A 72,089-nucleotide genomic window follows, 5' to 3' on the forward strand; every position below is an offset into this window, starting at 1 on the left:
AACTCTTTCAAACTCCAGCAGTACAAACGCAGTTTGTTGTTTCCATATTCATCGTCTTTTGTTTTTAATGACATTTCAATCTTCCTTTAAGAGTAGCCTATACTTGACGCACAAATGTGCGAGAATAGAACAATTGGACCATTCAGGGGAATCTCTTCGTCAGCTATATTTGATATAGAGGAAAAGATTCATGCTGTTTAGTAAATGTTCCTCCGTAAGAAACCGGAAAAATGAACTTTACGCCCCTTTCCTGCTCATCTGAGTCAGTTGGTGTCCATCAAAGTGAAAGTAAAATCCATCGACACACGCCATTTAATGAAAACATCAAAAATCATTTAGATTTTCTTAATGTAACATCAATATGATCAGCATGACCTGTGACAGACAGATTTTCGCACAGGTGAGTCTTCCTACAGTTTAAGTATTGCTTACATTTTATTTTTGTGTTTTTCTACCTAGCGATGTAGTCTGCACTCCAGGGCCATTTTGTTTAGCTAATTACCTGATTTTCCATTAATTTTATATAAATCTAAGACATTTTATGGTTTAAAATAGACATTTGCATTCAGAACGCCAACACATCGTTCTAGAAAAGACAGATTTAACGATATTGAGACATTCTTCCTTTTAAAAACAATAGTTCGACTTTTGTGTTCGAATATTTAGCTCCTGACATCATATTTTATCAGGAGTTTCCAAGAGTTGGTTTTCTCTTATAGATATCCCACTAAGCAAAATTATGTTCAAAAGACGTCTTTTTAATGTCTTTGTCACAAAAGCGTACGCTGAAAAGATTTTGGACATAATTGTGCTTAATGGGATATCAGCACAATATAAAACGTACTCGGTTACTAACGTAACCTCGGTTCTCTCTAGAAGAGGGAACGAGTACTGCGTTTTATCAAAACGCTACGGGAAAAGTCTCTTTTCACGAAACACTGAAGCAAAAAATTATCCTTTAATTTTCATATATGTAAAACGCGTTGCGGCAGCAGCAGACAGCTATGGCGAGACGGCTTGCTCGCTCATTGGCTGCTCTGCGGCAACTGCTTAAGCCTATCGAGCGAGGCCTGGGATGACATCAGGCCAATGAGGGCGCTTCGCGCCCTCCTCGCCACTTCCCGCCGAAACGGGCGTGGCTTACCTCTATAAAAGGAGCTCGAGAAGGCTGACTCACTTGATTTTGATCGCCGAAGCGAACCAGAGTGAACCGTACGCACGGCAGAGAACGCAGTACTCGTTCCCTCTTCTAGAGAGAACCGAGGTTACGTTAGTAACCGAGTACGTTCTCTTACGAGAGTCCTCTCGTACTGCGTTTTATCAAAACGCTACGGGAAAAGTCTCTTTTCACGAAACACTGAAGCAAAAAATTATCCTTTAATTTTCATATATGTAAAACGCGTTGCGGCAGCAGCAGACAGCTATGGCGAGACGGCTTGCTCGCTCATTGGCTGCTCTGCGGCAACTGCTTAAGCCTATCGAGCGAGGCCTGGGATGACATCAGGCCAATGAGGGCGCTTCGCGCCCTCCTCGCCACTTCCCGCCGAAACGGGCGTGGCTTACCTCTATAAAAGGAGCTCGAGAAGGCTGACTCACTTGATTTTGATCGCCGAAGCGAACCAGAGTGAACCGTACGCACGGCAGAGAACGCAGTACTCGTTCCCTCTTCTAGAGAGAACCGAGGTTACGTTAGTAACCGAGTACGTTCTCTTACGAGAGTCCTCTCGTACTGCGTTTTATCAAAACGCTACGGGAACCCCTTGCAAAACGCCGTGCGTGCTGGGATAAAAACACTGATCACCGGAAGCTTTTTCAGGCATACAGTGCATAATCACCAGATTGACTCACACAGAGTCAGGGAATAAGGGTGAGAGCCTTAAATCCCTAAATCTTAGCGTCGTAGAAAAAACATGTCCACAGACGCAAGTATAATCATCACATAGACAGGGTAGGGAACCTGAACTAATGTGGAAAATGTGGGTCTTACACAGTTCTGCCCAAGATAGTCGGTAGCGCATAGCGCATGAGTTTCAGCGGTCTGATTAGACGGCTGAACAGATTACACCGACAAAAGCTTAGCCTGCAAGGCGGGAACCTCTAGGTTATAAAACCTGATAAATGTAGACGGCGAGGCCCAACCTGCCGCCGTACATATATCCTGTAGGGAAATCCCGCTGGACCAAGCCCACGAAGAAGCAACGCTTCTCGTAGAGTGCGCTCTGACTCCCAAAGGGCATGGAATGCCCTTGGCAGTATAAGCCAGCGCTATGGCGTCAACTATCCATCTGGATAGACTTTGTTTCGAAACAGCCATTCCTTTGGAACGTCCGCTGAACGAGACAAAGAGCTGCTCTGTCTGTCTGAAGACAGCAGAGTGGGACATATAAGCTCTTAAAGCCCTAACAGGGCAAAGAAAACTCGAGTCCCCTTCCTCACTCGATGCCGGCAGGGCAGCCAGGGATATAACCTGAGCCCGAAAAGGCGTGTTGAGGGATTTCGGCACATAGCCATGCTTAGGTTTGAGTATGACTTTAGAGTCATCAGGACCAAACTCCAAGCACGCCGGGCTCACAGAGAGCGCGTGCAGGTCGCCTATGCGCTTCACTGAAGCGAGAGCCATCAAAAACACTGTTTTGAAAGACAAATGTTTGAGGCTGATAGACTGGATAGGCTCGAAAGGGGCACCTTTCATGGCCGCTAGGACCGTAGAAAGGTCCCACAAAGGAACTGAAGGAGGTCTGGGTGGATTCAGTCTCCTAGCTCCCCTGAGGAAGCGGATGACTAAATCATTCCTTCCCAGCGACTGACCCAGCGTTGAACCAAAGAACGCTGAAATAGCCGCCACATACACTTTGAGCGTGGAAGGGGATCTGCCCTTATCCAACAGCTCTTGTAGGAAGGAGAGAACCTCCGTTACCTCACATTCGAGGGGTGAAATGCTCCGAGCTGCACACCAGCCGGAGAAAACCGACCACTTCGAAGCATAAAGCCGCCGTGTCGACGGTGCTCTAGCCTGAGTGATGGTATTCACGACTCCCTCTGTGAGACCAACGGGTATCCGTTGAGCACCCACACATGAAGGGACCACAGTTCCGGGTGTGGGTGCCAAATCGAGCCCCCGGCCTGCGAGAGGAGATCTCTCCTCAATGGCAGCGGCCATGGAGCGATATCTGCCAACTGCATCAGAACTGGGAACCATGTTTGGTTCTCCCAGAACGGAGCTACAAGCAGGACTGGGCATTTCGTTTCCCTGACCCGTTCCAGCACCTGTGGCAGGAGGGAGACGGGGGGAAAAGCGTATAACGGGCAGCGCGGCCACCTCCGGGACAGCGCGCTGTCGGTCTTTGAAAAGAACGCGGGGCAGTGCGCGTTTTCGCGGGACGCGAAAAGGTCCACCTCCGCTCTGCCGAATCTCTCCCACAACAGCCGGACTGTTTGTGGGTGTAGAGACCATTCGCCCGGGGGAACATTGTTCCTGGACAGTATGTCTGGGCCCACATTCTGAAGCCCAGGTACATGCACTGCTCTCAGCGAGCGTAAGTTGTGCTGAGCCCATAGTAGGAGGCGTTTCGCCAGCCTGTACAGGGATATGGATTTCAGACCGCCCTGGCGATTTATGTAGGACACCACAGCCATGTTGTCCGAACGGACTATGACGTGTTCGTCCTTGATGCGGGGACAAAAACGTGTCATCGCGTTGTGCACTGCCAGCATTTCTAGGCAGTTTATGTGTAGGAGCTTTTCTCGTTCCGACCACAGGCCGAAGAACGGTCTGCCCTCGAGCAGAGCTCCCCATCCCGAGGTGGATGCGTCTGTCGACACCATCCTCACTCTCGAGGAAGTCCCCAGGCTTACACCTGATTGGTACCAGTCGTCCGCCGTCCAAGGCGCCAGGGCTGAAACACAGCTCTGATCGACCTTGAGGCGTAATCGACCGGTCGCCCACGCTCTGCGCGGTACCCGCGTTTTCAACCAGAACTGCAGCGGGCGCATGCGGAGCAAGCCCAGCCGGAGAACTGACGATGCTGAAGCCATGAGACCCAGCATCTTTTGAAACTTCCTGAGCGGGGTGACAGCGCCGCGGCGGAAAGACCTCGCCGCGCGCTGAATGATCAACACGCGCTGTGGTGACAGCCGCGCTGTCATAGACTGTGAGTCCAGAACGACGCCCAGAAACAAAATCGTTTGACTGGGGTTCAATGAACTCTTTTGTCCAGTTGACTGTGATACCAAGATTCTCGAGGTGATCGAGTAAAATGGTTCTGTGCTCCACGAGCTGTGATCGTGATTGAGCTAGGATCAACCAGTCGTCCAAATAGTTCAGCACTCGCATGCCTCTGAGTCTGAGAGGAGCGAGCGCTGCGTCCATGCATTTCGTAAATGTACGGGGTGCTAGGGACAAGCCGAATGGCAGGACTTTATACTGGTATGTCTGACCCTCGAAGGCGAATCTCAAGTATCGCCTGTGGTGTGACGCTATTTGTATTTGAAAATACGCGTCCTTCAGATCTATTGACATGAACCAGTCTTCTCGGCGAACATGCGCGAGAATTTTGCTGGTTGTGAGCATTTTGAAACTGCGTTTCACCAATACTCTGTTCAACCGTCTTAGATCCAGTATGGGTCTGATACCGCCGTCCTTTTTGGGGACTAGAAAGTATCTGCTGTATAGCCCCCCTTCGCTTAGAGCTGGGGGAACGCGCTCTATCGCCCCTTTGCTTATCAGTTTTGATATTTCGGCTCGAAGTAGGTGAGCTACTTCCAACGAGACCGTAGTTTCGACGCGCGCTATGAAGCGGGGAGGGCGTCGACAAAACTGTAGCGAGAAGCCTCTCTTTATAATGCCTAGCACCCAGTCCGAAACCCCTGGGAGCGCTGCCCATGCTTCTGCATGGCTGGCTAGGGGCTGGATACGGAGCGCACTCTGATCGCCGTGCGACAGAGGTGCTTCGGGGGATACAAACATAGGCGTTATGCCTGTGGCATTTGAGGCGGGGCGCGCGCTTAATACAGCGGGCGAGACGCTCGTCCTCGACCTTACTACAGTGCTTAGCTGAGTGAGGGAGGACTGAGAAAGTCTCATAGGACCCATGTGAGCGAGTAGATGTGGGCTGGGAGCGGGCACATTTACTGCTTTGGGCGCGGCGTCTGCCTGAGCAGAGCGCGCGCTCACAGTTCTCGTTTTTACAGAGAGCCTGTGATGTGTTAGACATAGTGTTCGTGGGCACTGGGAAGTGGGCACTCTCACTATGCTGGAAGCGCAACCGACCTGAGTCGATTTTATGTGCGCGGGCCCTATGTGTAGGGCTGTGCTTATGTGTAGTGATGGGCACTGAGGAGTGGGCATCGAGACTACATTTATAGCACCATCGGCCGTGGCCGGGACACCAGAAAATACACTCTTTTCGAGATTTATCTGGGTAGCCGTGAGAACGGCTTTTGTGTGCAGGCAAGCGGGCGGCAGTGCAGGCTTGCTCTCTGCAGAAAACACTGGAACAGTCGCAAACCTTGGGACTGAAACAGCGGGGCACTTGGGTGGGAGGCCGGCCGCAACGGGACTCACACACCTGCGCTTTCCCAGGCTTGCTAGGACTTCTTCGGCACTTCCGGTTTTACCACAACCCTCGATCGCGGCCCGCGCGAAGAGGGGCGCCGGGCGCTGGACCGAGAGCGGGGCCTCGAGCTGCGCTGTTGTGGCTGCTGCGAAGAGGCGGCCGAAGGCGGGGGCTGAGGCTGAGAGCTCCGCGGGGTCCGTTTGTCACGAACCGCTGCAGAACCGGAGCGCTTCGGTAGGAAGTGCTTGAAGGCTTGAGACGCTTTCTGGGCCTCGGTAAATCTCTCCACGAACTCGGAGAGAGAAGAACCAAAAAGGCCGGTGGAAGACAGCGGGGCATCGAGAAACGCAGTGCGCTCGGAATCGGCCATCTCCGTGAGCGTCAGCCATAAGTGCCTCTCAGCGACAGTGGCGGAAGCCATACACCGTCCCATGGCTTGTGCGGCGGCTTTAATAGCTCGGAGCGTGAGATCTGAAGCGCTCCTTAAATCCGCGATGCAGATAGCGTCAGGTCCCATCTCGTCCAGCTTACGGAGGAGATCACCCTGGTAAATCTGCAGCGTAGCCATGGTGTGTAGCGATGACGCGGCCTGCCCAGCGGCGGAGAAGATTCGCGCGAGCAGCGTCGACGTCATGCGGCAGGCTCTGGAAGGCAACACCGGTTTAGTCCGCCGTCCAGCAGAGGGCGGGCAAAGGTGGGTCGCTATCGCCTGTTCCACCGGCGGAAGAGAGAGGTAGCCTCGGTCACTGGCATTATCCAGAGAGGAAAATGCGGGTGACACAGATGAGCGCGTCCGCGCAGAGTAGGGCGCGTTCCAAGCCTTCGCAACTTCTTCGTGTAACTCAGGAAGAAAAGGAGCGGGCTTAGATTCCGGAGAAGTGCGCTCACCAGGGAGGAAACTACCATCCAGCCGGGTTCGAGAGGGGGGCTCCGGTGCAGACCACTCGAGGCCGGGCGCTGAGCATCAGGAAGTGATTCGAGAGAGGCCGGTGAAGCTGGCGGGCGAACCGGCGAGCTTGGTCGGGCTGGAGCGGGTTCCGGGACCCGCTGCGAGCGGCGCTTTTTACGGCGCGGCATCGCGGCGGTGAATGCAGGCTTGGAAAAGGATGCCAGGCGAGTCCTCAGAGTCACCATCGGCAAAAGCTCACAGTGAGGGCATCCGCCGTCAGCGAGCGCGAGCGCTGCATGGTCCTCACCCAGGCAGGAAACACAGATGACGTGCTTGTCTCCCTCGGTGAGTGGGGCTCGGCACGAGCCGCAGGAAGGCATCTTGAAAAAGACGCAGCTCTTTTAGGGGTGAGTGTTGCGAAGAACACACACACACACACACACACAGAAAAGCAATAATATGAAAAGGATATAGGCGTCGGAAAGCGCAGCAGGTACGGCTGTAGAAGGCGGCGTTGGCCAGCGGCTTCGAGGGCTCGTCCCGCTGATGTGCTTGCTTCAACGACGCTGCTTCCGTGATCCAGCGATGCGTGCGCTTCGCTGAAGAGATTAAAATCAAGTGAGTCAGCCTTCTCGAGCTCCTTTTATAGCGGTAAGCCACGCCCGTTTCGGCGGGAAGTGGCGAGGAGGGCGCGAAGCGCCCTCATTGGCCTGATGTCATCCCAGGCCTCGCTCGATAGGCTTAAGCAGTTGCCGCAGAGCAGCCAATGAGCGAGCAAGCCGTCTCGCCATAGCTGTCTGCTGCTGCCGCAACGCGTTTTACATATATGAAAATTAAAGGATAATTTTTTGCTTCAGTGTTTCGTGAAAAGAGACTTTTCCCGTAGCGTTTTGATAAAACGCAGTACGAGAGGACTCTCGTAAGAGAACTGTCTCTCGAGTTTTTCTTCTGGCACACATCACAGGAATACTGACAGTAAGTAATGTGGTGCAGTGTGATGATATTCACGAGTTTAGGCCATTTATTTTTTGCCATTTATGCTCAAAATGTTGCCATGAAAAGAGTTGACAGGTATTGAAAGCACCAGTATTATTAATATAACTATGTGGTTTTACTGAGGCTCATTGAAGGAGTGTGATACCACCACAACCCTATGTATCCTCATATTTAGGATTTGGCCTTTTAGGTTAAGAATTAAAAGTTGGTAAAAACTTTGGTAAAAACTTGTAAGGTTGGTAAAAAAATAAAAAAGAGAACTTTTTTATCCTCATTTCTAACATGATACGTTTGTTGTAAGAACTACACTTTTTCCTAGCAAATCAATTTACCACTCAATAAATAGTAATCAGAAACACATTTAAATAGCATGTGAGTGCATGAAGAGACTGAACCAATTAATTTTTATTTTTAAAGTATTTAAAAAATTTGATGTAAAAATAGTGTTGTCAAAAGAAAAAAAGTATTTTCTTCAATGTATATATTTTTTAAGGATGTGAGGCGATTAAGGCCAGCTCAGAACCGCCATTTTCTTGGCCACCGTGCGTTTGATGATTCTGCCGTTTTGCTTCGACCAAATCCATCTTGTCTGCCTGAAGTGCTGCTTCTTCAGTTTGTGTAACAGTGAGTTAATTTGATTGATCTTTAGTGTTTGTACCAATTAGATCAGTCTCAGGATCACATCTTATCTTGAGCAAGCCTTGAGGTGTTATGTGGCTGTTACCATTTGTCTTAGACAAACAGAGCTAATGTGGCTGTTATACTTGAGGCTCGGCCTGTCACTGTCTGACTTTGTTGGTATATTATCTCAACCTATCTAGCTGATGTTGACCACTGGGGGTGGTAAACGTTCAGGGCTTAGTGTATTTATTGCAATGAAGCTGAGTGATATTACTACAACCTTATGTATCCTCATATTTAAAATTTGTGCTTTTAGCTTAATAATTAAAAGGGGGTAAAGTGTGGTTTTCAGGCACAAATGGCACACTTTCCTGTTGGTAAGAATTTAATGTAGCATAATTATTCAGTTAATCAACAATCAATCATTATCACAGTGTCTTATTATAATTTCCCTTGATGTTTTGTTTCAGTTCAGTCCAGATGCAAAAACCAAAGTCATCTGAACCCAGCTGTGTGTCCATAAAGAGTGACCGGTCAATGGATCCTCCACTTAAGTTTAGTGGACACACTGATCCTGGGTTTAGGTAAACACTTTAAACCGTTTGTCTTATTATATCTTTTGTGCTGAAATTAAATAATTTTTCAGTGCCTGTATTCAATGCATTTCAGAAGATAAGCTCTTGTTATCATGTATTCAACACTATATATCACATTGTAATTAATTCTGTCACCTGGGTTTTGGGTCCAATACAATGTTGTTGTTGTTGTTGTTGTTGTTGTTGTTGTTGTTGATGTTGACAAGCAAGGACTGTGGCCCGTTGCCTTGTCTTCTGTATTAACAGTGTAAACCCAATCACAAAGCACGCGCACCTCCTAGTGTTCTTTATATAAAACACAAAGAAAAAAACCTACATGATGCTATTGCTTATTAACTTAACAGCTTTAACTAAAAATATACACAAGCTTAACTGAAATTATTCTCATAAGAGTGTTTTCCAACATAATGATAGAAATATTAAACTGTTTAAAGCTTAATTTTTCATAAGGCACTAATTTGCAGACTCTCAATAAGCTGCAGTTGCAGGATCCACTTGTTTAAGCAGCAAATAAATGGGTGGTGTCCGACTGGACCGATTCTGGATTGTAGTGGTGGGCCGCCAGGGCTGATTTTTTTTTGTCCCAGTCCAGCCCTGAGTTTAGTGGTGCCGTGCAGGTAAAATGAAGGGTGAGTTGAGACAGGGATGTTTGCAGCAGTATTTATTCAAATAAACGAGATAATCTGACAGTAAGGTAGCACACAAATGCAACTTAAACAGCTTTGCATTTACACAAAGACAATAAACAACAATGGACTGATTAAATTGAGTGATAAAACATAGCCATGCTAATAAGAGTGTGTGAATAACATTGTTGTGTTCAACTTCAATCCACAGACTGGACCCTCCAGAACCCAGCTGTGTGTCCATGAAGAGTGACCAGTCAATGGATCCTCCACCTAAGCTTGGTGGCCACACTGATCATGGATTTAGGTAAACACTTTACTAAAGTATCTTTATCTTATTACATCTGTTTTAACATTCTTTTAAAAGAATTGTTCAAATGTAATGTTGTGAAGTGTCTTCAATATCTGTGTGCAATGTATTTTAGAATGAAGATCATAATTAACAGCTTCGATATGTAGACTATAACAGTTAATAGTTCAGTCAGTCACGTTCAACGTTACGTCAGAACTGAACTGACTAATTTGGATCATTGGGATTACAGCAGAGAGCCATCGGTTAATACACAAGGTGATATGAGGATATCGCCCTCCCGGCGGCCCTCCCACTCCTCTTTTCCATTGCAGACTGTGGAGCTTCCGGTTGAGTTTGCTGGTCCTTCTCATGGGGGACCCAGCATCTCATATATATATGTATATATATTAGGCAGGCCCGGACTGGCCATCGGGAGCACCGGGAGAATTCCCGGTGGCCTGGCGACTAATTTGGCCTGCTGCCAGCCAGTGTTTTTTTTTATTATTTTTTTACTATTACCTTTACCAGTGATCATTTTCGAATTCATCATTCAATAAAATTATTATAATAAAATAAAATCATGAATCTGTTAGTCTTGACTGGCAAGGCTACGATTCGACTTTAAGCCTCAGCCAAACGGTTTTATCAGAAAATGCGAGCATCACCCGATGATGGACAGTAAACGGCCAGGTGGAGCAGAGAGGGAAAGGACAACGAAAAAGAAAGCACTCAGAGAACAAGCATTAAAATGTTGCAAAATGAATGACCTGTTCTGGGCTTCAAGTGCAGGTCAGTTTCATCTGTAAATACTGTACTTTTTTCTTTGTTAACTTAGTATTGAAATGCTAGCAAATGTAAGCGGTATAGCGCCCCTATTACTATCGTCACTCAAAATACTGTATGCTAAAGGAGATTAATATTATTTAGTGTAAAGTTACATTAGTAATTTAGCAGACAAATATTAACATGTATGTGGTACTGGGAGCAGGGAGACAGGAGTGATAGTGCAGACATCAACAAAAAATAATGCAATAACATTTTATTAGACAATTTATAAAATTATGTCTGCCCATTTGTGAGGTTTAAAACTTTTTTCCTTTCCTTTTTTTTTTTTTTAATCAAATGAAGGCAGCAAATATACGTGTGTTGTCTGACTGGACCGATTCTTGATTGTAGTGGTGGGCCGCCAGGGCTGATTTTTTTTTTGTCCCAGTCCAGCCCTGAGTTTAGTGGTGCCGTGCAGGTAAAATGAAGGGTGAGTTGAGACAGGGATGTTTGCAGCAGTATTTATTCAAATAAACAAGATAATCTGACAGTAAGGTAGCACACAAATGCAACTTAAACAGCTTTGCATTTACACAAAGACAATAAACAACAATGGACTGATTAAATTGAGTGATAAAACATTGCCATGCTAATAAGAGTGTGTGAATAACATTGTTGTGTTCAACTTCAATCCACAGACTGGACCCTCCAGAACCCAGCTGTGTGTCCATGAAGAGTGACCAGTCAATGGATCCTCCACCTAAGCTTGGTGGACACACTGATCATGGGTTTAGGTAAACACTTTACTAAAGTATCTTTATCTTATTACATCTGTTTTAACATTCTTTTAAAAGAATTGTTCAAATGTAATGTTGTTAAATGTCCTCAATGCCTGTGTGCAATGTATTTTAGAATGAAGATCAGAATTAACAGCTTCGATATGTAGACTATAACAGTTAATAGTTCAGTCAGTCACGTTCAACGTTACGTCAGAACTGAACTGACTAATTGGGATCTTTGGGATTACAGCAGAGAGCCATCGGTTAATACACAAGGTGATATATGGATATCGCCCTCCCGGCGGCCCTCCCACTCCTCTTTTCCATTGCAGACTGTGGAGCTTCCGCCTTTATATATATATATATATATATATATATTTATTAAGGGTGTAACGGTTCACAAAATTCACGGTTCGGTTCGATACGATACACTGGTGTCGCTACAGTGAAAAGAAAGAAATGCCAGAGAAATTTCCTTGATTTTATTATTTTTTTATTAAAACAAACATCATAAAGTATGATCATTTTTTACTTTGAGCAATGATGGAGCTATACTTGACTCTTCTTAGGAGCATATAAAACAAAAACAGCCCCTTGCTCCTTGAAAAAAAATAAAATGTAATATTGTTGTAGATATAAACAAAGGTTTATTTTATTTCAGATATATATTTGAGGGCAGCAATTTTATTCATAATGTCGAAATAAATCCGACATAACATTACTTGAAAGCATTGTAGCCTACTATTCCTGCCAAACTTCCATGGTCACAGTTAGTGTTACTACAGTAAATCCATGGTGAATGTTGCTGATCTGTGGACACTGGATAGTTCATTCATGGCACAATATTTTTCCCGGTTTCCACTTCAGCGCTGTTTGATCCGTTAATAACAGAGAAATGTGAATGCTTCTCACTAGATCTCGCAGCGATGTTATTACTTCAGTGGCGAATTCAAATGCTTTTCTTTACTTCTCTTAGCGCTGTGTAGAAACAGTCGCTTGATTTAGATCGGCTCGCGCTGCATTGGTCCAAACCATAGACTGTAAAAAAATATGGACGTAGTGTCCGTGACGTCACCCGTAGGTTTCTGAAGACCGTTTTTGAAGCCTAAAGTGGGCATGGCCGACCGTCGCCATCTTGGCAGCGCGTCACTCCTGAATTTATTTATTTTTACAGTCAGACAATTTACCTTTCGCCGGCCCCGCCCCCAAAACGGCCATTGTCCAATCACACATCATAGCAACCGTTACTATGTGAGCAGGTCCGACAAACATTCTCCGCCCACGGCGTTTGTAAATATGAGAATAAGAGCTGCCTCCAACAAAAAAACATTTTCTAGTCGACTATAGTTATTCATTTAAGCCATTAGTGGACAAAGCGCCCCTTTATATTAATTGAATTACTTAAATAGGCTATATAGCCTACAGGATAATGAGCGTTTACGTAATATAGCCGCACTCAAGCGCACGACCGCAGGCATAAAGCTTGCCACAAAGAACCGGTAAAAGTAATTTGGGGTCAGTAAGATTTTTTAAGAAATTAAGAAAAGTAATAGGCAAGGATGCATTCAATTGATCAAAAGTGACAGTATAGACATTTATAACGTTAGAAAAGCTTTCTATTTCAGAAAACTCTGAAACTTTCTATTCATCAAAGAATCCTGAAAAAAAGTGAAATGTTAAAATATTCTAATATTTATAAATCAAACAGCTTATCCATATGTATTGTGGAATAAACACAAGACATTAGCCTCACCACTTTGCAATGATAACGATCTCCCGCTTGTAGTGCGCCAGTCTAACGTTACTGCTCACACGTCGTGGGTCATATAAGTGACTACTGTTATGAACTGATTAAGTTTGCATACCAACCTTTACCTTGGAGATCTCCGGCAAGCCCCGTGATGTTCCCTGCTTTTACTAACTAACGTTACCTTTTACTTTTACTAAAACTAACACCGGGAGAGTCGCGATCGGATTGGGGTAACGTTACTAGTTTGGCCGTCGATTAACAAAATGCTGAAATATATTTTTAAGTAATGTTAAATTATGTCAGTGAGCCTCCGTCTTGCCTTTAATCACACTGCTTGATCCACGAGCTGGACAATAACTTTATTCTAGAGCTATAAAGCCAAAACACTTTACTTAAAATTTCCTATTATCAATGTAAGCTTTACAATCTAACGTTACATTGTTAAAAGCGCTATATAAATGAAGATGGCGCCCGGCATTTCTCCCCTTGGGTTTTAGGTTTCGGGAAGGGAACAAAATCCACCACCCCGTCCAAACTTTTCGGATACTGGGTATCAGATTTGCACAATCCATACGCACACCGCTTCGGCATGTTTCCCTCGCTCGAAAGCTTGCCAGACCTCCTACGCCTAGTTACGGTTGCTAAGCCACGATTTGCCAGTGGCGGTTTTCGGGCGTGGCTTAGCGAAGGGTCAATTGTCTGCAATAAATCGGAGAAAATCAAGACAGAAGAAGAGGTCTACGATGCCTACGGATGTTGGTTGATCACAAACTTCCAAAATGCCGTCTGCAAGTGTGTTTATGTCGATTGCGTGGGTATTAGAGATTTTTTTGCAATTGTCATGGGGTTTCTCAGATTTCGCTTGAGACCGGTTAGCATTAGCCTCGATAGTAGTCGTGTCTCCTTCATTGCGTATTTTTATATTTTGAATATATCCCTCCACTGCATACTGTAACCCCTTTTGCCTCGATCTGGAGGATATCGCGGAGGTATTGCTCCAAAAAAGGTCACTGACACACACGGGTATACCTCTTCCCGTCATGGCAATCTGTCGCGCTGGTCGTGTTTGACCATTTGTTTGTCGGACGTAGCAACAGTAACTAAGGGGGGCGGGGCTCGGCGAAAGGCTAATTAGCTGAGGTAACATGACGGCTAACAGACAACAGACAAACGGCTAATGATGACTAATGACCACAGCAGCGGGAATCCACCTGTCACTCAAAAGTGGACACACCCTTAATTATGCAAAAGTTTAAGGATTAATATAATTTAAACGGATGATTTATAAAAAAATTCACCCCCTCACAGTTGTCATGAAGGGCAAAATTAGCTGTATAGACCAAAGCCACTTTTTGCTCCAGGCTGTAAACGTGCTTTTTTTCTGCTGTAAAGTTGGGCATTTCAACATGGGGGAGATGCAGATTTGACTCACTTTTGCAGTCAGCCTCAAGCGGCCAGTCGATGAATTGCCGTTTAATTAAAGCTAGGGTAGGTAATCCTGTTCAGAAACACTTTTTTTATACTGGGTGAAATGGTCCTTCCATCCTGAGAGTAGTCAATACATTATGTGTTCAGAAAAAGGAATGAAAACAATCAGACCTCTGTAGCAGCTGCAGGACAGTAAAAACTCTGACCAATCACTGCCACTCAGTCCGAGTGTAAAGAACCAATCAGATGCCTTCATGTCTCGTGCCCGCGCCCCACTGCATGCGCTGCCCTGCATGCACTCATCACATGTCACTGTTCCCAGAAATATTCAGCTCAAAGCACCTGCATATGCAGTCAGCGAAGGCAAAAACTACAGTCATGGTCAAAATTGATGGCACCCCTGATAAATATGATAAAAAATGGCTGTAAAAAATAAATCTGCATTGTTTATCCTTTTGATCTTTCCTTTCTAAAATCTTCTAAAATCTAACCTTTCATTGAAGTAAAATAATTGAAATTGGGGGGTGAATCACACTATGAAATAAATGTTTTTCTCCAAAACACGCTGGCCATAATTGTTGGCACCCCTAGAATTTTTTATGAGAAAAATATCTCTGAAGTATATTCCCATTCATATTTACATTTTTAAGTAACCAGGGTAACTAGGAACATGAAATTGTCCAGCTATGACTTCTTGTTTCACAGGAGTTTAAATATGAGGAAACACAAAGGCCAAATTCCCTTAATCATCCATCACAATGAGTAAAACCACAGAATATAGTTCTGATGTGCAGAAAAAGATTGTTGAGCTTCACAAAATAGAAAGTGGCTGTAAGAAAATATCTAAAGAATTGAAAATCCCCATTTTGACCATCACGATAATAATTAAGAAGTTATAATCAACTAAAGATGTTACGAATCTGCCAGGAAGAGGATGTGTGTCTATATTGTCTTAATGGACGGTGAGGAGGAAAGTTTGAGTGGCCAAAGACTCTTCAAGGATCACAGATGGAGAATTGCAGTCTTGGGTGTCAGAAAGCCTAAAAAAAAATTATCAAACAACCCCTACATCCCCACATGTTGATTGGGAGGGTTTCAAGAAAAATCCTCCTCGCTCCTCCAGAAATAAACTCCAGCATATTCAGTTGTCAGACACGACTGGATCTTCAAAAGGGACCGGATTCTGTGGTCAGATAAAACGAAAAAAATGGCTTTTTGGCAGCAAACCCAGCAGATGTGTTTGGTTCAAACCGGGATGAAGTGTACCCCATGCCTACGGTTAAATATACTGCTGGATCTTATATGTTGTGGGCCTATTTATTTGCTGGAGGTCCTGGACATCTTGTGCAGATACATGGTAATATGGATTCTAGCGAATACAAACAGATAAAAAATCAAAACCTGACAGCCTCTTCTAGAAATCTTATAATGGGCCGTGGTTGGATCTTCCATCAGGACAACGGTCCAAAACAAACATCAAAATCAACACAAAAATGGGTAACTGAGCACAAAATGAAGCTTCTGCCATGACCGTCCCAGTCCCCTAAACTGAACCATATAGAAAATGAGTGGGGTGAACTGAAGAGAAGAAGCACCAACATGAACTTGTGAATCTGAAGGATCTAGAGAGATTCTGTACGGAGGAATGGTCTCTGATCTCTTGTCAGTTATTCTCCAAACTCATCAGGCATTATAGGAGAAGACTCAGAGCTGTTATCTTGGCAAAAGGAGGTTGCAGAAAGTATTTAATAACAGGGTGCCAACAATTATGGCCAGCGTGTTTTGGAGGAAAAACATTTATTTCATAATGTGACTTACCCCCCACTTTTAGTTCTTTTACTTCAATGAAAGGTTAGATTTTTGTGAATTTTTTGAATGAAAGATCAAAAGGATAAACAATGCAGATTTATTTTTTACAGCCATTTTTTATCATATTTATCAGGGGTGCCATCAATTTTGACCATGACTGTACTTCCTCGGACCCTGCCCGCACTCTTGAACGACCTCCTCTGCTTCGCCCTCAACCCCGGACCTGTCCTTGAACCGACGATGCGGTACTTGTCTCCGGACTCGGAGTGTACATTAGTCTTCATTAGAGTCAACAATGTTTTCATCATGGAAACTCTTACATGCAAAACACCGTATATGTTATGAATCTTACACGAAATTCACCTTCATCACAGTGTAACTGATGGTAATGGAAAAACGTGTCTCAATGCAACCTGTTTTTAGTTTCGCCTTATAAATATAGCTCGTTACCGAATGAAACTTTACCATTATCGATATGCTAGCTTGATAGTGAGTACTAAAAGAAATCTTATTTGTTTATATTCATAGTGATAAAGTTAGGTATTTTATTACATGTGATTCTGACATGATGTCACTGTATGTACTGCGCTCCGTCCTCTCCACTCGTCTCAGGTAATAAATGCGTCTTCCAGCTGAGCCTGAGCGTTTGGCGTCGCGCGTTCATGTGTTTTGGGGGCGTGGCTTTGGAAGGAGCACAGAAGGGAGGGGGTGGGAGTGAATGGAAATAATGAGCTGTGTTTATTGCAGATTAAAAGGTCTACAGTCACTCGATTTTTATATTCTCTTTTTCAGAGCACTTACATTTTAATTATGTATTGGTATATAAAGACAGTTTAAACAAATTTAGAATGTTTTTTTTTAGAAAAATCCTACCTACCCTGCCTTTAACTTCCATGTTGGTTTCAAGAGAGAGACGGAGGTTGCCGCTTGGTACTGAACCGAAAGCCTCGAATGGTTCAATATTCAATATAAGAAAAAATTATATATATATATATATATATATTAGGGGTGTAACGGTTCACGAAATTCACGGTTCGGTTCGATACGATACACTTGTGTCACGGTTCGGTACGGTTCGGTTCGGTACGTTTTCCATACAGCAAAAATAAATAAATGCCAGAAATTAAAATTTTTTATTATTATTATTATTTTATTTAATGAAACTAACATCATAAAGTATGATTTATTTTATTTTATTTTTTTGTTGCTTTTTTTACTGAGCAATAATGGAGCTATACTTGACTCTTCTTATGAGCATATAAAACAAAACAGTTCCTTGGACAAAATTAGATGCAATATTGTAGTAGGCTAGTTATAAACAAGTTCAGATTAACATTTGAGGGCAGCAATTGTAGGCTATTCATAATGTCAAAATAAAACCGACGTAATGTTACTTGAAAGCATTATAGCCTACTATTCCTGCCAAACTTCCATACCTTGCAGTTAGTGTTAGAAATCCATTCCAGGGTGAATGTTGCTGATCTGTGGACACCGGCCAGTTCATTCATGGCACGATGTTTCTTCCTGGTTTCCACGTCAGCGCTGTTTGATCCGTTAATAAATAACAGAGAAATGTGCATGTTTGCCAGTTGATCTTGTGGTCGCGCCGTGCCGCGCTTGCCACCGGCGACGCGCCTTCATTTGAAATAACGAAATTTTGGTCGGCAGAAAAAAATGGTCCAACGAACCGTTCGGTACGTAATGCGTACCGAAAACCGAACCGAAAGCCTTGTACCGAACGGTTCGATACGAATACGCGTATCGTTACACCCCTAATATATATATATATATATATATATATATATATATATATATATATATATATAATTTTTTCTTCAAGGCTTGCACCTGGAAACCTATTTCAAGGTTTGCGTTCTCGAGACACCAGGCACTGTTGTTGTGCGAATGAGCAGGCCTGAGGGCATTAAGGGTTTTCTGTTAGAACGGTGTCGTGTTAGCGGCCCCTAAGTTAATAACTAATGATCTTTGCAACGGAAGTGAATCGATCAAAACTAACTTTAGCTGGACAATAACTTTATTCTAGAGCTGATGTAAAGCCAAAACTGTGTCTGTCACTTTAATTTCCTATTACCACTGTAAAGCTGCTTTGAAACAGTCCATATTGTTAAAAGTGCTATATAAATGAAGGTGACTTGACTTGACTCATTTGGGGTCCCGCGGAGGACCGAGAACATTCTTCACGCAAAGCCCTGTCCTTTATTCTACCTCAACAAGTGTGGGGGGACTAGACAGCTTACTCTGGGCGCTGGAAGTTCAGTTTAGACGTAACGTTGAACGTGACTTACTGATAACGAACGTCTAGGTTACTATGTAACCTCCATTCCCTGAAGGAGGGAACGGAGACGTTATGTGTTTGCGTGCCTTATATACTCGGAAGCGGGGAAGGATTCCCAGGAAAGCTCTCAGGCAAGATCCCGTCAGTTCAGTTCTGACGTAGCTTTAGTAACCTAGACTTTCTGTGATGTCTCTAACAGGACAGTACATATTAATAAATATTATACATAGAACAATCAATGATTACAAAAGTGATTAATATAATAGTGTGTGTATTACATTCACTTTTTGTGTTCAATCGAATGCTCAGACTGGACCCTCCAGGATCCAGCTGTGTGTCCATGAAGAGTAACCGGTCAATGAATCCTCAACGTAACTTTAGTGGACACACTGAACTTGGGTTCAGGTAAATGCTGTACTGCACATTTATTGCTCATTTATGTTTACATTTCTGTTTATGCATTTGACAGTTTGTCTTTTCGGGTGTTGTATTTGGAGCATAGGGTCAGGATCTGGTCAGTTCTGTCTAGTCTGTTTTTTTCCAGTGTTGGGATCCTGGAACAGGTGCTGTCATTTTCCTTTTGTTTTGGTTGAGCTCATGGTCTCTGTGTTGGATTGCCATGTTCTCTGTTTGTTTTTAGTCTACTGCAAGGGTACTCAACATTAATTTTGTTGCCATGTTTACACTGCAGAGTTTCAGGCAAGGTAGTTGCGCATTTTTATGCAGGTTCAGTTCGGGTCACAGTGTTAAGATGCTTACAACTTGCATCTTAAGACTTGCTAAGTACCAAGTATTTACAAATTCAGTTTATTATTTAGCCTGCTAGTCCTTAATGATTGTCCTATTTAAAGTGTCACTTCACATGAAAATAATTAAGTTTAATAGTTTGTCTTGCTATATTCTTAACGCTAAAAATAGAAGTATTAAAAAATTTCTAAAGGCATAGAGCGCAAAGTATATTATACAAAATGTGAGCGAACTGTAAAATGTTTTTAGGAGCACGTGTGTGAAATAAAAAGATCATAAAAAACTCAAATATCTGAATATCTTCAGGGGAATCTGATTCACAAAATATCACAAGATAATCTTAATTCAGGGGATGGAAAACCAGAAATCAATATACGGCATAATGTGATTATTAAACTTAAAAAGGCTGTGATTTAGCTATATATATGTATACATCTCAATTTCAGAAAATTTACCCTTGTGACTGGTTTTGTGATCCAGGGTCACAAATATCAGCGCTACACATTGTAGGGAGGAAGGGCCCATTTTTCCTGTTAATCTGGCCTCCCAACCCTTATGGTTACAGCCCGTTTGTTTTGAACCCTACGTTTTGTGCGGGTTCCTGTTTTCATGCAGTTTTTTTGGGAGTTGACCATCTTTGGTCCCTGACTCCTTTATTTCTCATTCCATTGGCGGGTGTTAATGTCAAGCCCCGCCTATGAAAGAAATTTCAAGCAGCTTCATAAAAGGAAGGGTGGGTGGAGGAGATCTTTGTGGCTGCTTCAGGGAATACTTTGGGGGAACCTTGGCTGGGTTTGTTACAATGTGTTAAAATGTGTTGTTTTAGGCTGCCATCAGAGGCGCGGATACTGTGCTCTCTTGTGGCTCGTGCACAGGGACACTCGGACGCAAGCTTCAATCCGTTGTGGAGACTCTACAACGAGAATCTGTTTCTCTAATATTGTGTTAAACCTTAAATGTAAATGATAAAGACATATACTGATATTATTACAATATCGCAATATAAAATCATGTGTATTATGCAGCATGCATATGGGTTATCTAACAACTATATTGCATATATATGTTATCTAACAATTTTTTATTTTAATCTGACAACAGTGACCATCAACATGCCGAAGCCCTCAAGACCTTTAGATCAAATTTGAGGAAGAAGTTTCTGTGTCTTTATGAGGGAACAGCAAAGCAGGGAAACCCAACACTGCTGAATGAGATCTACACTGATCTCTACATCACAGAGAGTGATTGTGGAGAGATCAATAATGAGCATGAGGTGAGACAGATTGAGACTCAATCTAGGAGAGCAGCAACAGAGGACACACTGATCAAATGCACTGACATCTTTAGACCTTTACCTGGACAAGACAAACCCATCAGAACTGTGCTGACAAAGGGAGTCGCTGGCATTGGAAAAACAGTCTCTGTGCAGAAGTTCATCCTGGACTGGGCCGAAGGGACAGAGAAACAGGAGATCCAGCTCATGTTTCCACTTGCTTTCAGAGAGCTCAACCTAATGAAGGACAAAAACCTCAGTCTCTCAGATCTTCTGCAGGTTTTTTTCCCTGAGACAAAAGAAATGAAACCATTCAGTGATGAATATAAAGTTGTCTTTGTTTTAGATGGTCTGGACGAGTGTCGCCTGTCTCTGGACTTTAATGTGAAACTGTGTAATATATCTGAATCAGCCTCAGTGGACGTGCTGCTGACGAACCTCATTGTGGGGAATCTGCTTCCCTCTGCTCTCATCTGGATCACCTCCAGACCAGCAGCAGCCGATCTCGTCCCCTCTGAGTGTGTCCATCGAGTGACTGAGGTACGAGGATTCAATGATCCACAGAAGGAGGAATACTTCAGGAAGAGAATCAGTGATCAGAGTCTGGCCGATAAAATCATCACACACCTGAAGTCATCAAGGAGCCTCTTCATCATGTGCCACATCCCAGTGTTTTGCTGGATCTCAGCCACTGTTTTAGAGAAGATGTTGAGCGAAGCAGAGAATGAAGAGATTCCCAAGACACTCACTCAAATGTACACACACTTCCTGATCATTCAGACCAACATCAAACATGAGAAGGACTATAAGAAGAAAGTGAAGGATGAAGACATGATCCTCAAACTGGGGAAACTGGCCTTCCAGCAGCTTGTGAAAGGCAACCTGATCTTCTATGAGGAAGACCTGAGAGAGTGTGGCATTGATGAGACAGAGGCATCAGTTTACTCAGGATTGTGCACTCAGATCTTCAGAGAGGAGTTGGGCTTGTATCAGGGGAACGTCTTCTGCTTTGTTCATCTGAGCATTCAGGAGCATCTAGCAGCTCTTTATGTGCTGCTTTCATTCCTGCTGTACAAGAGGGATGTGCTCAATGAAACCCTCAGCTCAAAACATGCACTCGAGTTCACGTGTCACACGATGTCTGACCTGCATCAGAGAGCCGTGGACAAGGCTCTGCAGAGTAGAAATGGACATCTGGATCTTTTCCTGCGGTTTCTTCTGGGTCTCTCACTGGAGTCCAATCAGAAGCTCCTGAAAGGCCTTGTGACGCATGTTAGAAACATCTCGCACAGTGAAGAGAAAACGGTTGGATACATTAAGACGAGAATAAGAATGAATCCCTCACCGGAGAAATCCATCAATCTGTTCCACTGTTTAAATGAACTGGGTGATCATTCTCTCGTAAATGAAATCCAGGAGTGTCTCAGATCTGGAGGTCTTTCAAGCACCAGATTGTCCTCGTCACAGTGGTCAGCTGTTGTCTTTGCTCTATTAACCTCAGAGTGTTTGGATGAGTTTGAGTTAGAGAAATACATACTCAATCGAGACCAAAACCACACGTCACCGGATGAAGTTCTTCAGAAGCTCTTGCCTGTAGTTGAAGCCTCCAGATCAGCTCAGTAAGTCTGAGGACAATCACAAGGTGTGTGTTTGTGTGTGTGTTTATGTGTGTGTGTTTGTGTGCATGTTTGTATGTTTGTGTGTGTGTGTGTGTGTGTGTGTGTGTGTGTGTGTGTGTGTGTGTGTGTGTGTGTGTGTGTGTGTGTGTGTGTGTTTGTGTTGTGTTTTTCTGTTCGTTGTTGTTAATAATGGTAGTATTAATTTGGCCTGATTTTTTTAAACAAAAGTCACACTTGGATCACTATACAAAAAAATCTACAAAAGGGATTATTCTCCTTATATTTTTTCAGATTGTAATTTATACACAATACAGCAAAAGTCAACAAAAAGTAATAAAAACATTATACCCACACAGATTTAGTATTTAATATCTCAGTCTCTCTGTGGTTGTGTAGTTCCTGCTGAACTGAGAGATTGAAGTGTGTGTCGTTGTTCTACAGGTTGAGGATGTGTGAGATCACAGATGAAGGTTGTGCTGCTCTGGCTTCAGCTCTGAGATCAAACTCACACCTCAGAGAACTGGATCTGACTCAGAATATAATAGGAGATAAAGGTCTGACGCTGCTCTCTGATGGACTGAAGGATCCTCACTGTAAACTGGAGAAACTGAAGTAAGATCATACATTAATCTTAACTGAGACTAGAATAATGTTATTTTAACCCTTTAATTCCTACTGTATCATATTTGATCTAAATTATCAATTATATGATCATCAGGCTTTTGAGGAAGGTTTATTAGTTCATCTCTCAATCATCATTGGATTGCTTTACATTATATGTTTTAAAATTACAGAGCTTTGATCATAAAAATAAGCATTCAAATATCATCTTACTAAGACATGTTATTGGCAGATTGTCACGGTTCCTCTGGTTTCCTGGTCCTGTCCCGCACTACATTTCCCAGCATTCCCCCACATCCTCACCTGCACTCGATTCCCTCATCACCACACCTGATCTCTATCACGTCATAATCATCTCATCACCAGCCTTTATATTCTGTTTGCTCTCACTCCCTCACTGCCGGGTATTATACGTTACACATTATTCTGTTCCCTCGTGCCTTTTAAAGTTCTTGTGCTGGGCTAGGACTTCACTCTTCTTCTGTGAGTTATATGATGAGGATCGTCCAAGAGAGGACTTCACTCTTCTTCTGTGAGTTATATGATGAGGATCGTCCAAGAGAGGACTTCACTCTTCTTCTGTGAGTTATATGATGAGGATCATCCAAGAGAGGACTTCACTCTTCTTCTGTGAGTTATATGATGAGGATCGTCCGAGAGAGGACTTCAATCTTCTTCTGTGAATTGTACCGTGTGGATCGTTCGAGAGAGAGTGGACTCTAATCTTCTTCTGTGAGTTATATCCTGTGGAGAGTCCGAGAGTGGACTTCAAGTATCTTCAGTGAGTTATGTTCTGTTGACTGTCAAAGAAAGAGGACTTCTGGTATCTTCTGTGAGTTATCCTTAAGAGACATTTCAAGAAAGGACTTCCTGTGTTCTATTATTATATATTTAAGTTTATATTTATGTCTGAAGACTTTTCCTAAGTTCCTGAACTTCTATTAGTCTGTGGAATTGCCTTAAATAAACTTCTGTAAATTGTATTGAAGAGAAGAGTGAAGTTCTTTTTTCAAATAGTGCCAACACGATGTCCAAGTTATCTGACCCCGCTTTGATGTCCGTCCGGGGAGCTCTCAGGTTTGCACCCCGTCCTTCCAGTTCTACCGAATCAGTCAAATCAGATCCAGCCATCTGCGCAGTCACGTCTAATCCAGTCATCTCCTCTGTCAAGTCTGCACCAATCATCTCCTCTGTCAAGCCCGCCTTTCACGCCAGTCCAGCCGAGCCTGCACTTCACGCCAGATCTGCCGAGCCCAAGGCAGTTTGCGTCATGCCCGCCACCCCTGAGACTGTGAGCGTCATGTCCACCGCGCCTGTGACAGTCAGCGTCATGCCCGCAGAACTAATGTTTTCTTTTATCCCGCCGAGCTCAAAGCCCTCTTCGCCGCTGGTTTCATCCAGCTCAAAGCCCTCTTCGCCGCTGGTTCCATCCAGCTCAAAGCCCTCTTCACCGCTGGTCCCGTCCAGCACAGAGCCTTCACCGCTGGTCCCGTCCAGCACAGAGTCTTCCCCGCTGGTCGGTCCAGCTCAGAGCACTCTTTGCCGCTGGTCCCGTCCAGCACAGAACCTTCACCGCTGGTCCCGTCCAGCACATAGCCCTCTTCCCCGCTGGTCCCGTCCAGCACAGAGCCCTCTTCCCCGCTGGTCCCGTCCAGCTCAGAGCCCTCTTTGCCGCTGGTCCCGTCCAGCACAGAGCCTTCACCGCTGGTCCCATCCAGCACAGAGCCCTCTTCCCTGCTGGTCCTGTCCAGCTCAGAGCCCTCTTCGCCGCTGGTTCCGCCCAGCTCAGAGCCCTCTTCGCCGCTGGTCCCGTCCAGCTCAGAGCCCTCTTTGCCGCTGGTCCCGTCCAGCACAGAGCCTTCACCGCTGGTCCCATCCAGCACAGAGCCCTCTTCCCTGCTGGTCCTGTCCAGCTCAGAGCCCTCTTCGCCGCTGGTTCCGCCCAGCTCAGAGCCCTCTTCGCCGCTGGTCCCGTCCAGCTCAGAGCCCTCTTCGCCGCTGGTCCCGTCTAGCTCAACGTCCTCTTCATCACTGGTCCTGTCCAGCTCAGAGCCCTCTTCGTCGCTGGTCCTGCCCAGCTGCAGGTCCTCTTCGCCGCTGGTCCTGTCCAACCCGGAGCCGCCTGCGCCGTTGGTCCTGTTCAGCCCTGAGCCGCCTTCGCCGCTGGTCCAGTCCAGTACAGAGCCCGTCTCCGAGCAAGAGCCAGAGGCCGTCTTCGAACCAGAGCTATTCGTCTGCTCAGTCAAGCCAGAACCTGTTGTCTGCCCAGTCAAGTCTGATTCTAGTGAAGTGTCCAGTTCAGTATCTGGTCCAGCTCTGGGTCCAGCTCTGGGTCCAGTTCTGGGTCCAGCTCTGGGTCCAGCTCCGGGTCCAGCTCCAGCTCTGGGTCCAGCTCCAGCTCTGGGTCCAGCTCCGGGTCTAGCTCTAAGCCATGTTTCAAGTCAAGGTCCCAGTCCTGTTCAAAGCCTAGTCCACATTAAAAACATAGTCTGCCCAGATGAACCAGCTCAATGCATCTGCCCCGATGCGTTTGTGCTCGATTTGTGCCGTTATGATGAACATTGTATCTTTTTCCCCTCCTTAGAAATAACACATTGGATTCAGGACAGTGACGTCACTCTCCACCCCATGCCGTCCAAATCGCCCCAAACCGGTGCCTTTTGTTTGTGCTCGATTTGTGCCGAGAACCATCATAAATTATTTGATTCTTTAGACTTCACAAAATCTGTTTGATTTAAGTACATTACATATCATAGTGCACTGGTGATTATATACAGACCAAATGTCAATATCTAGCACAAATCTAAAATAAAACATTCCAATATCTAAAGAACAATGACAGAAGCGGCTCTGTGCGAGCACAAACGAACCAGACAGGTTTGTAGACGAGATGGATGGAGAGCGTGGCTTGCTAAGATTTTGTTTTTTGTGTTGATTTGTCTTTTTTTTTCGCTTTAATGTCTTGTCGATATATTTAGCGGTATTGTCTTTACTGTTTTGTGTGATGTTGTTTTGGTTTTTTTTGGGTTGTGTGTGTAATATGTGCTAAATTACTAGGCAAAGGCACTAGGCAAAGCTAGACAGACTTTCTTCTCAAATATTATAAACAGCAATTTAAACAACACACGCACTCTTTTTGCTACTGTAGAGAGACTGACAAACCCCCCAAGCCAGATTCCCAGTGAAATGCTCTCAGACAACAAGTGCAGTTTGCTTCTTTCTTCTCTGAGAAAATCAATAATATCAGAAAGGTGATCAGCACATCCTTGAGTTGCTCTGGGGTCAGACAGATCAAACCACCTGAGAAAGTAGTTATTATGTCTGATTTCAAAGAAATTCATGGCAAAATTTTGGAAGAAACCGTACAGCACCTTAAAACATCAACCTGCGCTCTTGACACACTTCCCACATCTTTTTTCAAAAGTGTGTTAAACAGTTTAGAAGCAGATCTTCTAGAAGTGGTAAATGCCTCACTTCTCTCTGGGAGTTTTCCAAACTCCCTGAAAACTGCAGTTGTCAAGCCCCTCCTGAAAAAGAGCAATCTGGATAAGACCATATTAAGCAACTATAGGCCGATTTCAAATCTTCCTTTCATAGGCAAGATCATTGAAATGTTGTCTTCAATCAGCTGAACAAATTCTTATGCTTGAATGGATACTTTGACAACTTTCAATCTGGTTTCCGACCGCACCACAGCACAGAGACAGCGCTCATAAAGATAATAAACGATATTCGCTTAAATACTGATTCATGAAAATTATCAGTGCTGGTACTACTCGACCTCAGTGCTGCATTTGACACTGACGATCACAACACTTCTTGACAGCCTGGAAAACTGGGTGGGGCTTTCTGGGATAGTCCTCAAATGGTTCAGGTCATACTTAGATGGGAGAGGTTATTATGTGAGTATAGGAGACCATAAGTCTGAGTGGACATCCATGACATGCGGAGTTCCTCAAGGCTCAATTCTTGCACCACTCCTGTTCAACCTGTATATGCTCCCAATGAGCCAAATAATGAGAAAGAACCAAATTGCTTACCACAGCTATGCAGACGACACACAGATTTACTTAGCCCTATCGCCTAACGATTACAGCCCCATTGACTCCCTGTGCCAATGCATTGATGAAGTCAACAGTTGGATGTGCCAAAACTTTCTTCAGTTAAACAAAGACAAAACTGAAGTCATTGCATTTGGAAACAAAGATGAAGTTCTCAAGGTGAACGCATACCTTCACTCTAGGGGTCAAAATCAACTAAAAATCAAGTCAGGAATCTTGGTGTGTCACTAGAGTCAGACCTTAGTTTCAGTAGTCATGTCAAAGCAATAACTATATCAGCATACTATCATCTGAAAAATATTGCAAGAATTAGATGCTTTGTTTCCAGACAAGACTTAGAGAAACTTGTGCATGCTTTCATCACCAGCAGGGTGGATTATTGTAATGGACTCCTCACTGGCCTTCCCAAAAAGACCATAAGACAGTTGCAGCTCATACAGAACGCTGCCGCCAGGATTCTGAGCAGAACCAGAAAATATGAACATATCACACCAGTCCTCAGGTCTTTACACTGGCTCCCAGTTACATTTAGGATTGATTTTAAAGTATTATTACTGGTATATAAATCATTCAATGGCCTAGGTCCTCGATATATTGCAGATATGCTCACTGAATATAAGCCCAACAGATCACTCAGATCATTAGGATCATATCAGCTAGAAATACCAAGGGTTCACTCTAAGCATGGCGAGTCTGCTTTTAGCTATTATGCTGGAACCAGCTTCCAGAGGAGATCAGACGTGCTCCTACTGTAGTCACTTTCAAATCCAGACTCAAAACACATCTGTTTAGCTATGCATTTACTGAATGAGCACTGTGCCGCTGTTCGTCCGACTGTTTGCACTACTGTATTTTATTTTATTTTTCTAAACTGTTTTAATTATTCTTATCTCTTTTTATTATTTTAATTTCTTCTATGTAAAGCACTTTGAATTGCCATTGTGTATGAAATGTGCTATATAAATAAACTTGCCTTGCCTAAATTGTAAAAAAAAAAAAAAAAGATTTTGTGATGTCTAAAGAATGTAATAATTTATGATGGTTCTTTCTACGGCACAAATCGAGCACAAACGAACGACACAGTTTTTGTGCGATTTAGACGAAATGGGGTAGAGAGTGACGTCACAGCTCCCAAGTTAAATTAGTTATATCTGCGAAAGGAAAATAGATACAGTGTTTGTTTTAATGGCACAAACCAGCACAAACGATTGACACCGGTTTGGAGCGATTTGAACGACATGGGGTGGAGAGTGACGTCACACAACCAAAAAATATTGTTCAATATCTCAAATACCAAACCAGCACAAACATTCGTTCTTGCGGCACAAATCAGAACAAATGAATGGCATGGTTTTGGAGATTATTTCGTTTTATGGGGTGCCAACTTCACGGAGGTGTTAGCGTCTGGTAGATTGTGTTGGTCTTTATGGAAATGATCCGGCTGAGTCTCTGTTCTTTAACTTCCGCTTCGTCAGTCGATCAAACTCAGAACTTTCCACTCCCATCAGCGCTTTAATGGGATTGCGCTCTCACAATAATTTGCACTGCTTAGTAAATCTGGCCCTTAGTATTTAATATCTCAGTCTCTCTGTGGTTGTGTAGTTCCTGCTGAACTGAGAGATTAAAGTGTGTGTCATTGTTCTACAGGTTGAGTTGGTGTAAGATCACAGATGAAGGTTGTACTGCTCTGGCTTCAGCTCTGAGATCAAACTCACACCTCAGAGAACTGGATCTGAATGGGAATGAAATAGGAGATGAAGGTCTGACGCTGCTCTCTGATGAACTGAAGGATCCTCACTGTAAACTGGAGAAACTGGAGTAAGATCATACATTAATCTTAACTGAGACTAGAATAATGTTATTTTAACCCTTTAATTCCTACTGTATCATATTTGATCTAAATTATCAACATGATCACAAACCTGTTGCACACAATCTACTACTTGCTTTCTGTTGTCTGGTTGATGGTTTATATTTTTTTTAGCAAGTAAAAGGCAAGTATAATTTTAAAATGTGACTTTTTACTGTGAAATCTTTGTGGATTTTTTAAGTAAACATAAAAATAACCTTTATAATGTTAGTAATATTTCAAGATGATCATTTTCTGCACTGAAGCAACTTAGGTTCACTTGATTATTGTTGTAAAGTTTTTCTTTCTTCAAAGCAGAGACCAGGAGACAGTCGGGATCGCGTTCAACGGAAGTTATTCTTTATTGAGAACTCCTCCGTACGCGGCTGTAGAAACTTCCAACATGATCTAACTCCAATACAGTATGCATTGTAGTTATATACATTCCAAGGGGGAGGGATTACATAGAGGTGGAGACTCTGAACAAAGCATGCAAATGAGTATACAGGTTAAGGTAACACCCTAGACTGAGGGTCTATTCAATCCTGATTCAATCAGCATAAGGCTCTAAGGGCCATTTGGGTCCAAAAGCCATTTGCAGAACAAAAGGTGAGATTCTCAGTGTGCTAATCCCATCAGTTCTGAGTGATACTGGGACTCCAAGAGCCATTTACAGACAATTAGGAGAAAACAGTAAAGGCAACTTTGCTGAGCATAATCATTATCTTACCCTTAAACACTAAATACAATATTCTTTACCGTGATGTTATGTAAGGAAGCATATCTGAAAACATATTCTTAAATTTTAACCCTTCAGTCCCCTCTTTGAGAGTTCTTAAAATAACTCTCACAAAATACAAATTTAAACACATTAAGTTAATTCTTGTAACTGGTGTAAGTTACAGGCACATCGCATATGTTCATTCTTGTAACTTGTGTAAGTTACAGGCACATATAACTTGCTCTGTGTTGTTCATCTGTAATTGCATGTTGACACAGAAACAAACATGCACTTAGGGTCCGTGAAATCTTACGGGTGTGCTGGACGTGAGTCATTTGTTGGTTAACACTTGATACTAACAGGTTTCCGAACCATGAAAAGTTATCTTCAGTCATATTAACCAGGTGCAGCACTCAGATAATGGTGCAGGCTTGTAGTCTTGATCATATCGATGGATGACTGAAGGTTTTGTATTTCTGCGTTGTGTATTTTTTTTTCTTCTTTTTCTTTTGTGATTGGCTCGTTCAGCAGTGGGAGTAGTTGTCTTCTTGAGGTTGTGGCTTCATATGCAGGTGAGACGTCGTTGCATATGGATTTTTGGAAAAAACCATCAAGTTTTATCTGCACACTGTAAGACAGAAAACAGAAAAACAGAGAGCAGTATTTCTTCAAAACACTACGGTTGTAGCAGTTTAAACACTATGGTTCTATCGTTTTCAGAGTCTACTGTTGTCGTTTCATTCTTTCCCTATTTCTTAATTGATTTGACACCTATGGACCAGTGAGGTAAGGATGGACTAAATGGGGAAAGGCCTATGAGGTTGTCTTCACCCTGGATTGGCCCCTGACGCCTGTTGCGTCAGTTCTTTCCAGGACCCTCACTGAACCGTGTCCTATTCTGTCCCTGTTGTGTGCACACTGTACAGTGTGTGAGAAAATTGGCACATCTCCATTCTCCAGTGAAACATCAGTCCTAATAAACATCATTAACAGAGGATGGTTGTCTAACTGCAATATTCTGTGGTATAACATTTTAAGGCTGTGAGTTTTCTGAATGTCCCCCAAACAAAGACTGTGACAGTCACTTTCCTTTTGTTCTATTAAACAAAAAATAAGTCTTTCATCTTTGTTGTAAGTTACTGGGGAGATTAAGCAATCACAGCCCAGATTGTTAACACCTCAAAAAGCTTACCCACGAGTCCAGTGACGAGGGGAGGGGTTGCTTCAAAGTAGCAAACAAATGTAGTAAGAGCTGCATAACATTGTTAACTTGTCTTAAGTTATTTTTATTTTTTCGACATTCTTTTCCAAAATGTCCGTGCTTGCCACAGTAAGAACAACTGGCTTCTCTAGGACTTTTGCGTTTCTTTGGCTTCTCTGAGTTAACCTTAAAGGATGCTGCTGCAATTTTTACTCTTGCCTTGACATCAAAGTCTCTTTCCCAAATAGCTAAACTGTCCAAGTTGTCTTGCAGGGTTCTATTTGACCATGTAAGATCTAAGAAAGGCAATGCATTTCTATGTTCTGACAAAAGACCATCGGACCATGCGCGAACTAGAGGACCATTATCACCTAGCACCTTCTCTGAAGTGTCAGCAATCCCGCTGTAAGCGGCAGCGGTCTGGCAAAATCTTTCTGTGTACTCACAAACAGTTTCATCCTTCTTCTGTACACAATTAGTGAGCTTTGACCAGTCCACTTTCGGTCCAACAATGTTTTTTAACACTTTAACAACTTCCTCTCTCAATTCATCTTTACTGGCCTGTTGCAGTTCAGAATTATTTACAGCACTTTCAAAATCATTGAATTCTGACTCAGTCAAGATCTGTGATATTAGCTGGGTGACTTCAGCTAGAGTCATATCATAGAGTCGCATCTTTTTGGACAACTCTCTCCTAAACTCAGAAAAATTTCTTTGCACTGATGGCAAACTTTCAGCAATTCTCTCAATCTCTTTAGGACCTAAAGATGTTTTGATTGCTTGTGGCTGCAATATGGGGGTTGCAAATGGAACTGTATCAACACCTTTTCTCTGAGGCTTTTGTCTAGCTACGCACACTTCAACTGCATTTACATCTGTATTGACATTGTCTTCTATACTATCAAAAGACTGTAAATCAGGATAGCTTTCATCTGACTGTTGGTCTTCTAAATCACATTTGGTTGAGGCTTTGTTATGGCCCACGTTTGTCTTGAGACAGGACACCTGAGTCTGCAATTGTTTGATCTGTTCTTTCAACTTATCTATACAACGAGTTTGTTCTTGTGCAATGGATAAGCTAAATTCTCGGTGACAAAAGATGATGCCTTTCAGATTTTTCTTCCTGATACATGCACTCAACACTTTCTTGCAATCTTCAATTGACCACACTTTCTCTGGATCAATGCCAAATTTCTTGGTTAAATTCAATCTGACTGGCTTAGTCACGATGGAGTCCATGTGCTCTGATAACAAAGACTTGAATTCACTATCTGTCCAAAAAGGTGTAATCTGTCTAGTACTTTTCCTAAACATTTTGTGAATTTTTGTTACCACAAACAAACACTAAAAAAACTTCTCTCTACTGTCTTGCAAACAGAGGGTACAATCTTATTAGCACATGAGGCTAAATCTAATTCTAAAGCTAATTCTCTAGCTTACAGATAAGTCTTCTCTAGCAAGAGCATACACACAATATTAACATGTAACTGTTAATCTTCCCTGTCAACAACAGAGGATCAATTTCATCTCTAAAAGAAAACTTTTTAGAGGCTTATCTTTAGTTAACCAAACTCTACAGCTGTTTGTTAACTACTTCTCTGAACGGCGCAGAGGAAAACATTTGTACTGGTCTGCATTGGTTCTTTTAATGGAGTGAAACTCACCAAGTCTTTCATTTGTAGAGAAAGATTTCGTCTGGAAAAATTCAGTCTTTGAGATCTTTTTGGAGCTTGAAGTTTTCAATCTGGATTCAGAAGATTCAGTCTGGAACTCAGTCAGCTTGGTTGAGATCTTTGAGCTTGAAGTTTTCAAGGTTCCGTCTGGAAAGTTCATTCTTTGTTGAGTTTCAGTTTCTCCATCCGGGTCACGGCACCATCTGTTGTAAAGTTTTTCTTTCTTCAAAGCAGAGACCAGGAGACAGTCGGGATCGCGTTCAACGGAAGTTATTCTTTATTGAGAACTCCTCCGTACGCGGCTGTAGAAACTTCCAACATGATCTAACTCTAATACAGTATGCATTGTAGTTATATACATTCCAAGGGGGAGGGATTACATAGAGGTGGAGACTCTGAACAAAGCATGCAAATGAGTATACAGGTTAAGGTAACACCCTAGACTGAGGGTCTATTCAATCCTGATTCAATCAGCATAAGGCTCTAAGGGCCATTTGGGTCCAAAAGCCATTTGCAGAACAAAAGGTGAGATTCTCAGTGTGCTAATCCCATCAGTTCTTAGTGATACTGGGACTCCAAGAGCCATTTACAGACAATTAGGAGAAAACAGTAAAGGCAACTTTGCTGAGCATAATCATTATCTTACCCTTAAACACTAAATACAATATTCTTTACCGTGATGTTATGTAAGGAAGCATATCTGAAAACATATTCTTAAATTTTAACCCTTCATTATCCATACATCTTTTGTGAAAAATCATGTTCAAATGTATCAAATATGATCATCAGGCTTTTGAGGAAGGTTTATTAGTTTATCTCTCAATCATCATTGTATTGCATTACATTATATGTTTTAAAATTACAGAGCTCTGGTCATAAAACTAAGCATTTAAATATCATCTTACTAAGACGATGTTATTGGCAGATATAGAGTGACGACTGATATTTATACAGGGTGTCCGCGGATCCTTAAAAAGTCTTAAATTAGATTTTTTTCATTTAAGGCTATAAAAAATCTTATTTTACTTATGAAAGGTCTTAAATTTTCGATGGCAATTTGACTTATGACATATCTAAATATTTTCCAAATTACAACCATCTAATTAGCATACTTTTTTATTTATTCTTCTTTCTTTCTGGATTTGCTTGTTCACGTGACATTTTGCATCTCATTCGCGGCAGCATTATGTCTGTCTCCTGCACGCGAAACAGGAGGAGAGAAGGAGAAGCAAGTTGGTAAATGTCAGTTCAGTTATAAGTTAATTCTTTGTGCGTAGTAGGGTGCGATGTGTATTGTCTATTTAGGGCCCGAGCACCGATGGTGTGAGGACCCTCTTGGAATTGCTCTGTTTATTATTATTATTATTATTATTATTATTATTCTTCTTCTCCGCATTGAATTGCATTTTTGAGGGCCTAAACATGCTCGAAAACTCACGAAACTTTGCACACGCGTCAGAACTGGCGAAAATTTACATCTGATATAGGTTTCAGAATTGGACGGGGCAAAATGGCTCGATAGCGCCACCTATAAAAGTTCAACGGAGTGCGCCTCCCGCATCGTTCCACGTACGTGCACGAAATTCGGTACATATATGTAATTACCTAATACCTACAAAAAAGTCTCTTGGAGCGTAGCCCTAAACACAACAGGAAGTCAGCCATTTTGAACTTCCTCTCAGATTTTTGTGCAGTTTTTGCCATTTTCAGGCCTCATACTTTAACGAACTCCTCCTACAGTTTTAATCTGATCATCTTCAAATTTGGTGAGTGTAAACTTCAGGCCTTTGCGACGTTAAATTGCGAAGATCTTGAGTTTTCGTCGAAGTGCGGGTCCTCGGCGGCCTGACAAATTTCGATGTTTCGCCATGAAACAGGAAGTTGCTGTAACTCAGGCATGGAATGTCCAATCTGCCCCAAACTTCACACTTTTGATAAGAGTTCTGTCCTGAACACATGACCATGCTCATATTCAGTTATAGTCATAGCGCCACCTGCTGGCAACAGGAAGTGACATGTTTAACACTGTTATGGACTCCTAATAACATATAAAAAAGTGCCAGCAAGTGCTAAACATGCTAACAACATACTAGAAGCATGCTAAAACATGCTAGCAAACTCTTAGCTAAGTGCTAAAGCATGCTATTATTGCAATTAAATAGGAATTTGCTGTAACTCAGGCATGGAATGTCCAATCTGCCCCAAACTTCACACTTTTGATAAGCGTTCTGTCCTGAACACATCTACATGAGAATATTCAGTTATAGTAATAGCGCCACCTACTGGTAACAGGAAGTGTCATGTTTAACACGTTGATGCCATTCTAGCAACATGTTAAAAATGCCATTGACTTCTAAACATGCTAGAAACATGTTAAAACATGCTAGCAATACTTAGCTAAGTGCTAAAGCATGCTAATTCAATGAAACAGGATGTTGTTGTTACTCAAGAAGGCAATGTCCAATCTGCACCAAACTTCACACGTTTGATAAGAATCATGGCCTGAACACATGTCTATGCTCAAATTTAGTTATAGTAATAGCGCCACCTACTGGCACCAGGAAGTGACATGTTTAACACGTTGATGCCGTTCTAGCAACATGTTAAAAATGCCATTGAGTTCTAAACATGCTAGAAACATGTTAAAACATGCTAGCAATACTTAGCTAAATGCTAAAGCATGCTAATTCAATGAAACAGGACTTTGTTGTTACTCAAGAAGGCAATGTACAATCTACCCCAAACTTCACACGTTTGATAAGAGTTATCTCTTGAACACATGTCCATGCTCATATTTAGTTATAGTCATAGCGCCACCTGCTGGCAACAGGAAGTGACGTTTAACACTGTTCTTGACTCCTAATAACATATAAAAAAATGCCAGTAGGTGCTAAACATCCTACCAACATACTAGAGACATGCTGAAACATACTAGCAAACACTTAGCTAAGTGCTAAAGAATGATATTACTGCAATTAAATATGAATTTGCTGTAACTCAGGCATGGAATGTCCAATCTGCCCCAAACTTCACACTTTTGATAAGCGTTCTGTCCTGAACACATGACCATGCTTATATTCAGTTACAGTCATAGCGCCACCTGCTGGCAACAGGAAGTGACATGTTTAACACTTTTATGGACTCCTAATAACATATAAAAAAGTGCCAGCAAGTGTTAAACATGCTAACAACATACTAGAAACATGCTAAAACATGCTAGCAAACTCTTAGCTAAGTGCTAACGCATGCTATTATTGCAATTAAATAGGAATTTGCTGTAACTCAGGCATGGAATGTCCAATCTGCCCCAAACTTCACACTTTTGATAAGAGTCATGGCCTGAACACATCTACATGAGAATGTTCAGTTATAGTAATAGCGCCACCTACTGGCAACAGGAAGTGACATGTTTAACACGTTGATGCCGTTCTAGCAACATGTTAAAAATTCCATTGAGTTCTAAACATGCTAGAAACATGTTAAAACATGCTAACAATGCTTAGGTACGTGCTAAAGAATGCTAATTCAATGAAACATGACTTTGTTGTTACTCAAGAAGGCAATGTCCAATTTGCACCAAACTTCACACGTTTGATAAGAGTTCTGTCCTGAACACACATCCATGCTCATATTCAGTTATAGTCATAACGCAACCTACTGGCAACAGAAACTGACATGGTTAACACAGTAATGCAGTACTAACCACATAATAATTGTGTACTAAGCATGATAGAAACAGACTAAACATGCTAGCAACACTTAGCTGAGTCATGAAGCATGCTATTATCACCATTATACAAAACATTTTGTAACTGACTTTGACATACTCTTACTATATATACCTCCTTAAATGTACATTTCCCAACCATGCTCTGTCTTCCTAAAGCCACCGAGTGTTGTTGGCATGGGTGCGAGGGCCCTTTCATCGCTGCTTGCAGCTTTAATATAATATTGTAATCATTGTTTAACGATGTACGAGGTACTGCGAGCTGACATCACTTTTGTCTCTCGTGCTTTCACTGCGTGATGTGTGCAGTTATAGGTATGTTCCCAAATGAGTTTTTGTCTTATATTTATATCACATTATGTTGTTATCATAGACCTACAATATCACATCAGCAAGAGTTCCGTTTTCCCGTGCACAATTGCAAATGTGATATTTATTTTATATAACAGTTAAATTAACAATAAATTAACATTGTGAGTTACATTTTATAAACAATATTGTCAATATTTTTTTGTTTTCCCTTTATTTCGCTGACGAGAATTTCAAAATGAAACCGTAGCAGAATCTCAATGCAACAAGACAGTGACGATTTTTTGACTGGAATCCGCGTTTTGAACGAATCAGTGTAATGATTCAATGAACAATCACTTGCTTCTTTTCCTGAATGAATCAGTCGTTTGATCAAATTGGTTGAATGAATGACTCCCTCAACTCATTTAAGACAGTGACTTGCCGCCACCTACTGGCGGTTTTAGTTTCACATTTAAAGTACCCTTTAATCAGAACTTTAAAATTAGAAATCAGTTCATATTTAACAATCTCATAGCTTTATTTATGCATTTGTAAATGCAGTGTAAATATATTAATGCCAGATCTGATGCCACTTCTGTGTCATGCCATGGCACCAAGCACAGAAACACAATCAGTAAAATATTATCTAATTATTATCCACAAAACTTTGAAAATATCGAGACATATTTTGTCAATATTGCACACCCCTAATGCATGGTATTAATTTTGATTTCTTCGGGTCTTAAAAAGGTCTCAAAAAGCCTTAAATTTGACTTTAAAAAGTGTGCAGAAACCCTGTTATATGCATTTTACATCAGTGGTTCTCAACTCTGGTCCTGGGTTGTTGTTTTTTGCAGTGTAAACACCCTTACAGAAGAAAAATATATGGGAAAATACTGCAAAAATATAATGCGATATTACATAATACATTTCCATATATGGCAAACTAGTGCTTATATTTTGCAATATACTGCAATATATGGATTGACCATGTATGGCTATATATTCATACATATAAAATATTTATAAATTAAGACAAAAATAGGATTACATGTAATATTCACAAAGTTTTATCCACCCAAAAAAAGCCGGTCTGAAACAAGACGCTAACTGGTAGATTGTGTTGGTCTTTATGGAAATGATCCGGCTGAGTCTCTGTTCTTTAACTTCCGCTTCGTCAGTCGATCAAACTCAGAACTTTCCACTCACATCGGCACTTTTATGGGATTGCGCTCTCACGATAATTTGCCCTGTTTAGTAAATCTGGCCCTCAGTATTTAATATCTCAGTCTCTCTGTGGTTGTGTAGTTCCTGCTGAACTGAGAGATTAAAGTGTGTGTCGTTGTTCTACAGGTTGGGGATGTGTGAGATCACAGATGAAGGTTGTGCTGCTCTGACTTCAGCTCTGAGATCAAACTCACATCTAAGAAAACTGGAACTGTATGGGAATATAATAGGAGGTAAAGGTCTGAAGCTGCTCTCTGATGGACTGAAGGATCCTCACTGTAAACTGGAGAAACTGGGGTAAGATCATACATTAATCTTAACTGAGACTAGAATAATGTTATTTTAACCCTTAATTCCTACTGTATCATATTTGATCTAAATTATCAACATGATCAAAAACCTGTTGCACACAATCTACTACTTGCCTTCTGTTGTCTGGTTGATGGTTTATAGTTTTTTTAGCAAGTAAAAGGCAAGTATAATTTTAAAACGTGTCCCTTCAGCTCGTGGATCATGTGACTTTTTGCTGTGAAATCTTTACGGATTTTTAAGTAAACATAAGAATAACTGTCAAGTGTTGTAGCTTTTCTGCACAATTTCCCACACTTGAAAAGGAAAAACCTCGCCTCTGAATATAAAAAGAACAGGATTCCACTCAGCAAAGTCCTTTTGGATCCATTTGGTCCGTTTATTTTGACTTTTCTTTCTTTTTAAAATAGCAGGTGAAAAACCTTCAAATAGAAAAAGGAGAAATCACCAGTGTAAAAAAACATGACATTAAAAAAACAACAAAAAAACATTTTTTTTCTTTTTTGAACCCATTATTATCCACACATGTACAAAACGTCACATATTCAATGCAAACATTCTAAAACATCATTTTACAAAATCCTATATATAAATACTATAAACAGTTAGGGCTTGCGCCACCCACATAAACAGTTACCGTAGCAATGTAACGTCCTCTTTAAACAAACACCGCTTCAGAACAGCATTGGCTTTAAACGGCAGGAGTCTATGAGTCAGGTAAGCAGATTAGTTTTCTTACCGGCAGTCTTCCAGAGTTTTGCGGGTTTGTTGTTTTGTGCAGTGTAACCTGTAGAGTTTCCAAACTGTTTGTGGTGCTCGTTTGCCCTTACTAAACACCGACAGCACATACTAGGAAGAAGCCGTTGCACGCGCTCAGCTGATTACAGATTAATCCCACCTGAGCGCCCGTGAAAATGCATACTACCGCCAGCGGGCGGCGATGAACGGTAGTCAACGCAACAATAACCTTTATAATGATAGTAATATTTCAAGATAAAAAATTTCAGAAAAATTTCTTTGCACTGATGGCAAACTTTCAGCAATTCTCTCAATCTCTTTAGGACCTAAAGATGTTTTGATTGCTTGTGGCTGCAATATGGGGGTTGCAAATGGAACTGTATCAACACCTTTTCTCTGAGGCTTTTGTCTAGCTACGCACACTTCAACTGCATTTACATCTGTATTGACATTGTCTTCTATACTATCAAAAGACTGTAAATCAGGATAGCTTTCATCTGACTGTTGGTCTTCTAAATCACATTTGGTTGAGGCTTTGTTATGGCCCACGTTTGTCTTGAGACAGGACACCTGAGTCTGCAATTGTTTGATCTGTTCTTTCAACTTATCTATACAACGAGTTTGTTCTTGTGCAATGGATAAGCTAAATTCTCGGTGACAAAAGATGATGCCTTTCAGATTTTTCTTCCTGATACATGCACTCAACACTTTCTTGCAATCTTCAATTGACCACACTTTCTCTGGATCAATGCCAAATTTCTTGGTTAAATTCAATCTGACTGGCTTAGTCACGATGGAGTCCATGTGCTCTGATAACAAAGACTTGAATTCACTATCTGTCCAAAAAGGTGTAATCTGTCTAGTACTTTTCCTAAACATTTTGTGAATTTTTGTTACCACAAACAAACACTAAAAAAACTTCTCTCTACTGTCTTGCAAACAGAGGGTACAATCTTATTAGCACATGAGGCTAAATCTAATTCTAAAGCTAATTCTCTAGCTTACAGATAAGTCTTCTCTAGCAAGAGCATACACACAATATTAACATGTAACTGTTAATCTTCCCTGTCAACAACAGAGGATCAATTTCATCTCTAAAAGAAAACTTTTTAGAGGCTTATCTTTAGTTAACCAAACTCTACAGCTGTTTGTTAACTACTTCTCTGAACGGCGCAGAGGAAAACATTTGTACTGGTCTGCATTGGTTCTTTTAATGGAGTGAAACTCACCAAGTCTTTCATTTGTAGAGAAAGATTTCGTCTGGAAAAATTCAGTCTTTGAGATCTTTTTGGAGCTTGAAGTTTTCAATCTGGATTCAGAAGATTCAGTCTGGAACTCAGTCAGCTTGGTTGAGATCTTTGAGCTTGAAGTTTTCAAGGTTCCGTCTGGAAAGTTCATTCTTTGTTGAGTTTCAGTTTCTCCATCCGGGTCACGGCACCATCTGTTGTAAAGTTTTTCTTTCTTCAAAGCAGAGACCAGGAGACAGTCGGGATCGCGTTCAACGGAAGTTATTCTTTATTGAGAACTCCTCCGTACGCGGCTGTAGAAACTTCCAACATGATCTAACTCTAATACAGTATGCATTGTAGTTATATACATTCCAAGGGGGAGGGATTACATAGAGGTGGAGACTCTGAACAAAGCATGCAAATGAGTATACAGGTTAAGGTAACACCCTAGACTGAGGGTCTATTCAATCCTGATTCAATCAGCATAAGGCTCTAAGGGCCATTTGGGTCCAAAAGCCATTTGCAGAACAAAAGGTGAGATTCTCAGTGTGCTAATCCCATCAGTTCTGAGTGATACTGGGACTCCAAGAGCCATTTACAGACAATTAGGAGAAAAGAGTAAAGGCAACTTTGCTGAGCATAATCATTATCTTACCCTTAAACACTAAATACAATATTCTTTACCGTGATGTTATGTAAGGAAGCATATCTGAAAACATATTCTTAAATTTTAACCCTTCATTATCCATACATCTTTTGTGAAAAATCATGTTCAAATGTATCAAATATGATCATCAGGCTTTTGAGGAAGGTTTATTAGTTTATCTCTCAATCATCATTGTATTGCATTACATTATATGTTTTAAAATTACAGAGCTTTGATCATAAAACTAAGCATTTAAATATCATCTTACTAAGACATGTTATTGGCAGATATAGAGTGACGACTGATATTTATATGCATTTTATGTCAGTGGTTCTCAACTCTGGTTCTGGGGATTATATATATTTTTTGCAGTGTAAATAATTGTCTGACTCAGCGTCACTGACAAAACATTTTAAATGTAAAACATTACGGTTTCCTTCCAATTCTGTCCTTCAAATGCAATAGTATTTTCATAATAGTGTGAAGAGCCTGACAGTGGTGATGATTGGGCTCCTCTCTGTCTGTGCTCGACACCAACAGCTCCTGCGTGCAGCAGATCGTACAGCACTGAGTCAGCGCACTTATTCAACCCGGCCAATGGACCGTTCCATCACCGAGCGAGTCCTTCATTGCCTGTCATTATACTGTCTGTGTCGCTGCTAATCTGCTTAGACGGAGTCAAGTGTTCATCATTGATTATTATTTGCGTGAACATATTTTCTCAGAACATCTGCTATTTAGATCAGAATAGAAAGCAGAATTATCATGTGCCAAGCAATCCTCGCTGGCTAAAACATTAAAACACAGCATGCCACAGGAAAAGTGTTGAAAAGCAGCGCATTCACTACAAATATTTCTATTTAAATTAATAAAAAATGTTGTAACTTCTGGACAATGATTTTATTAAATTTCAGTGCTTAACTCAATTAATGAGAGTGGCATATTTAACCTAAATGTGTTTATCAGATGTAAAACAGTTTCAATCATTCTGTTGACTTCATTACTTCACTCACTCCAGTAAAAGGGTGTGTACGCACGGTACGCACATATTTACTCTATTTTTTATAAATCCCGTTATGTGCGTGGAAAATTGCGTACACACATTTCAATGCTTTTTTGTGCCTATGCAACGTTTATTCATCAGGCCGCTGGTGTTTGAGCCGTTATTTACCGCCCAAAAAAAGCAGGTCTGAAACCCTATACCCTCATTCACTATTCCCTACATTAGTTCACTAATATAGTCCCCTTGAAGTAGTGAATGAAAAGGAGTGAGTGAATTGAGACACTGATGAACACCTGATAAGCAGAATCACTGAAGGACAGAGAAACAAGAACAGACTTCCAGCCACCGAGTGTGAAACCAGTTTACAAACCAGTTTAACATTATTTCTTTCATACATGTAGCCTACAAAAGTTATTGTTGAGAATTAACAGATATTAAGTTGTTGATGTTTTATTGAATATAATATAAAGTTTGTTGTCACCATGATGGAGATCAGTATTTGCTTTAGTTGGGCTCTTGACTTTCAACTATAAATTTCTCTCTGGCTGTTTTAACAGTGAGTTTATAAAACACATTTGTTATGGCAAGAAAAAGTCAAGAGGAAAATGATCAGGTGTTTTTGGCTGTTATGATGATACGATGATCATCCTGAACATGTCTGATTCACTGTTCTCTTCCTGTGTATAAGCTTTGAATTTATGGGTTTTAATATTTGTTAATCATATATCTGTGAATCTACAACATGAAATCCAGCAATGTTTCGGTTAACATTTATTGTGAAAGATATTGAAACAATACAGTGCATTAATACACTTCGAACTCCTGCTTGATTTAGACACACACAGACATCAACAATCAGCACATGAATCTCAACAATGGTGACAATCAAGTTTCATGTCGCAATGCATGCTGGGTTCCAGGATAGTATAAAACTCCCAGCATGCACTGCAGTATGAATAAATAAAAATATTGCCACCATTGTTGAGAGACATGTGCTGATTTTTGATATCTCTGTGTTTCTGCAAGACAGTGTAGCTCTGTTTCTTTGGTTGTGCTTGATGTGTTAAAGAAATTTGTCATTGTAAGTGATTGCTATAGTTTCACAGCGGTGGTAATGTAACACTTTTGATACAGAATTAAACTCTGAATGAGATTAGTGAATGAACAGGCTAAAGGATGATTTTTGTCATCATAATCAATTTAACAAACTGCACACACAAAAGGTATGTATGCACAAGAGTGGCTTGCAAAAAACACAGTTCAAGCAAGAGAAAAACTGACGTTAAAAGGTCAAGAGTCCAGAACCCAACTAAAGCAAACACTGATCTATATAATGGTAACTTCAAACCAAACATTTTCAATTAAACATCTCAATAACAACTGCGTGGTATAAAACAGGTTTATACTGGCAACACTGTTGCCAGTAGTTTACTGTAAAATAAATTTTTTGGGTCACCGTTGTGCTGAAGAGTAGAGCCTGTGCTTCAGTCCAGGAGAAGATCTAGAAACACTGATGATATGCTGCATGTTGCTTTATTTAACAGACGATGTAATCTCTTTATTTACAATATTTTTTTTAAGTGGTTTCAAATGAAAATTCACAGTAATAGTTTGCTCACATTATTAGTGCATTATGAATGTTAGTTTATACATTTAAATGACTGTAGGTCAATTTAAAGCAGTCGGTTTCTGCAAGTGAAATTAGTTAACTGAAGTTTTAATTTATTTAGTGCATGGTATTTTTACAGTAACATACTGTAGATTACAGTAAAGAACTGTTCAATTAACAGTACATTTTACTGTAAAAAACCTGGTAAGGTCTAACAGTGTGTGTCATTGTTCTACAGGTTGAGTATGTGTGAGATCACAGATGAAGGTTGTGCTGCTCTGGCTTCAGCTCTGAGATCAAACTCACACCTCAGAGAACTGGATCTGAATGGGAATGAAATAGGAGATAAAGGTCTGACGCTGCTCTCTGATGGACTGAAGGATCCTCACTGTAAACTGGAGAAACTGGGGTAAGATCATACATTAATCTTAACTGAGACTAGAATAATGTTATTTTAACCCTTTAAAGGTAGGGTAGGTAATCCTTTTTCTAAAAAAAAAAAACATTCCAAATTTGTTTAAACTGTCTTTATATACCAATACATAATTAAAATGTAAGTACTCTGAAAAAGAAAATATAAAAATCGAGTGACTGTAGACCTTTTAATCTGCAATAAACACAGCTCATTATTTCCATTCACTCCCACCCCCTCCCTTCTGAGCTCCTTCCAAAGCCACGCCCCCAAAACACATGAACGCGCGACGCCAAACGCTCAGGCTCAGCTGGAAGACGCATTTATTACCTGAGACGAGTGGAGAGGAAGGAGCGCAGTACATACAGTGACATCATGTCAGAATCACATGTAATAAAATACCTAACTTTATCACTATGAATATAAACAAATAAGATTTATTTTAGTACTCACTATCAAGCTAGCATATCGATAATGGTAAAGTTTCATTCGGTAACGAGCTATATTTATAAGGCAAAACTAAAAACAGGTTGCATTGATACACGTTTTTCCATTACCATCAGTTACACTGTGATGAAGGTGAATTTCGTGTAAGATTCATAACATATACGGTGTTTTTCATGTAAGAGTTTCCATGATGAAAACATTGTTGACTCTAATGAAGACTAACGTACACTCCGAGTCCGGAGACAAGTACCGCATCGTCGGTTCGAGGACAGGTCCGGGGTTGAGGGCGAAGCAGAGGAGGTCGTTCAAGAGTGCGGGCAGGGTCCGAGGAAGTAGTTTTTGCCTTGTTTGCCTTCGCTGACTGCATATGCAGGTGCTTTGAGCTGAATATTTCCGGGAACGGTGACATGTGATGAGTCAGTGCACGCAGGGCAGCGCGCGCAGTGGGGCTCGGGCACGAGACATGAAGGCATCTGATTGGTTCTTTACATTCGCACCGAATGGCAGTGATTGGTCAGAGTTTTTACTGTCCTGCAGCTGCTACAGAGGTCAGATTTTTTTCATTCCTTTTTCTAAACATAATGTATTGACTACTATCAGGATGGAAAGACCATTTCACCCAGTATAAAAAAAAGTGTTTCTGAACAGGATTACCTACCCTAATTCTTACTGTATCATATTTTATCTAAATTATCAACATGATCAAAAACCTGTTGCACACAATCTACTACTTGCCTTCTGTTGTCTGGTTGATGGTTTATAGTTTTTTTAGCAACTAAAAGGCGAGTATAATTTTAAAACGTGTCCCTTCAGCTCGTGGGTCATGAGACTTTTTACTGTGAAATCTTCATGGATTTTTTAAGTAAACATAAGAATAACCTTTATAATGTTAGTAATATTTCAAGATGATAATTTTCTGCACTGAAGCAACTTAGGTGTACTAGATCATTCATACATCTTTTGTGAAAAATCATGTTCAAATGTATCAAATATGATGATCAGGCTTTTGAGGAAGGTTTATTAGTTTATCTCTCAATCATCACTGTATTGCATTACATTATATGTTTTAAAATTACAGAGCTTTGATCATAAAACTAAGCATTTAACCCTCTGGGGTCTGAGCTGTTTTCTGGGCCCTGGAGGTGTTCTGACATGCTCTGACATTTGTGGTTATTTCTGTTACTTGTGACATTTTCATGGCTAAAGTCTAATTACACTGTATTCAGCACAAACTCTGCTACAATAATATATCAGCAGCATGTATGTAAAAGTTTGTAGTTTTGAGATAATGACATTTATGCGTGGTTTGTGAAAATACAAAAATAAATTCTCACTGAAATAAGGTCATGAAACCCATACTGATTATTTCTTCACAAGACTTTTGAAAATTGTATGACGTAGCCTAGAATATTTGCTCTAAAACTATGTGAGAATCACCCTGACTGCTCATTCAGAGAAGACAATATATTGATTTAAAAAATTTACGACGTGTTTTGTGTTAGAAAGCAATATGCAAAGGGGCGGATCATCTCATTAATATGAAAGCTTTCCACACCTGAGAAAGACAAAGAACCTCCCTAATGGCCCTATTAGGAGCTTATCAGGGCCCATCATTCTGACCACCCTTGCACAAAGAATGAGGAGATTTAAAAAAGAATGGCTTTTAAAATTGTTTGGATTTATTTACAACACAACATAATCCAAAGATACACAACAAAAAAGCACTTATTGAAGAAAGAGACCTTTGTGCCATTCCTAAAAACATTGTACATACCTTTCATTTTCTAAGGTGTTTGATTTTCACTTTACCATGTTCATGTACAGAGACATGTACTGTGAATGTTGAAGTCAGCAGGACTCAGTGGCATCTGGGCCCTGAAAAAAAAAAAAAAAAAAAAAGTGAACATACTGATATCAAGAGAAAGGCCTGCACGATTTTGGGAATACATTTTAGATTTTTCTTGTTAAAATTGCTTTTTAAAATTCACAGAATACACACACTCACACAAATGTTTCCAACAATATATTATATAATGAACACCAGTTTTGTTGTGCCTTGTAGGTATAGGCTATGCGCAGTGCTGCATAAAATAATAACAATATAGCAGCCTATATATATTTTCAAAAAGATTTCAGTAACAACTAAGGTAGAGAAAAATATATTGATTATCATGTTACTTCAAATGTTTCCATTAGTTATGATGATATGAAATGAGATAATAGTAAAAACATGAAGCCGTTTGGAGCGTTTTGCTTTTCCAAAATATGATACATTCAAACGCGATCGTGATCAAAAATATGATACATTAAAACGCGATCGCGATCAAAAATATGATACATTCAAACGCGATCGCGCTCAAATATAAAACATTATGGTTAGGCCTACCATATACATATCTACGTTTGAGCAGATATCCACAAACACAGTAACAGTAAACACGGGTCTAAATATTATAATATTCACTATATATCTAGCAACAGTTCAACTGCAATGTGAAATTTATGCAACAATAGCAAACTAATATGTAAGAATTTCTTACCTTATCTTTCTTGTCTTCAAATATCGTTCTTCTTCTTCTGATGTAAATCCAATCTAAGCTCAGGCACGTCTTTCAAACCCGACGAAAAGTGAAGTGAAGTGTTTTGTTGTTGAGGTAATGAGGGCGATCGCGTTCCATGTGGAGATTTGCATGTGAATATCTTTTGCGCGAGTGGGCGTGGTAAATTAAAAAATAATTAGGAAGCGTTTGAGAAGCTGGACATCTTGTTGGTTTTATACAAATTACTTAAACAGAGAATATTTGTTTTCGTTTTGAATCCGATCATTTAAAAGTACACACTTAAATGTTTATAAAGGTGTATGGCTCATAAATGTGTGACAAGTATTCGCTGAGTTTTGTTTCAGTTTATAGACGTGCTAAAGAAAAAAAAGTTCACCGCGACGGAGAGGCAGAACGCACACCCTGTTTATTTTCTTTATTTTACAAAAGCACAATGTTTTGATTTGATTGTAAGTGGACACATACAAAAGTAGAAATACCACAGATTCTTTTTTTATATTTCTTTTTTCTGTATGACCATAAATGACGGAGAAATTTAAGTTTATAGTGCTACAATGTGGAGAAAATGCAGCAAAACACACCGGCGCGTTTGTCGACCTCAGAGGGTTAAATATCATTTTACTAAGATATAGAGTGACGACTGATATTTGCATTTTACATCAGTGGTTCTCAACTCTGGTCCTGTTTGTTTTTTTGTTTTTTGTTTTTTTGTGTAAACACCCTTACGGAACAAAAATATATGGGAAAATACTGCAAAATATAATGCGATATATAACATAATACATTTCCATATATAGCAAACTAGTGCTTATATTCTGCAATAAACTGCAATATATGCATTGACCATGTATGGCTATATATTCATACATATAAAATATTTATAAATGAAGACAAAAATAGGATTACATGTAATATTCACAAAGTTTTATCCGCCCAAAAAAAAAAAACAGGTCTGAGACCAGACGCTAACTGGTAAATTGTGTTGGTCTTTATGGAAATGATCCGGCTGAGTCTCTGCTCTTTAACTTCCGCTTCGTCAGTCGATCAAACGTAGAACTTTCCACTCCCATCGGCGCTTTTATGGGATTGCGCTCTCACGATAATTTGGCCTGTTAAGTAAATCTGGCCCTTAGTATTTAATATCTCAGTCTCTCTGTGGTTGTGTAGTTCCTGCTGAACTGAGAGATTAAAGTGTGTGTCGTTGTTCTACAGGTTGAGGATGTGTGAGATCACAAATGAAGGTTGTGCTGCTCTGGCTTCACCTCTGAGATCAAACTCACACCTCAGAGAACTGGATCTGTCTGGGAATATAATAGGAGATAAAGGTCTGAAGCTGCTCTCTGATGGACTGAAGGATCCTCACTGTAAACTGGAGAAACTGGAGTAAGATCGTACGTTAATCTTAACTGAGACTAGAATAATGTTATTTTAACCCTTTAATTCCTACTGTATCATATTTGATCTAAATTATCAACATGATCAAAAACCTGTTGCACACAATCTACTACTTGCCTTCTGTTGTCTGGTTGATGGTTTATAGTTTTTTTAGCAAGTAAAAGGCAAGTATAATTTTAAAACGTGTCCCTTCAGCTCGTGGGTCATGAGACTTTTTACTGTGAAATCTTTATGGATTTTTTAAGTAAACATAAGAATAACCTTTATAATGTTAGTAATATTTCAAGAGGATCATTTTCTGCACTGAAGCAACTTAGGTTTACTTGATTATCCATACAACTTTTGTGAAAAATCATGTTCAAATGTATCAAATATGATCATCAGGCTTTTGAGGAAGGTTTATTAGTTTATCTCTCAATCATCATTGTATTGCATTACATTATATGTTTTAAAATTACAGAGCTTTGATCATAAAACTAAGCATTTAAATATCATCTTACTAAGACTTGTTATTGGCAGATATCGAGTGACGACTGATATTTATATGCATTTTATGTCAGTGGTTCTCAACTCTGGTCCTGGGGATTCTTTTATTTATTTATTTAATTTTTTTGCAGTGTAAACACCCTTACAGAACAAAACTATATGGGAAAATACTGCAAAATGTAATGCGATATATTACATAATACATTTCCATATATGGCAAACTAGTGCATATATTTTTCAATATACTGCAATATATGCATTGACCATGTATGGCTATATATTCATACATATAAAATATTTATAAATGAAGACAAAAAAAGCATTACATGTAATATTCACAAAGTTTTATCCGTCCAAAAACAGCAGGTCTGGAACCAGACGCTAACTGGTAGATTGTGTTGGTCTTTATGGAAATGATCCGGCTGAGTCTCTGTTCTTTAACTTCTGCTTCGTCAGTCGATAAAACTCAGAACTTTCCACTCCCATCGGCGCTTTTATGGGATTGCACTCTCACGATAATTTGCCCTGTTTAGTAAATCTGGCCCTTAGTATTTAATATCTCAGTCTCTCTGTGGTTGTGTAGTTCCTGCTGAACTAAGAGATTAAAGTGTGTGTCGTTGTTCTACAGGTTGAGTTGGTGTATGATCACAGATGAAGGTTGTGCTGCTCTGGCTTCAGCTCTGAGATCAAACTCACTCCTAAGAGAACTGGATCTGACTCAGAATATAATAGGAGATAAAGGTCTGACGCTGCTCTCTGATGAACTGAAGGATCCTCACTGTAAACTGGAGAAACTGAAGTAAGATCATACATTAAAGCGGGGCTCAGTAACTTCGGGATTTCTTCGCTGTATTCTCGCTTTTTGCTCGAAGGTTTCTCTCTAGAGCTCCCCCCACAGCTTCGGAAAAGATATTTGACAACACTGTTGTAAAAACTCGTTGGCTATTCTCAGACACCAGAGGCTAGCAGATCAACGACATCAAAGCAGATGGGACATTCTTTAAAACGTCTTCTTCATTCGGGTTCGAACAGCGTGAGGGAGCGCAATAATGACGGCATTTTAGCAGATTTCTTTTGGCCGTAAAGCAATTGTTTACATCGCGAGACCTGATATCACGCGAGACTTCCTGACGCGGCGGCCGGTGGCCCGCCGCCCCAAAGTTGCAAGTGCGTATTTTCCGCTCACGGGCACCGGGGGCGGGTGCGAAACGACCACCATTCAACCCGAAATAAGTAATATAACCATTCCAATGACTCCGAAGCTGTTCAGTTAAGGTAAAAAGTTACTTAGTTCACCTTTAATCTTAAATGAGACTAGAATAATGTTATTTTAACCCTTTAATTCCTACTGTATCATATTTTATCTAAATTATCAACATGATCAAAAACCTGTTGCACACAATCTACTACCTGCCTTCTGTTGTCTGGTTGATGGTTTATAGTTTTTTTAGCAAGTAAAAGGCAAGTATAATTTTAAAACGTGTCCCTTCAGCTCGTGGGTCATGAGACTTTTTACTGTGAAATCTTTATGGATTTTTTAAGTACACATCAGAATAACCTTTATAATGTTAGTAATATTTCAAGATGATCATTTTCTGCACTGAAGCAACTTAGGTTTACTTGATTATCCATACATCTTTTGTGAAAAATCATGTTCAAATGTATCAAATATGATCATCAGGCTTTTGAGGAAGGTTTATTAGTTTATCTCTCAGTCATAATTGTATTGCATTACATTATATGTTTTAAAATTACAGAGCTTTGATCATAAAACTAAGCATTTAAATATCATCTTACTAAGACATGTTATTGGCAGATATAGAGTGACGACTGATATTTATATGCATTTTATGTCAGTGGTTCTCAACTCTGGTCCTGGGGATTATATATATTTTGTTTGCAGTGTAAATAATTGTCTGACTCAGCGTCACTGACAAAACATTTTAAATGTAAAACGTTACTGTTTCCTTCCAATTCTATCCTTCAAACACAATAGTATTTTCTTAATGGTGTGAAGAGCATGACAGTGGTTATGATTGGGCTCCTCTCTGTCTGTGCTCGACACCAACAGCTCCTGCGTGCAGCAGATCGTACAGCACTGAGTCAGCGCACTTATTCAACCCGACCAATGGACCGTTCGATCAGCGAGCGAGTTCTTCATTGCCTGTCATTATACCGTCTGTGTCGCTGCTAATCTGCTTAGACGGAGTCAAGTGCTCATCATTGATCATTATTTGCGTGAAAATATTTTCTCAGAACATCTGCTATTTAGATCAGAATATAAAGCACAATTATCATGTGCCAAGCAATCCTCGCTGGCTAAAACATTAAAACACAGCATGCCACAGGAAAAGTGTTCAAAAGCAGTGCATTCACTACAAATATTTCTATTTAAATTAATAAAACATTTTGTAACTTCTGGACAATGATTTCATTAAATTTCAGTGCTTAACTCCATTAATGAGAGTGGCATATTTAACCTAAATGTGTATATCAGATGTAAAACAGTTTCAATCATTCTGTTCACTTCATTACTTCACTCACTCCAGTAAAAGGGTGTGTACGCACGGTACGCACATATTTACACTAGTTTATTTTTTATAAATCCCGATCTGTGCGTGGGAAATTGCGTACACACATTTCAATGCTTTTTTGTGCGTATGCAACGTTTATACATCAGGCCGCTGGTGTTTGAGCCATTATTTACCGCCCAAAAACAGCCGGTCTGAAACAAGACGCTAACTGGTAGATTGTGTTGGTCTTTATGGAAATGATCCGGCTGAGTCTCTGTTCTTTAACTTCCGCTTCGTCAGTCGATCAAACTCAGAACTTTCCACTCCCATCGGCACTTTTATGGGATTGCGCTCTCACGATAATTTGCCCTGTTTAGAAAATCTGGCCCTTAGTATTTAATATCGCAGTCTCTCTGTGGTTGTGTAGTTCCTGCTGAACTGAGAGATTAAAGTGTGTGTCGTTGTTCTACAGGTTGAGGAGGTGTGAGATCACAGCTGAAGGTTGTGCTGCTCTGGCTTCAGCTCTGAGATCAAACTCACTCCTCAGAGAACTGGATCTGACTCTGAATATAATAGGAGATAAAGGTCTGACGCTGCTCTCTGATGGACTGAAGGATCCTCACTGTAAACTGGAGAAACTGGAGTAAGATCATACATTAATCTTAACTGAGACTAGAATAATATTATTTTAACCCTTTAATTCCTACTGTATCATATTTGATCTAAATTATCAACATGATCAAAAACCTGTTGCACACAATCTACTACTTGCCTTCTGTTGTCTGGTTGATGGTTTATAGTTTTTTTTTAGCAAGTAAAAGGCAAGTATAATTTTAAAACGTGTCCCTTCAGCTCATGGGTCATGTGACTTTTTGCTGTGGAATCTTTACGGATTTTAAGTAAACATAAGAATAACCTTTATAATGTTAGTAATATTTCAAGATTATCATTTTCTGCACTGAAGCAACTTAGGTTTACTTGATTATCCATTCATCTTTTGTGAAAAATCATGTTCAAATGTATCAAATATGATCTTGATGAAATTTGAGGAAGGTTTATAAGTTATCTGAACTGAGAGATTAAAGTGTGTGTCGTTGTTCTACAGGTTGATATCTTGTAATATCGCAGCTGAAGGTTGTGCTGCTCTGACTTCAGCTCTGAGATCAAACTCACACCTCAGAGAACTGGATCTGTCTGGGAATAATCTACGAGATGCGAAGAGTGTGAAGAGTCTCTCTGCTTTAAAAGATAATCCACATTATAAGATCAAGACACTGCAGTAAGTATTGATTCATATCATATAATAATGTCACTTGAACTAGTCAATCCTCTGATCAGATGTGTCAGTAATGCATGTGTTACTGTCTGTGTTTTATTTACTGACAGTTATTCAACGGCTGTGACTATGGGGTCAATATAGAGACATCATCATCAACACTGAAGTCATGTGACCTTTATTGGATTTACTGTGTATAAATGTACATTAATATTTTGTATAATATCTAATAAAGTTTTCTTATCATTTATCTATTATTAGTGAATTGTTTTTTTTTTATTATTATTCATCCATCTCAGTAAAGTGAGCAGCTCAACACAATCACAGTAACAGTAATGAACTTCAGAGCTGAGTTTCATCTGTGTTTCGGGAACTGGATTATTTATAGGGTTTAATGATGATGATGATGATTTTAATGTCTTTGTCGAAAGTCTTCCTGAGATTTGATTGAAACTCATCTGAAGAGGATATTTGCCATTGTCACATTATTATTGTTCTGTCTTTATGTCGGTGTGTGTGAAAGTCAAATTATTGTGATTAAGGTGCAAATGTCTGTCATCACATGATCACTATGAGTGAGCCTATATTAATCGCTTCAGAAACAGCTAGTGCTACACCATCAATATTTAAACTAAATCAGTTATTCCTTTCAGCACAAACACAACATTTTAATATGTAAATTAGGCTAATTATAGCATATCTTATACACTAAAGTAAGCGAAGTTTGCTCTTGGAACAGAATGGCTTCTCAGAATTGTTGATGTTTGTAAATTTACAATTGAATTGTGATTAAACAAATGGCGGGAAAGAGCGCTAATCACACATATTCTCAAATATATCCTACACAATCTCAGAAAACAGTCAAACTAATAGTTAATATTGTAGCCGCAAAAAAAATATACCGAGCAATAATAAATATCACAGAACACACAAGTAGAATAAAAAAAATAAAATAATAATAATAATAATTAATTATTATTAATTATTATTATTAATAATAATTAATAATAATAATAAAAAATAAAAAATAAACAGTTATAATGTAGACATTGACAAAAGTGTCCTCTAAACTTAGAAAATATCAGAATAGATCCGATCGATGCATTCGGAAAAGTAGACCAGACATTTTAATAGAAATACAGAAAACATTATACAGAATTAAAATGATGGGACTTACCGTGATATTTTTATGGGTGACCGCACATATTGGTATCCAAGGAAATGAAATGACAGATAAGGCAGCAAAATAAGCCACAAAATACAACGACATTAACTTAAAGGGTACATAACATGCACAGTTTCACCTAATCTCATGTTAATCTTGAGTACCTATAGAGTAGTAGTGCATCCTTAATATCTCAAAAAAGTGTTTAGTTTTATTAAATTTATAAAAGAAAAATACAGCTTTCCGATTCTCTCCGGAAAAAGCCGAGCTCCTGGAGGCGGAGCTATAGAGTCAAGCGGTAGTCTTTGATTTCCAGCAAAAGACAGAAATCTGATCCAGTTGTACTTACATGAATGGGGTCTTTTATCACTGGGACCACTCCACGTTTTAATAGCAAACGATTTGCAAATCCAGCGTCGACCTGAGCCTTGTTAATAAAACATTCGTCACTGAAATGGCCAGAACACACAACCGCACTTCCTACACTCCGTTGCTGCCTCCACTGCATCCACTGTTCCTGTAACACTGGGTTCTTTGGAAAGCTGGACACGGTAAGCTCTCTCACATCCAAATACACAGTTTTTTGGAGACATTCTTGAACAAATCCTATGCAGCGCTGGCTGCCGATGATTTCCTGTTGAAGCGCGTTGATGTGCGCGGTCTCGTTCTCCTCTGGTCGACGTGCGCGCGGATGAGCTTTTCCGAGAGAAATGCTCATATAAGGAGTTCCACTCTGGTCTACGTCATTAGATCCACGGTCGAAAAAAACCCAGCCGAAACTTGCACCAACCCGGAAGTAAGATTTTCGGCACAGAAATTCTCCGTTATTCGTCCAAAATATTTTTTTAAAACTTTGCCCATGTTTAACATGAGAATCCATCTCTTTAACACTGTAAACAACTCTGAATACATGAAACACCATGGTACCCCCCCTTTAAGTTTTATAAGTGAGAATGAAATCAAGAGTATTATTAAGGAAAGATTGAAGGTAAGGTGGCAAAAACAATGGGATATGGAAAAGAAAGGTCGATGGTTTTACAGAATTCAAAGTGGGATAAATGAGAAGTGCAGGAAAAAACATGAGAGATGAGATGATAATATCAAGGATGAGATTTGGACATACAAGACTAAATGGTACACTTTATAAAATGGGTAAACATGATACGGGAAGGTGTGAATTTTGTGGGCAAGAAGAAACTGGAACATGTTATGCTATACTGTCAGAAATACGAGCCTGAAAGAAGGATTCTAATGCAAAATTTGGAAAAAATACAAATGCAATTTATATTAAGAGATATTTTACAAAATGACTCTGGAAATTAATGTTATAGTTTTATTTTTCAATAACTAATTTGTAGGAGAGGATATAAAAATGTAATTTTGATCCACACTCCATACCAGTCGGTGGCGGTAATACACCAGTTCAACCGCCAATAAAATCTCAAAGAAGAAGAAGATCCGATTGATGTGATTGGTGATCTTCTCCTCTTCCTGGCACTCAATCATCGCACTCTGACATCTACACTTCTGTCTGCGGATTGCGGAAGCAGCAGGAGTCGGAGGACAGGCGGTAATAAAGCGTTTTTGGAAGACACTGTTTGAAGGAATTAAACGTATGCCATTGTCTGTTTTCTTCTGGTTGATGTTTATATGATGTCTTTATTAATTCAGTTCAGTTCAATTTTATTTATATAGCACGTTTAAAAACAACCATAATTGACCAAAGTGCTTAACAAGATCCAAAATCAAAGAGATAATATACACAAACAATACACAATATACAATACAAAATAGCCAACAGTAGAAAAAGGTCAAGTTCATATCAAAGCTCAACTTGAATTGAAAGCCAATGCATAGTAATGGGTCTTAAAGGAGAACTTGGTAGCTTTTTAACTTAATAAAACTGTCTAGAAATCATTTGGATGGTTAAACAACCTGTTCTGGTGATATTGGTGACTTTCCCCGCTCCCCCCAGCGTTCCCAGGCGGAAAACCAACCTTGCAACTTGTTCACTACCGTCCCGGCAAGATAGAAATTGGAAGTCTCGTGAGAAGCGAAAGCGAGAACGAGAACGAGCGCGAAACACAAATTGCTTTACGGCAATTCGACATAAACACACACGCATGTATGATGTATTACCAGATTACCCACCTCGGTAGACATAACTCCACACGATACAGTTGGCTTGCTCCGATCAAAACAAACGCACATGAGCAGCGGTAGAGAGGGGGAGGAGGCCGCCGCAAGTGAGTTTTTTACGACTGTGTTGTGAAATATACGCCCCACCACAGCTGTAGGGGGAGCTCGTGGGGAAAACATGCGACAACAAAAGGGAAAATCAGCGAAGAAGTGACTAGAGTTCGCTAGAGTTCATAGATATAAACACTAGATGTCGCCTTGGGGTTCTAAACATGCGTCAAAACCGCCGCCATCTTTGAACAGGGGTCTTGCCATATGAAGTAGCTAGGTAACGCTGCTATCTCCGCCTATACTTCGATTTTATGGATGATACCGGACTTTTGTGCTGCGTATGGATGTTCACACGAACGAAATCTAAACCAGACAGCATGGGATTACATTTACTCTGTGGATGGTAGTAGTCAAGTTGTTTTTTTATAAGTTCAGTGTACATTTCTCTGCTTGGAGGAAGAAAATGAACTGTGATTCTCGCACAGCTAATGAACTGTGAATATTCTTTAGATATTATTTGAAATAACTCTTGTGTTTAAAATGTACAATATGCAGGAGTTGATCCTCAATACCCATTTTTGGCTGCATGTGCTGTGTTGTTCCTAACTTTTGATTTTTTACCGATTGTACTCAAACCTTTTAATAAAAAACAAAACAAAAAAAACCTGTAAGTACAGTCCTAATAGTATGCTGGTCCTCTCCCTGTCAATCTTCAAACAGTACATCCATGATTATTATACATAGAATTCCGCAAATCTTATGTATGTGTGCGTTTTGCACAAGGACAGTGGGCTCAAGGGCTTGTTTCTTTTCCTTGCAAACTGGGGATGGAGGTGTGGAAGGAGTCGAAGGACACTGAAATTTGTGAAAATGTCAACTGTTTAAAGCCTTTCTTTAAAGTGAATTTCGTTTTGTATAAATTGTATCTTAATTTTAATACATTTTATTCATCAACAAATTGCTTGTTGATATAATCATGGAGGCGTCCGCGCGGTAACTTATTGCACGTTAACTGGAGCGCATCTCATCCTAACTTAACGAAACTCAGCCTATGCCTCACACAGACATGAGAAATACATCAAATACACAAAGCTTAAATAGTCTTTAAACGAAATAATTTAAAACGAAAGAAAAAAGCTAGGCTACTCTCTGATTATGTAATCCATTATGTGCATTTCTCTCTCTAGGCGCGTTCACTACGGAGATGGCGATCGTCAACTTCATCTTTGCAGCCGAGTCGACACTGTCAGAAGTTTATTAATAAAAATCAATGCACGCGTCACCGGATTTACAAATGCACTTCTTGCTTGTTGCACGCACACATATTATGTCGAAATAACGAGATATTATGTTGAAATAACATTATTCTTAATAAAACATCTTTTAGAATATTTGATTGAATGCTGAATGTTGCGCTTGTTCAATTTAATAAAATAAAAAATTTAATTGTGATCATTAAAATAATTGAATATTAAATATTTAGTGGCCAAGTTTTGCTCATTTATATATGTATTATATAGCAATAGTTTATTCTAAGTTTACTCAAGTGGAAGAATGTGACTAATAAACGTAGGCCTACTAGCACTATGCATTATATTTTGAAAAAGAAGTAATTATCTTAATATCAAAACCTTAAATTTCCTCTGGACTCAATGATAAATACATGACTGACCGTTGGAACGAACCATAAAAACTAGAAAATCGCATTTCATGACGATTTATGGTGATTTTATTTCCGTTAGACCTTTGCCTACATTGACGCTGATGCATTAAAGAGGAGGGGCTCCCCTGTTCCAAGATGGCGGCTCTATTGACGCATTCGTTCCAATGAACTGCCGTATACAAGGCGACATCTAGTGTTTATATCTATGGCTAGAGTTGCCGAGTTCTCCTTTAAGCAAGGACTTGAATGTTTCAATGATCCGAGCTTTTCTTACATGAATAGGTTGTTATTTGGAGCAGCCACTGCAAATCGGTCACCTTTGTTTTTTAACCTGGATCTGGGCACATTGAGGAGCCATCTAATCGATTATTATCTTGTAATAATAATAATCACCCTTTATTACTCATACCTAAGAAGTTAATGTGTTATTGTTTTAAACATGGTCGTCAGGTGTGTTAAAATCAGTTGAACTTTTAAAACAATTAAAATGACTCTTCTATTCACGTGTTTTAAAGCATCAGTGTTTTTTTCTGGTTATGATCCAGTCAAATCTGCTCACCTTTATTTATTTAATTCTTTATATAATACAAAGTTTCAAAGCAGCCTCGCAGTAATATATAAGTCGACTGGATTTGACTTTGCTGATCTGATTAAGCTTTAAATGAGGCTTTCTTGGCAGGCATCAGTTTTAATTTCATCCACAGATGTGAGTCTCTTGACTGTCACGTGTGTGCCGAGATAAACACAGTGCTGATGTTCTCTGATCTCCCAGCATGCAGTGCACAGCCTCCTCTCTTCATGAGCTCCCGCAGACGGGCAGCGATCGGGCCAAACTCACCCAGTTGCCCGCCAAGGACTCGTCCTCCATAGACAGCGCCTCTGAGCTGGGCGGCCCCAGAGCGCTGACCTTTGACCTGCTGAACATGGTGATCTGCTTCAAGCGGATGGCCATCTTCCTGGAGCCCGTCACAGACACGCTGGAGGTGCTGCGGTTCCTGCTCGGGTGAGACACGGCCCTTACAAATCACACTGACACCTGCACATCTCGCACTGCTTCTGTACTTCAGGAGACTGTATCATGTGACTCTCATCAGAAGGCTTCTGTGTTTGTTCCAGCCAGTTGTGAAACGCATCTCTGAGTTGTTTTTGCTGCTGTGTGTCCCAGTGTTCAGCTCTGATGCTGTGTGTCCCAGTGTTCAGCTCTGATGCTGTGTGTCCCAGTGTTCAGCTCTGATGCTGTGTGTCCCAGTGTCCAGCTCTGATGCTGTGTGTCCCAGTGTTCAGCTCTGATGCTGTGTGTCCCAGTGTTCAGCTCTGATGCTGTGTGTCCCAGTGTTCAGCTCTGATGCTGTGTGTCCCAGTGTTCAGCTCTGATGCTGTGTGTCCCAGTGTTCAGCTCTGCTGCTGTGTGTCCCAGTGTTCAGCTCTGATGCTGTGTGTCCCATTGTTCAGCTCTGATGCTGCTGTGTGTCCCAGTGTTCAGCTCTGATGCTGTGTGTCCCAGTGTTCAGCTCTGATGCTGTGTGTCCCAGTGTTCAGCTCTGATGCTGTGTGTCCCAGTGTTCAGCTCTGATGCTGTGTGTTTTAGGTGGAGGATGCCGCTGTGCTCCCTGTCGATCTGCGTTCTGCTCAACATCCTCTTCCTCACGCTGAGTGAAGGTTGATACTGTATATTGTACAGTACATATGGCTGTACTGTGTATTGTACTGTGGCTACGGTCACATCATCCAGGTGGATGCTGCACATTGGTGGTGGTTGAGGAGATTCCCCCTTCCATGTAAAGCGCTTTGAGTACCCAGAAAAGTGCTATATAAATGTAACAAATTATTATTATAGGGTCCTGGAAATTCGGTTCTCCGACTCAGTCGGTGGTGCTGTTAAACATCTCGCCACTAATATCAAAGTTTCCTTCATTTAGATTTTCTTGAGGGAACATCATGTGTCCTCCGATTTCCAGTGAGGTGAGTGTTACAGATACAGTTTAAGTAATCTCTTAAATTTTTCTACATAGACCTACATTTTGGTTTAAAGTAGACTAGTGAATTTGCATTCAGAACGCCAATACTTCTTACTAGAAATGATAGTAGAGTCTATAGAGAAACGGTGTTAAACGTTGTGTTGTGACAATCTTCTTTTAAAAACAATAGTTCAATTTTTGTATTTGAATATTTAGCTCCTGACATCATATTTATGAAGTTTCAAAGACTTGGATTTCTCTAATAGGTTTATCAGCGCAATATAAAACTGTCTTTCAAGTGTTTTTGACATAAAGTACAGGAATACTGACTGTAAATAATGTGGAGCAATGTGATGATATTCGCGAGTTTAGGCCATTTCTGCTCTTACTTAAAACTTATTTATCCTCAAAACGGTGCCAAATAAAGAGTCGGCAGGTACTGAATGTAATGGGTTATCAATATAACTATGTGGTTTTACAGATACTTTTTACTTTTCATGCACATGGATCCATTTCGTGATTTCCTGAGAATGACTAGTTGTAATTAATTTAGCTTATTCTTAATTCCTTTCATGTTCATTTAAAGGTCCCATATTGTACACCTTTCTGAAGTTTTGTTTTAGGTTTTGATGTCCTTAAGAATATATATTTGCGGTATAATTACCAAAAACCATCCCAATATATTGGGGGGGGGGCAGTTTACCTGTGAGCAGTGCATCCTGTGAACAAAGTTTTTCATCTCTCAGGCTCATAAAGACTCATTTGAGGTCAACTATGACAGAAAAGAGACTATCGAGTTTGGCTGTACTCAGCATTGAATCAAAACACACAAGGGCATTAGATCTAGATACATTTGTGAAGCGTTTTGCTGAGCAACATGGAAATCACCACATTCAGCTGTTAAAGGCATGACAACTTCATGTTATACTCACTGGTGAGCCTTTACAAAGCTGTTAAAATGATGACCTCAACAGAATCTGTACTTTAAATTGACTTTTTTGTACTTTAAGTGTTTATATCTTTGTTTTGGCAACTGTGAACCTTTAATAAAACCAAAAGTGTGAGAAACAAAGTTTAAAATGTGACACTGGTGTAAATGGTGTAAATCCTGCTGAACATGAAGCAGTGTTATTGTTGTTGTTTTATAATGTTTCTTCTTTTGTATATACAGTATAAAACTGTCCAGAAACGGCCTGTATGAACATACTCACTAAATGTTTTTGTACTTTTTCAGACTGGGAGCTAAATGTATTTTTATGTGACTTCTTTTCAGGTTTGTGGAGATGTTGATGTAACATACCCTTTGTAACTCTGTGAGCCTTTTTGTTGATTTGTTGATACAGCAGTTCATATTCACATGCATGAAATGTCCCTTTCATGTCGCCTTAACTGCTGTGAATATTGTATATACTGTACAGTATTTCTCATCACTTTTTCAGTAAAGACCTTATCTGTCAAAAAAAAATTAAAGTTACTGAGGGACAAATGGGGAGAATGTGTGTTCTGAGTAAACAATAAAAGCGATGTCCAGTACCTTGTTTGAGTGCCGTGACCCATTTATTTCCACAGTGTATTTATGCTCACATTAGTACAGCTCAGTCCATAGATCTTCATGGGTACTTTTTCTTTGTATAGTTTCTTCTTGTACAAATGCTGCCACTCATCACCTGTGTCTTACCTTAATGCCTTTCCTGTGATAATGCCCCTAACTTCTATCATACTTCTATCTCCTATTAAGTGAGATCACATTGTATGGTTACTTATTCCTAATAATATGAACTGTTTCACATGAAACCTCAAATGCAAGACATTGATTGCATGAGATTACGTTTGTCTGTATGAGTTTGTAAATGGCCGCCTGTGCCCTTTTGTAGTGTATAGCGGAGCGCGGGGTAAGTTGTAACACACTTGTTTTAAATACTTCCTCACATGCTAGCATGACGAAACTTGGTGTATTTACTAGTTGCCATATTAACACTATATAGAGAAAAAATATATAAAAATAATAATTTTTTTGGAAGATATCCATAGACATTTATTAAACCATAGCAAAATATTTTTTTTTACTTAAGTTAATTTTTCATCTCTATTTTTTGTTTATTTAAAATTAGACAAATCAGATATTATTTTAATCTCCAATATGTTATTTAACAGTTGAAATAGTTATTTAATGCTTCGCTAACTAGCAGAAGACACTAGCCGGGTTTAAATCCCAGTTGTGCAGGTGGGGCATGTTGTCACACTGTGTTACAATGTGCCCCTATTAGAAATATGCTATTATATTCTATACTTTTATTAATTATATTGAGAAAACATGAGAAAAAGGTGAATAAAGACTGAGAGTCAATGTTCAGAAATGAACTATGTTGTATAGCTGTGTTTTCCTGTGTTCGTAGTCAAAACTCAAAAATGAGTTTATATTTAATTATTAAAAAATGCCATTATTTTATATGAAAAATGTAATACTTGTATTTTATTTAGAAAATATTTTAGTTTATCTTGTATTTTTTTTTTTATTAGATCAGATAACATTTTAAGCTGTCATATGGTCATGTTACAGTGTGCCCCACACATGTAACAATGTACCCCACCTATGGGGCATGTTGTCACATTTCACTTCCATTCTTTCAGGGTATATCCAGAAAAAAGTATATACTGTATTAATAAAACTAAACCACATAATTGTACTTGACATGTGTGAATGTGGGAAAAAATAAATACTCTGAACCGTAAGTATATTTACACAAACTGAGAAAGGTGTGTGTGTGTGTGTGTGTGTGTGTGTGTGTGTGTGTGTGTGTGTGTGTGTGTGTGTGTGTGTGTGTGTGTGTGTGTGTGTGTGTGTGTGTGTGTGTGTGTGTGTGTGTGTGTGTGTGTGTGTGTGTGTGTGTGTGTGTGTGTGTGTGTTTGTGTGTCACTGAGAAAAGTGTCCTTCATTGACGTCAGTGCTGCCACAAACGTGCCAACATGCGAAACTGTCTCGAGAAAATGAGAGAGAGAAACTCGGTTACTTCATTCTAGTGTCCATAAATATATAGGCTACATCATGTATAGGCCTAGGCTATATAAATCTTTCAAAAGTATCAGCTTTAATAATTAGGTGATTGTTAAAATTATTAAAAGCTTCGAGCATGATTTTTCTTAGAGTCTGTTATTATTCCATATTGTTTGAATAATTTCCCAACAGAAGGCCCTGTATTTAACTCTGCATCAGTAAGTTGTACTTTTCCATCACGTAACATCAGCTTCCTGAAGCAAAAATATTAAAGATGAACATAAATTGCTATAAACACAAATTGCTGTAAATGTCTTTATCATTTCCGTCAACAGAGGGAGACACAGGCCAGTGTTGTAGTCCAGTTGGTAGTGCTCATATTAAATAATACTGTTACCGAGGTGATAAAAGCACCACGTTTTACATGAAGCTTCTTTAGGACCTCCTGAATGATTTCAGTCTAGCCCAGCTGAAATATTGAAATTTAGTGTCAAATCACTTAAAAAACAATATTCATGAAAAACTTTTTAGTTTTTTTTTTTCCTCTCAAGTAAAACTTTCAGGGTAATGGCCTTTTAAGACCACTGAATAAGCTTCCTTTTGTTAATTTGTGCTCAGGCCAGTAGATCTTCCAAATTATAAGTGTAAAATAGAGTGCCAAGACACCTTATACCTCAAAAAACTAAAAAAATCCCTGTATAATATAGGCGGAATTATTAAAAAAGGCAGAAAAAATGCTTAAATGTTAAGAGATCTTGGTTTTCTCTTTTATTTTTCAATACAACTAGGTCATTCATATAGCTATCTACTGAGTTCATAGTTTGGTCATTAGTTTTATGTTACTCTGCCTCACATCACATTAAATCCTGTTTGTGTGTGACAGTACATAGCTAGATGTACTTTTAGTTATTTTGGTTTCCTATTGTAGACGTGTTGCAGGTCAGAATGTCTTGATTTGTTCGTTCTTTTATGCTTACATAACATTAGTTTCTGAAACTTCAACATGGAGCTGAACTGGGCTCTATGTATTATTTGCCAGAAAGAAACACCTGAGACGTCCCTTGCAGACACCTGGGACAAGTGGTTATAAATCTGATGCCTATAGATCATTTCTTTCTACTGTCGAGCAATTCAGGGCGATTGACAATCTTCCAACTAAACTCTATTTTGGGAATGATGAAACTGCTAGCAATTTTGCTTCACATTCTGCTTCTTGGCACAAATCTTGCCACCTAAAGTTGATCAATTCAAAGCTTATGAAAGCGACAAAGAAGAACGTGCGGGATGCTGTTGAATCTGGAGGGGGAAAGCAATGAAACGCCAACGACTGGATGTTCTGAAGTACTTCTTCTGTGAGAGTGGCATAGATCAAGGTGCTCTCCGTGAAGTATCAACGTTTGATACTGACAGGAATAAGAGAAGAGATATTTTGATGAAGGCGCTCTCATCCTGGCAAAAGCTGTGAAGATTATTAGAAATGACATATTCAACTATACAGGCTTCAAATTCACTGGCTCCTTCCCAGAAAGATGTCAAGAAACCTCACTTCCTTCAAGCCTAATGTCACTTATCTCAATGTCTCCAACTTGAAAGATCAAGAGAAATGTGTGGCTCAGGCTTGCCTCACAATGGGACAAGCCTATAACAGTAATGTACTCTGTCCACATTTCTCACACAATCCCATTGGATGTTTAGATATTAGATGTAATTCAAACCTGTATGTCCCATCCTTAATCTTGTAATTATATTTTCCTCCCTCCTGTGTCCCCCATTCTACCTTTTGCCTCTTTCTTTTGAATTGCATATAAATGTCTCCCTTTAGTCTCATTATCCCAATACTGTTGCCACTTTTTACTCATTTTTTTCTTTTATTTCTGATTTTATTTCTCTTATACGTATGTGGTAGCTCAATTTCTACCACTTCATCATCTACTGCTTGCTTAGCTAATTTATCTGCTTCTTCATTCCCTTTAATTCGCACATGGGCTGGATCCCTCATAAACTGTACTTCTATCCTATACCTTGTTTTAACTCAAAGAGATTTTAAAGGATTTCCATTACTATGTATTGCCTTGATTCTGACTTTTGGTTATCAATACTGACCATTGCTGGATATGAATCTGAACATATGACCGCATTTTGTATTTCTATTGCAAGCAGAATAGCCGTCAGTTCACCTGTATTTACTGACAGTTGATCATGTATTCAAGCTTTTCTCTTTATCTGTAACTTTGGACCATTGACTGCCACTCCTACTCTCCATCCTTTTTTGGAAGCATCTGTGTATATCTGTATATTATTTCCATACTAAGCCCTAAATATTCCTTTGTTCTCATTTCTTCCATCTCATTACTTCCTTCTTTTTGTCTTATCTTCAGTAAAGTTAAATCTACAATTGGCTGAGGAAGAATCCATAAAGGGTTATGTGGGTACATCACTCTTATACACATCTACATTTACTTTATACACATCTATATTATTCTTTCCTTGTTCCCAACATATTCCTTGTATATTCTTTGTTGGATGTACCTCATCATGACTTTTATTATTTGACCAATATACTGCCATTAACTGTTGCCTTCTATTATCAAACAGCATTTCATTTATCTCTACTATCATTGCTGCAATAGGTGTTGTTGGATATGCCCCCACTGTAAAGTTCCTTGATTTTCCACTAGATGGCGTTATTTCTACCCAGATTATTTATCCTTGGTTTAATGGTAGTAATGCTCTCACCTGTGTTGAATCATACCTAATGATAAACCCTATTTAAGGCCTCACGGCCTTTTGTTCTTGTTCAGTCCTGATGTTAGCCAGTGTTGTCATTCCTAAGAATTTTTGGGTTTGAGTTTTTCTGTTTTGTTTTTTGATTACCTGCATTTCCCAAACTTTATTAGAGAACTCTAACATTTTTAAACGATTCCTCGCTAAACTGCTAAATCGTATAATAGCTGATTTCATCTTGACCAGGAGCAGTTTCTCTCATTCTCATCAGAGCTCGTTTTAGTTCCGGCATTCAAATGGGACATCCATTATATCATCTCTTTCTTCTCTTTTTTCCAATAGATGAGGATGTTCTTTTAATATTTCCTCCCTTTTTCTCTTAAATTCTTCATTCAGATTTTCCATACTGTTTACTTTTATAAATGTATTATAAAACATTTCTGCTTTATCGCTGTTTTCTACTGCTATAACTTCCTCTTCATTTAACATGGGATATTCTATTTCCTTCCTTATATTCCATTCATCCTTCTGATCATATTCCATACCTCTTCTATTGATGTACTTTTCCCTATCCTGTCACAGAAATCTCTCCAATGTTGCCTTTTTGCCCTTCTTACCACAACTTTTACTTGTGCCTGTTCTCTCTTATATTCTATTATATCTTGATAGTTATGCCTTCTTACCTTCGCTCTCCTTTTCCTTCTAATAGCTTCATCACACTCCTTATTCCACCATGGTACCATTTTAATCTTTCTTCTTCCTTTGCTTTTAGGAATATTACTAACTGCTGCATTTTTCATGACCCCTATATTTTTCTCACTTATAGCTTCTGTCATCACCATTTCTTACATCATGTCTAGACTATCCTCCACCATTTTCACATACTTAGTCCAGTTAGCTTTCTCATATTTCCATTTCCCTTCTCTTCCTTCATTTCTCTCTACACTCTTATTTATACACATTTCTATCAAAATAGGAAAGTTATCACTGCCTATAGTACATTTCCGCAATACCTTATTCCCCCTAACCTACTATTTGTTAGAGTTCGATCTAACACCACTTCTTGACCTGTTCTCATATCTATTCGTGTACCTGTCCTATCATTGACAGATCAAATTCATCTCATCCATTAATTCTTCAATCACCTGCCCATTTCTATCAATCACACTTCCTCTCCACATATTATTATGGGCATTGAAATCCCCACACCAGATCACCCTCTATACTTTGCCCTTCTATCTTCTTCATCTCTTCCAATGTCATTTGCTTGCATGGATTGTAAAAATGTATTATTACTACACTTTTGTCATCCTTCCATACCTCAACCAACACATTTTCCATTTCACTTCATTTCCCCACCATTCTGTATTCCAGACTTAATGGAAGTAACATCCACCATCCATTTCCCTCTTCCTGATCTCTTTTCACAGATACATTTACATTTATGCATTTGGCAGACGCTTTTTATCCAAAGTGACATATGTTGCATTTCACATTTACATTCTTATCGATATCCTTTTATTCCAGATACATATCCTTTTATTACAAAATCAAATTTAGGTTTCAGCCAAAATGCTTGTACATATATCACATCTGGTTTTTCCTCCATCTGGTTTAGATAAGCCTTAAATTCCACCAGACTTCTAGCATTGTAATATTACTAACATCAAGATTATTGTCCATCCCATGATTCTTGGTTGTATTTTTGAAGTTAGACCATCTCTAACCATCTCCCATGTTAGCCCTGATATCCAGGAACCTCTTTGCGACTCTCACTATTATCTGTACCTTTTCTGTTCTTCTTTCAGTCTGGTGCTGAACAATTTATGACCTCTGCCATGAATAACACAAAACTCTTTTTACTTACTATCATTGTGTCATCTGATATATTGCTTCTCTTTTCCTCATTTCTGAGATCAAACTCCTCACACCTGAGACAATCTCAATGGGAATAATCTGGTACAGTGTGAAGAGTCTCTGATTTAAAAGAGAATTAATTCACATTATAAACTCAAGACACTGCTGTAAGTAAGGATGCATATCACATAATAATGTCATTTGAACTAAATGTGTCAGCAGTAATGTCCCATAATGCACATTTGTGTGTTTTATTTTACTGAGATATTAAATTATGTTGAATTTGGGGCCAAAGAGACATTATCATCAAAACTGAATGGTATGGGTTAGTGTAAGGGGATATAATATACAGTTTGTACAGTATAAAAATCATTAAGCCTATGGAGAGTTTTCACAAAGATAGTGAACCAGCCGTGTGTGTGTGTGTACGCGCGTGTGTCTGTAATATTTCTATTAAGTGACTTTATATGAATTAATTTTTTTTTTTTTTTTTTTTTTTTTGAGGAAGATCTATTCAAATATGCATCCCTTTCATACTGGTGTTGAGGTTCAAACTTTTATTTTGTTGATTGGGATATTCATAAAATTAGTGGATGTTGTTGTAGCCTATTATTTTCACTAGGGCAGGCTATATTATTATGGTTGTTTGATGAAGGCATGTTATTGTTCCTGCTTGTGATTCTTGATCAGACCTGTAGAGGACAGCTCTTTCAAACTCCAGCAGTACAAACGCAGTTTGTTTTTTCCATATTCGTCGTCTTTTGTTTTTAATTAAAAAAATGTTGTCTTTGTCTTTTTTTTTATGACATTTCAATCTTTCTTTAAGAGTACTTTGACGCACAAATGTGCGAGAATAGAACAATTGGACCATTCAGGGGAATCTCTTCGTCAGCTATATTTGATATAAGTCCATGTTTAATCATTCTTAAATAAGGGAAATGTGCTGCTGCTAACGCGCCTCGAACTTGCTGACGTTAATGTTAGCAAACTATGTTATTATAACTTATAACTTCGGTGCAAGCTAAATTGAGATTTTACTGTTAAACACTACCCGTTTTACAAATAACTGACGCCAGCTAGCTGTTACTTTCTTTACTATCTTTCTTTAGATATTGAGCAGTAGTTTATGGTTTATTTTGACGTGACGGTGGTTAATACTTTCTCAGTAACTTAACGTTAGCAGTCAGTGCAGTGCACATGGTAGGCTAACAATTCCTGTTAAATATATAAAAAAATATAAAATGTCAATATGAATGATGTAAAGCAAACAATACTGTTTAATTGTGTGCATTATTGCACCTCATTCTATTATGCTTTTATATTATATTATATTTATCAAATAGTTGATAAATAAGGAATAAAGGGGGAGAACTCCTTGGCTGCCATGCTTTCAGTTTTAAATGTTTATAATTTTTTTCTCGTATGAGATTCTTTGTTTGAATATTTTGTCTAATAAATGTAATTTATTCAAAGTGACATTGAATTTGGGAAAAACATGTCTGGATTATTTTGATAGTTTTTTTTTTATTTTGCTATTCTGTTTACTGAAAAAAAGTTTGCACTTTCAAATGTGTAGTGTGTGTTGGCTATTCTACATATGTTTACAAAGTCAGCAAAGCTGTGAAGATTTTACTTTCTCTTTTTAGTGTTCTTAAATTTTATACTGTGGTGCTGCCATTGTGTTATTGGTATTGAGTTATATGTTTGGTAATAAAAAGTCAAACTGGCAAAAACAAACGTTTTTTTTCTCGGGGTCGGGGTGGGGGGCATCATAAAGGAATTATGCTTAGGGCACCAAAATGGCTAGCAGCGGCACTGCCCACATGGATCTCTTTTTTTTTTGCTTTCAGCAAGAGCATTGACAAGTCTACGATTAGCCATAATATAATTTTCTGGCTGTATGTGAATGAGCGGGAAAATGGCCACAACATTGAATTGTACAATATTTAAATATTTAATTATTTAATTGTATTAACTGCATAAATTACGTTATAAAATCATTAAAATGAAAAAATGACATGACAACTTGTCGTTATAAAATCATTATTTATTTTATTAAAAGTTAAGAATTCAGGTTTGTTTATCAGTACCATAGCAACGCCAACTTCCGCTGGAATTGTCGGATAGGAACCGTCCGTAGCCTTTCGCAAGAGTTCAATTTTTTGAACGCATCCGGATGGCCAACGGACACGGTTTTTTTCGCACCGCACTCGTTCGCACCTGGTTCGGACCCATTCGCATGCGGTCTGCGAATCTCCATAGAAAATGAATGACTTCCGGTCGTTTCGCTGCCGTATCGGAGCTGATTTCAACTGCCAGTGTGAAGGCGGCGTGAGTGTTTCATCAGGTGTGGTCCGCCGAATCAGCGTTTGATTGACACGGTCGGGAACAAACCACACAGTCGCACATCTGTATAAAAGTGAAATCAACGCATCTTGACCTCGTGGGTTTTTGTGAGAGGAGTTTGATTTTGAGATAGCGGATTTTTGGTGATATAGTGACATAGTGCGATTTGATTAGTTATAGGCTATTTAGGCTTGCATTTAAATTTAACATGAATTTAAATGAAACTGGAAAGAGATAGCAGTAATCTTTCCTCATTTGTATGTCCTAGCTAAAAAAAAATATTTCCGCCGTCGGCGTCAATGGCCTCGTGGTCAGTGCGCCGACATGTAGCGTCTTTGCACTTGGGCGTCCCGAGTTCGAGTCCCGGCCAGGGGCGCCGCTATCAATTTTGGGCCCTATGAAAGAATATGAGGTTGGGCCCCCTACCGCACCCATTCTGTTAATAAAATCGATCTCTGGGGCCCCCAAAAGTGCCTGGGCCCTTAGAATCGTCCTAACTTCCCCCCCCCTTAGCGGCGCCCCTGGTCCCGGCTCGTGGACCTTTCCCGCCTAGTTTTTTGTCATCTCTCTGTCCTGTCACAATAAAAGGAAAATAACCAAAAAAAAAAATATATATATATCTTTGCATGCCAGTAACAAATGTCCCTTGTGAGAGGATTTTTTCAAAGGCTGGAGAAATTATCTGTAAAAAAAGAAGTAGTCTAAGTCCTTCCACAGCAGAGAAATTAATATTTTTTAATAAAAATCTCTAAAAAAGTGAGACATTGTGGCTTGATTTCTTTTATTAATATTCATTTTGCAAGACCAAAGTGAGGAGCCTATAGGTTACAATCTTCACATATTAGAAAATTATAATAATAAAAAAAAAAAAAACATTTTTTTAATGGCTCGTCAAGGTTGTTTCAGATCAACACCTGCAAGTGACCACTAGGTGTCACCGTTGAGACGGGTGTCGGATTGATTCGAAGCCTCGAAACAATATGGCACATGAATCCGTGTATCATTCGTTCAATCGTTTTTTGATTTAATATTGAAAGTAGAAAAATGAGAAAACAGTTCCTTTTTCGATTTTTCATTTTTTCCAAAAAACGAAAAACAAGAATTCAGCTTGATTTTTCGTTTTTCGTTCTGAGGTAGCAAAATTAATAAACAGCTGGAAAATTCGATTTCTACACGTGGGCGTGAATGAAACGCCCCTTTCCTCTGATTTGTCAGCCGAAGATCAAACTGTCCCGTCATCAGCTCTTCCTCAGTTCTGCACTGCAGAATAAGAGTCCTCCGTTGTGTGGATTCTTAACGCGTTTATTGCAACTACATTTAATCTTTTTTTCATCAAACAACCAGACTAACGAGTGGTTCGACACAACCCGTACTGGGAAATAAACTAGACAGGGCTTTCTTCTGTGTAGATATAAATTCACCAAACTTTATGCTTTGCATCAGCTCGGTATGCAGGGTAAATGACAACTGTTAGCCTAACATGGTCGCCCTCGATCGCCCAGTAATTTTTTTTAAATAATAAATGTAGATATAGATAATCAATATAATTAGTTGTAAATTAAATATTTTAACACTTATAGAAAAAGAAAAGAATAATGCATTGACTATATATAGCCTAAGCCTAGGCTATATTAACATAAACGCATGAAATGTCATTCAGACTGACTATCTAACAACCGGAGAACAGAGAACAACATAGATATTAAAATACATACTCTTCTGAGTTTTATAATGTAGGCCTTATTGTGTTTTATTAAAATTTATTAATTTATATCTCAAAGATGTGCGCTTGTGCGCAGTGCACTGGGTCATGTTGAGAGGGAAACAAACGCATTTTTATTATTAGCCTATTCAGAAAAAAACCGGTAAATAAAATTCAACATTAACATTATAAACACTATTAATAACATATAGGCTATTTCTATGCGTATTTTACTTCCCCTTACCATTACTTCCCCTTTGACGTTTGCCTATGTCAAATCCTTAAATGAATGGTATTCAGAAAACAACAAGAATAAAAAATAAGTAGCCACGTATAATAAAAATATAACCTAATAGCTTATAATAATAGCCTATTGTGTCCTTTATTATAAACAACATTTAGCCTATTTTAAACGCCAAGCCTAAACAAATTTAGGCTATTTGAATCGAAACTGAAACTGTACCGGCGTTGGTTTCGCGCATCTCGGTCCCAAGTTTCCATATTTGCAATGCAAAATTTCGATGCTAACTATAATGTAAAGAAGGCTTTAAACTTCAGTCGAGTCCCAATATAGGCCTACACGTATAGGCTAAATCATCATCTTCACAGCATGGGAAATTAGTTTGGATTAACTGCTGTGCGGCACAGCCTTTATATTGTACAACAGACGAATTAAATTAAGCAGAATAACTTTTTATATATTTGGTTGACTGTGTTTTATTTTAATAATGAACAGGCTGCGATGTCAAGTTAGCAATGCCAGAAGTGAACTGATAATAGCCTATGTTGCCTATGTTGTGAGAGCGAGCGATGCGTCAGCGCCATCACTTGGAGTTGTTGCTCAGCAGGGAAATAACTTCGTTATTCGTTACTCTGTCATTCGAAACAGTAAAAATTTATGTTTTTATTTGTTTACATTCAAAATGACTACAAAATGTCATGCCTTTGAAAAATAAAGAAAACAACATGATTTCTACATGCGTCTCAGTCTCCTTGAACATCTTTCTGGCGCACACCAAAAATGAACCAAAATAGAGTGAATAGCCTTCGGACGCGCCTACTTTTCAAAGTCAACATTTAGATTATTTGAAGTAAAATGCATTATATAGTCACTCAGGAATAAAACTCAGCGTGGTTCATGATAAAAAAAAAAAAAAAAAACTTTACAGTTCGGAAAATATGAAAATAGCAAACCCCTGGCACTTGAGAACTCTGGTCTACAAAGAAGAAAGCCCCGTCTAGTCTATTCCCCAGTACGGGTTGTGTCGAGCCATTCATTAGTCTCGTTGATGGAAAACATGAAAAAGTTGCAATAAACGCGTTAAGAATCCACACAACGGAGGACTCTTATTCTGCAGTGCAGAACTGAGGAAGAGCTGATGACGGGACAGTTTGATCTTCGGCTGACAAATCAGAGGAAAGGGGCGTTCCATTCACGCCCACGTGTAGAAAT

The 72,089-nt window shown here is 39.7% G+C and overlaps 1 protein-coding gene across 3 annotated transcripts; it reads left to right on the forward strand.

Moving 5' to 3' along the window:
* Positions 1-224: 224 nt before the first annotated feature.
* On the forward strand, positions 225-52,291 carry LOC308688471 (NACHT, LRR and PYD domains-containing protein 12-like). Of its 3 annotated transcripts, none has more exons than XR_014029901.1 (16): positions 257-400; positions 7,934-8,064; positions 8,532-8,645; positions 9,495-9,590; positions 11,039-11,134; positions 18,712-18,807; positions 20,251-22,041; positions 22,483-22,653; positions 28,371-28,541; positions 37,539-37,709; positions 43,185-43,355; positions 47,579-47,757; positions 48,876-49,046; positions 51,233-51,403; positions 51,866-52,039; positions 52,147-52,291. XR_014029901.1 is itself a non-coding variant. In XM_081361523.1 (16 exons), exons 3-16 carry the CDS (start codon positions 8,542-8,544, stop codon positions 52,178-52,180), a joined length of 3,588 nt encoding a protein of 1,195 aa, XP_081217649.1. In that variant the 5' UTR covers positions 257-400; positions 7,934-8,064; positions 8,532-8,541; the 3' UTR covers positions 52,181-52,291. The 3 variants fall into 3 exon arrangements, 2 of the variants coding, with proteins under 2 accessions (XP_081217650.1, XP_081217649.1); XM_081361523.1 differs by having other exon boundaries at positions 47,579-47,749; XM_081361524.1 differs by lacking the exon at positions 7,934-8,064 and having other exon boundaries at positions 225-400; positions 47,579-47,749.
* Positions 52,292-72,089: the final 19,798 nt, after the last annotated feature.

The sequence above is a fragment of the Scardinius erythrophthalmus genome (genome assembly GCF_964197995.2).
Source record: "Scardinius erythrophthalmus genome assembly, chromosome: 3".
NCBI classification, from domain to species: Eukaryota; Metazoa; Chordata; class Actinopteri; order Cypriniformes; family Leuciscidae; genus Scardinius; species Scardinius erythrophthalmus.

What these genes read in the sequence shown, in the direction of transcription:
- LOC308688471 (XM_081361524.1), top strand. Translation starts at nt 8,542, where the DNA reads ATGCAAAAACCAAAGTCATCTGAACCCAGCTGTGTGTCCATAAAGAGT. An exon ending in TGTAAACTGGAGAAACTGGG is followed by an intron (nt 37,710 to 43,184) that starts GTAAGATCATAC and finishes ATTGTTCTACAG; the next exon opens with GTTGAGTATGTGTGAGATCA. An exon ending in TGTAAACTGGAGAAACTGGA is followed by an intron (nt 47,750 to 48,875) that starts GTAAGATCGTAC and finishes GTTGTTCTACAG; the next exon opens with GTTGAGTTGGTGTATGATCA.